The 67,925-nt window shown below is 56.5% G+C and overlaps 3 protein-coding genes and 1 non-coding gene across 10 annotated transcripts; all 4 read right to left on the bottom strand.

Annotated features, from left to right (window-relative positions):
• Nucleotides 1-7,862: 7,862 nt before the first annotated feature.
• Nucleotides 7,863-12,332, bottom strand: JOSD2 (Josephin domain containing 2). 4 transcript variants are annotated; one of them, XM_045531050.1, is made up of 5 exons: nt 12,254-12,332; nt 10,930-11,089; nt 9,195-9,320; nt 8,237-8,431; nt 7,863-8,128 (listed from the first exon to the last, which is right to left on the bottom strand). In XM_045531050.1, exons 2-5 carry the CDS (start codon nt 11,073-11,075, stop codon nt 8,029-8,031), a joined length of 567 nt encoding a protein of 188 aa, XP_045387006.1. In that variant the 5' UTR covers nt 11,076-11,089; nt 12,254-12,332; the 3' UTR covers nt 7,863-8,028. The 4 variants fall into 4 exon arrangements, with proteins under 4 accessions (XP_045387006.1, XP_045387007.1, XP_045387008.1 ...); XM_045531051.1 differs by lacking the exon at nt 12,254-12,332 and adding an exon at nt 11,701-11,913; XM_045531052.1 differs by lacking the exon at nt 12,254-12,332 and adding an exon at nt 11,743-11,913.
• Nucleotides 11,931-14,440, bottom strand: ASPDH (aspartate dehydrogenase domain containing). Of its 3 annotated transcripts, none has more exons than XM_045531046.1 (7): nt 14,293-14,426; nt 13,933-14,077; nt 13,586-13,670; nt 13,334-13,483; nt 13,032-13,252; nt 12,845-12,961; nt 11,931-12,401 (listed from the first exon to the last, which is right to left on the bottom strand). In XM_045531046.1, exons 1-7 carry the CDS (start codon nt 14,345-14,347, stop codon nt 12,188-12,190), a joined length of 987 nt encoding a protein of 328 aa, XP_045387002.1. In that variant the 5' UTR covers nt 14,348-14,426; the 3' UTR covers nt 11,931-12,187. The 3 variants fall into 3 exon arrangements, with proteins under 3 accessions (XP_045387002.1, XP_045387004.1, XP_045387003.1); XM_045531048.1 differs by having other exon boundaries at nt 12,226-12,401; nt 12,807-12,961; nt 14,293-14,440; XM_045531047.1 differs by having other exon boundaries at nt 12,226-12,961.
• A 2,273-nt stretch (nt 14,441-16,713) lies between these two features.
• Nucleotides 16,714-54,369, bottom strand: LRRC4B (leucine rich repeat containing 4B). 2 transcript variants are annotated; one of them, XM_045531044.1, is made up of 3 exons: nt 53,886-54,369; nt 37,401-37,732; nt 16,714-19,208 (listed from the first exon to the last, which is right to left on the bottom strand). In XM_045531044.1, exons 2-3 carry the CDS (start codon nt 37,695-37,697, stop codon nt 17,364-17,366), a joined length of 2,142 nt encoding a protein of 713 aa, XP_045387000.1. In that variant the 5' UTR covers nt 37,698-37,732; nt 53,886-54,369; the 3' UTR covers nt 16,714-17,363. The 2 variants fall into 2 exon arrangements, with proteins under 2 accessions (XP_045387000.1, XP_045386999.1); XM_045531043.1 differs by lacking the exon at nt 53,886-54,369 and adding an exon at nt 39,847-39,960.
• Nucleotides 35,157-35,261, bottom strand: LOC123624917. The gene has a single exon (XR_006730278.1). It is a non-coding gene; the product is annotated as a small nucleolar RNA U13 (small nucleolar RNA).
• Nucleotides 54,370-67,925: the final 13,556 nt, after the last annotated feature.

The following is a 67,925-nucleotide window of genomic DNA, read 5'->3' as shown; positions in this document are numbered from 1 at the left end:
ACAGCGGAGCCCCACGGAGGGGCGTGGGGGAAACAAGTAGCGGTGAGAGGCAGGGACAGGGACGGAGAGACAGAGGGAGGAGCCAATGGCGAGAAGCGCAAAGGCAGAGTTGTGCTCACTGAGCACAACCCGGAGAGGAATTCGGGAGAGGGCGTGAGAGGAACCGGGAAGAGCAAAAATAAGGGGAGAAACTGGAAGTGAAGGAGACGAGAGCAGAGAAGAGCGCTCAGAGGGAGGCGGGGTCGGGGCAGCGGGGCCCAGAGCAAGGCCCCGCCCCCGCTCGCTAGGCCCCGCCCCGCCCACTAGGCCCCGCCCCTCTCCCCGCCCCCTCGCCCCGAACCCCGGCCGAACGCAGGAGCCGGCGCTGGGGAGACCGCCCAGCCACCCGCGGGGTGGAAACGCCCGCGGTCTCACCTCCCGCCGTCTGATCTCCCCGGTGGGCACCTCCTCTGGGGGAGGGGCGCAGACAATAGGAAATGAGGGGCGGGGCGGGGATGAGGGTGCGGGTCCAGCGCCCAGGAAGCGGGAGGGCAGAGGAGGTGTGGCTGGGGTGAGGGTCTGCAGGCCAAAGGAAGAAGAGTCCAGAAAGGCTTAGAGCCAAAGGGCGGGGCAGTCGGGAAAAGGTGGGGTTGGGGTGGAAGAAGGCGAAGAACAGCAAAAACATCCCTTAAGGAAGAGAAATGGGGAGAAGTAGGAGCGCGTGTGTGTGAAATAAAGAGAGAAAAAACTCTGAGGATCAGGGTGAAGCAAAGGAGGTCTCCTGTGTGTGGAGAGAGGGAAGGAGGAGGAGGAAGAAAAAGAGGAAGAAGAAGAGGAGGAAGAGGGAGGAGGAGGAAGAGGAGGGAGGAGGAGGGAGGAAGAAGAGGAGAAAGAAGAAGAGGAGGAGGAAGTAAAAGAGGAAGAGGAGGAAGAAGAGGAGGAGGAGGAAGAGGAAGGAGAGAAAAGGAGGAGGAGAGAGGAGAAAGAGGAAGGAGAGAAGGGAGGAGGAAGAGGAAAGAGAGAAAGGATGAAGAGGAGGAGGAGGAGGGAGGAGGAAAAGGAAAGAGAGAAAGGATCAAGAGGAAGGAGAGGAGGAGGAAGAAGGAGGAGGAAGAGGAAGGAGAGAAGGGAGGAGGAGGAAGAAGGAGGAGGAAGAGGAAGGAGAGAGAGGAGGAGGAGGAGGAGGGAGGAGGAAGAGGAAGGAGAGAGAGGAGGAGGAGGAGGGAGGAGGAAGAGGAAGGAGAGAGAGGAGGAGGAGAGGAGGGAGGAGGAAATGGAGGAGAGACATCACCTGGAGAGGAATGAAAAAGGTGTGATGAGGAAGGTATGAGCAAAGGAAACTAGAATGTAGTGCCAGGGAATTAGTGGGTGGAGGAAAGTTCGGTTGTGTCAAAGAGACTTGGAGGGTGCAGAGACAGAGGCCCAGAGAAGAGAGAGGAGACAGAGTGTGTGTGTGTGTGTGTGTGTGTGAGAGAGAGAGAGAGAGAGAGAGAGAGAGAGAGAGAGAGAGAGAGAGAGAGAGAGGGCACGATCCAGAGACTGAGGAGCAGGGTCAGGAACAGACCCCAGTAGAGGAGAGGGAGGGAGTGTGACAGCCCGAAAGTCCTCTCCTCTTCCCTGCCTGAGCCTCAGTTTCCTCATCTGCCCCCAACAATGTGAGGGGAGTCTGGGGAGCTGCCCTGCCACGCCCACCTCTCGGGGAGGCCTGGGGAGGGGAGGGAGAGGCGGGGGAAGGAGCAGTAGGATCGCCCCCTCCGTGGGCACGTGCTGCCTCTCAGGTTCTGTTCTAGCACTTTCCTTCCTACTTTCCCTCATGACCTCCTCAGTGCCCCCCCAGGAGGGCGTGGCCATCATCATCCACAAGTTTCTCCACTGGAGAAATCACATTGGCTCCGATCTGCCCAGCACCCTGAGGGGAAGCTACCTGCCCCTTCTACAGGTGTGGCCTAGAGGACACCCGAACCCCTTCTGTCTGGAAAGTTTGGTGCTTCCACCGCTGAGAAGGAAGAAAAAGAGGAAGAGAGGGAGTCGGTAGAGTGTAAGGAGCAGGAGGAAAGGAGGGTCTAAAGAGGGCATCAGTGAGTGCCAATTACCTGACACACAGCTGGTGACCAATTGCTGCCCCTTCCCTTTCCTGGGGCAAAGCACAGAGAGCAGGAAGGAAGAGAGGGGGTGGCAGAGACGGAGGGAAAGGGGGGGTGGAGTGTGAGGAGGGAGGCAGTGCATATAAAGAGCCTGGCACACAGTAGGCACTCAATAAATGCCCATTCCCTCAGGAGAGAGAAGACAGGTGAGAAAGGGAGAGAAGAAACCACTACAGAGGAAAAACAGGGGAGGAAAGACACTCTGAGGAGAGGGGGCCATGTGCGGAAATTGTTAGGTATACAGTAGGTGCTTGCTGAGTGTTCTTTCTTTTCCCTAGGAGAAAGGAGAAAGAAGAGGAGGAGGAGGGGGAGGAGGAAACTCCAGCAGAGAGAATAGAAGAGACTGTTGTGTGGGAAGGAGATTATGTGTGTAAAGTGGCTAGCATACAGTAGGTACTTAATAAATGCCCATTCCTCTCTCTGGTAGCCAGCACAGAGAAAGCAGCCAAAAGGAAGAAGGCAAGCAGAGAGGAAGAGAGAAGGGAGGACAGGCATGTGAGGCATGCAGACAGGGTATATGAAAGCAGCAGCACACAGGAGGTGCTCAATACATGCCTGTTTCCTCCCCCAGGAAAGAGCTGGCAGGGCAAAGAGGAGGGGGTGAAGCTGGAGGAGAGAAGGAGCCAGGGAGAAGAGAGGAAACGGGAGCAAGTGTGCGGACGAGGCAGTGGGCACACAGGAGGTATTCAGTAAGTGCACATTGTTTTCCACCGAGTGAGAGAACAAGAGGAAAACAGAGGCACAGACACGAGAGCCAAAGGAAGAGAAGGTGTTGGCTGAGGAGGTCTCCATAGGGCTGGAGGAGCAGAGGGAGGAGGTGACAACCTGAAAGTCTGGCAGAGCAGAGGACGCACAGGGAGGGACAATGCAGGCAAACCGCGGGCACACAGGAGGTGCTCAGCACATGCCTCTGTCCTTCCCCAGAAGAGGACCCAGAGGACAGAGGGAGGGACACCCTGGCAGAGCAAGAGGGGCAGAAAGAAAGAAGCAAGAGGAGATGAGGTGGGATGTTAATTGCCCGGCATACAGTAGATGCTCCATAATTGCTTGTTTTCTTCCCTGAGAAAGAGCAGATGGAACAGAAAGCACAAATCAGGGATGAGGGGACCGAGAGAAGCAAAGCGGGGTGGGTGAGAACTGACGCACAGCAGGTGCTCAATAAATGCCCCTTTCCTTCCCTGGCAGAGAGCAGAAGCAGAGGCCAGCAGCGACCACAGGGCAGTGCAGACTGGAGGCAAGAGGAGAGAAAGGACAGGATCGCTTGGCATACCAGAAGTGCTCAATGTGTTCCTTGCCTTGGAAGAGGGCAGAGAGCCCAGAAAGACAAGGAGAGGGGGGGACAGGGGAGGAATAGGGAGTGAGGAGAAGACAGAAGGTAAGGAAAGTGCCTGGAACACAGTAGGTGCTCAAAATATGTCCGTTCCCTCCTCTAGGAGACAGCAGGTGGTCAGAAAGGAGAGGAAACCAGTAGAGAGGAAAGAAAGGAAATTGTGAGGGGGGAGTGTAGTAAGACAGGAGACAGTGTGTGTAAATTCTCTGGCACACAGCAGGTGCTCAATAGATGCCTATTTCCCTCCCAAGAGAGACTAGGCACATCAGAAAGAGAAAGGAATCAGGGTGGAAGGCACAGAGACAGTGTATGGAAATTGCCTGCCAAACATTAGGTACTTAATAATGCCCATTTCCTCCATGGAGGGAGCCGGAAGCACAGGAAGAACCAGCAGAGGGCACAGAGGAAGGGACAGGCGAAGTGGAAGGGTGTGAACAGAGGTGAAGAGAGACATTTCAGGTGCATACAGCAAGTGCTCCATAAATGCCTTCCCCTGGCAGAGCAGAAAGCAGGTTGGGAACAAGCAGAGACCCGGGAGGGGAGGCCAGAGGAGGGGTAGTCTGGGGTGGGGACTGCGGGGCAGGCCTCCCGGCCCCTCCCCCACGGCCCATCCACTGGCTGCCCCCAGCTGCCCCTGGATGGCGACAAGGGCTCCTTGTCCTGGGCCTGGCACAGCCTGGCCTGGCCCTTGTCCCCTGTGGCGGGTGGGGGTGGGCGGCGCTGCCTGGGCTCTCTGAGTCTCTCACTGTCTGTGTCTCTGTCACCTGCTGTCTCTCCTGTCTCCGTGTTTGTGGCCCCACCTTGTCTCTGTCCCCCTCAGTCTCCCTTTCTTGGGTCCTCTCTCTCTTTCTCTGTCCCTGTCCCTAGTTCTTGCTCCACACCCTTCCCTCTGTCTCTCCAGTCTCTCAGCCTGTCTCTTGCTGAGACTGGGAGGGAGGCCCCCACCCACCCGGGGGGTCCCATGCTTCCCGACCCAGGACGGGACTGGGGGCACCGAGCTGAGAGGCAGAGGAGTGAGGAAGGAAAGAAGGAGGCTCAGAAGGGAGAGGTGAGAACAGAACAGCTTTATTCAGCGCGGCGGGCACAGGCCGGGGAGGGCTTCGTCCCGGACTGGGGAGAGGGGGGAGTCGAGAGACAGAGACCGAGAGGGAGACATGGCAGAGACAGGAAGGAGAAAGCTGGGGAGAGACAGGGGAGGAAGGGACAGAGAGAGTCACAGAGGGACCCAGAAACTGGGAGGCAACTGGAGGAGGAGACAGAGACGCAGAGAGAGAGATGGGCAGAGAGATGACAGAGACAGAGAGACAGGGACAGAGAGAGTCAGGGAGAGACAGAGATGGAAAGAGAGGGAGAGAGTGAGACAGAGAGACAGGAACAGAGATGGGCTGCAGAGGAAAAGGAGAGGAGAGAAAAGAGACACAAAAAAGGGCAGAAACTCAGAAATAGGGAGTTTCCTTCTGGGTCTGTCCTCCCACCCCTGTCCTTTGCCACTCCCTCCCCCACTAGAAGGCGAGAGGGAGAGACAGCACCGGGCAGAGAGACAGAGGGAGGAGGGACAGGGAAGAGACCGAGAGGCTGTGGGGATGTTGAGGAAGGAGCGGCCCCTCTCACCTGGCATCAGCGGCGGCCGACCCCTGGGCCCAACTGCACAATTTAAGGGGTGCCCTGGGGGCGGGACTGTTCCCCTCATTGCCTTATCTGGCCGGACCTGGGCTTTGTGAGCTAAATTGGGCCTCAGCTGTCAGCACTAGAGATGGGGGGGGCGTGCAGGGACAGCTGTCACCCCCCCACCAGCCCAGCACCTGCCATGTGACCGCAGCCCCTCCCCTCCCCTCCTGCAGCCTGGCTGTGCTGGGAGGCCCCTGAGAGTCTGCGTGGGACCCCCAGGAGTCCCGCCAGCTCTGGGACGGGCCTGCCTGGGCACCCTAGGGCAAGGGCAGCCCTCTCAGTCCCAAGGAGCCCCCCTGAGAGGTGGGGGCCGCAGGCAGGGAGAGGGGCACTGAGGGTGCGTGGGGTCTTGCCTACTATAAAGGGCAAACAGTAAGTGCTCAATCGGTGCCCCCCCCTCCCTGTGCTCCTCACTCGGACCTTATTTGGCCACAGCTGAGGACACACCTGGGGAGGCCACAGCCCTGCCTGCCACTCAGGCCAAGAATGGAAACACTCAGGGAGACCCGCCAGGCTGTCTGGGACGATGGGACAGGCGACAGGCACAGGGCGGGAGGTGAGAGTCACAGAGAGATACGGGGGAAGAGACAGAGTTGACGAGAGACGCTTAGAGAGATAAAAGGAGCTGGAGAGTCAGAGGCTTCAAGAGACAGACAGAGACAGCGGGACACAGAGACAGGGAGGCAGAGATAGGGACCCAGCAAGAGACTGTGAGATGGAGATAGGAGACCTGGTGAGGACAGAGGGCGGGACAGACCAGGGAGAGGCCCAGGCGTAGGATGCGGGGCAGGAAGGAGGCGCAGGGGCCTAGGGAGGGCTGGGTGGGGGCCGCCCCGAGAGTCGGGGTGTCGCTCCTGTGCTGTTTGGCTTTTCACTTTACAACCTGCCCTTTGACCTCGGGGAAAACTCGCAAACCAGAACCCGCCACGCCCAAGTCCCTGCATCACCAGGGCTTTTACGAGTGCGTCCTGTCCTGTGGTGGCATCTGCTCCCCGCCCTGCTTTGGGTGCCAGGGTGTCACTCCTGTGGCCCTGGGGCGAACTCTCTGCCGCAGCAGATCCCCGCCCACGGCTGCGTCCCCAAGCCGGGACCTTCCTGCCCCTCCCCGTCCCCGGCCTCCCGTGCCTCTGAGACCCCCACTTCTGCCCCACACCTAACGGGGGTCCCCAGGTTCGGCCAGACCCTGGGCACCCTCTTCTCTTCCTCCCCTCCTCACCCCCAGGACCCATCAGGCTCAGACCGTCCTCCCAACTCTCTTTGTCACTTGCCTCCCTCAGGGGTCTGCCTCAAGTCTCCTCCTCTCCTCTCTGGACTGTCCTCCCAGCCTCCTCTGGTCTCTCCCCCAGTCTGTCCCCACAGCCCCAGAGGGGTCTTTCTGCACCTGAGCTGGCCTGCCCTCGGGAGTCCTGGCTGGGTTGGTTCTGGCCAGGCCCCACCCTTATCTCTCCTCACCTCCGCAAGTAACTACAGAGAATGTTCCAGGTCTCACGCAGAGTGAGCCTTCCGGACAGCTCTCCTCAGCCTTCCACAGCCATTCTTGTCTCTGGGCCATTTTACGTGACCTGCCTGCCTCTGGGTACCTTCACCATCCTCTGGGCCCACAGCGCCTTGGGGGACCCTGGGACTGGGAGTCTTGCCATCCTCTTTTGCCTCCCCCCAGCTTGGGGGCCGGGAGGGTGGGCCGACTGCTCCAGTCCTGGGCATCCCTCAGCACCAGCCAGGCCCAGAGGAGGGACTTGGATGGGGCCAGGGACCAGGGACACAGAGCAGGAGGTCCAAGGGTGAGCCTGGCCTGGGTGAGACTGTGGAGCGAAGACATTTAAAGTCCCCCCTCTACTCACAATCCCCCAGGGCTCTGCCCCAGCCAGAGTCAAAGCCAAGTCCTCACTGTGGCCCGAAAGCCCTGCGCCAGCGGTCCCCGGTGCCCCCTCCCCCCCATACCCTCCCTCCTGCCCTTGCCCACTGCTCACAGGGCCGCAGCCACACCAGCCTCTGGAGCATGCCCGGCGCCACCTGCCTCCTCTGCAGGGCCGTGCCATGCTGCACGCTTCTTCCCCCTGGCCCCCATCACCTTCAGTCTTTGCTCAGAGGACATCTCCTCACGGGGGCCCAGCCCCTGAGTCATTTGCAACAACCCTGTGTTCATCCCCGATGGCTGCTGTAACTTATTACCGCAGACTCCGTCGGTTCAAACCCACATTTATTCTCTAAGTCCATGATGGGCCTCGCGGGCTGCCTCTGCCTTCCAACTTAAGGGCCCTCCTGAGGACACTGGGCCCCTCGGGGGTCCAGGACAGCTGCCTGTCTCAAGGTCAGCTGACTGGCAGCCTCGGTTCAACCTGCAACTTCACTTCCCCTTGGCCAAGTAACGCATCGTATTCACAGGCACCAGGGATCAGGACATGGCCATCTCTGGGGCCACTGTTCTGCCACCCACCAATCAACGGAAAAGAACAGAGTCAAGAAATAAGCCCCTGCCACCTGCTTAGCACTCATCCCGCCAGACACGCCAGGTCATGCCAGTTGGTTTGTCCCGGTCTCTCTCCCGCCGCAGAACATGGGCCTCACGTGGGCAGGGACTTGTGCTGTTTTCTCCTGTGCCCAGAGGAGGAAACTGAGGCCCACAGAGGTGCGTGACTGGCCAGAGGCGGCAGGAGCCGGGATCGGCGCCGGGGCGGGCTGGCTCCCGGGCTCTGAAGCAAAGGGCCCAGCGAGGGCTGGGTCAGTCACGCCAGGCCAGGCCCGAGCAAATCAGATTTATTGAGGCAGCAGCGGCACTGGGGGTGGGGGCGTGGGAGGGGCCGGGCCCCCTCAGGGTCCATGAAGCGCAGTCCCCTTCCTTGCACTCGGAGCCCGACGTGGTCACGCAGGGACCGCACTGGGCAGCGGCGACAGTCAGCCGTGGGGTCAGTCTGTCCGCAGCCAGCAGCCCTTCTCCTCCACCTCCTTGGTCACCACCAGCAGCACCTCACACAGGCCCTGGGCCAGCGCAGCCGCCAGGAAGGCCCTGGGCAGGAGAGACGGGGAGACTGAGGCCCGGCCAGCCTCACCGCTCCCTTCTGGACAGTGGAGCTCCTGCGAGCCTCGGCCCCGGAGCAGCCTCTGCCTGGCTCACCTGACGCCGTCCTCGTCCCCCAGGGCCTCGGGCGCCCGCAGCTTGGAGTCCAGGTTGTAGTAGACGCCGTCTACCTGGCGCAGAGCCACCCAGTGCCGCCGGCGCAGTGGCAGGGACAGCAGCCCCAGCGACACGGGAGAGGGCAGGTTCAGGATCAGCCCCAGCACCTGGGGCAGGGCCAGCTGGGACAGGGGCCTGTGTCGGGGAGGGTAGGGGTGAGCGTTGGGCTGTGGTCAGGGACTGCTCCGCCCGGAGTGTTCCGGAGCACGTGGGGCCCAGGCTGAGCCCGCCCCAGGAAAGTCCTTAGCCAGCCCCCCGACCCCCTGCTTCCCTGTGCTCCGTTCACCCACCTGACCCCATCACCCTTCACCAGCCCCTGCCCAGTGCCTTAATGGCTCTTCACCCAGCCACGGGCCCCCCCATTATCCAGCCAGCCCCCCAACCTCCCTGGACCACCTACAATTCACAGCTCACCACTGACCATCCCTTACACGTCACCCAGCCTCCCACCTCCCTGCCAGCCACCGTCCACTGTTCACCCAAACACCACCCAGCCAGCCGCCTGCCACCGCCACTCCTTCCTCCCCCACTGCCCCATCTGTCCAGCCCTTACCCACTCGCCACCTGTCACAACTTCCCTCTGTCCATCCAGCAGCCCCTGCCTGTTTGCTCTCCCCTGCCCACCAACTGTCCATCTTTGAACTGCTTGACCACCCACCCACTCACACCCCCTCCCCCAATGTGTCCAACTGCCCACTGGCCATCCTCTTGTTCGTCCGGCTACCACCCTTCATCCGTCAGCACGCCCCATCCCACCTGGCCACCTGCTCAGCCCGCCTACTGGCCATCAGAATGCCGGCCTCCACCCACCCATGTAGACCTCCCCCCGCCCCACCCTCCCCATTACCCTGCACCCCCGTGCCCAGCCCAGCATGTGACCGGGCACTCTGGGGCCTACCTCCTCCGGTCCCACCACACGGCGGCCAGGCCCAGTCCCTGCAGGGCGGCCATGATCACATTGACGTCATAGTTGCCGGTGCCCAGGAGGCTGCGATGGGGGTTCAGCCGGGAGTCTGGAGCCAACCTGGTGGGGGGGTGGCCGGAGCCTGAGTTGGGGACGCTTGGAAAAGCCTTGCCCTTCCCACAAAGCAGGCGGTGCCAGGGCCCACCAGTTACCCCAGGCTTTGACTCTTCCTTCTTCAACCCATAACTCATCAGCCCCAAGTCCTGTCGCTCCTGCCCCGACTGGCCCTGTCCCCGAGGCCCTGGCTCAAGCTTTGTCTTCTTGCACCTGGACTCTCCCCATCCTCTGGCTCCAGCCCATCCCCCGACCTGGGCCTGGAGCTGCCCTCTCAACCCCGCCACGGCTCCCCAGTGCCCCTGGACAAAGTCCCTGTCCCTCGGTCTTTCTCGTCATGCCCAATCCCTTCCTCTGTCCTTCAAGACCCACCTCAGATGTAATTTCCCCTGGGAGGAGTCTCCTGAGCTCCAGGCTGGGTCTGGGCCCTCTCTGGCTCCCCCGTGCACTGAGCCACCTCCATTAAGACCAACCTTGTTTTAACACCAGATGCTTCCCCTGTCCCTCCCTGGCACCCCGTCACCCCCAGGACAAGGTCCCATGAGGCCCTGCTGGCCTCAGCTCCTCCCTTTCTGGCCACTTGTCCCCGGCCATGTCCCCTGTGCCTCCAGCCTTTCCTCCAGCCCTTCCCCCAGCCCAGGAGGCCCACCTGTCACCACTTGCCTCTCTGGGCCCTGCCTCCTTTGAGCAACTGTACCTCTGTCCCCACCTGGGCCTTTGGTAGGCAGGGCAGGGGGAGGGAAGAGCGTGTATTATTTTTCTGTGTGTCTGTTTCCTTCACCTCCCCTAGGATAGTGTTCGTGTATGAGTGTCTCTGGGTCTCCAGGACAGCCTTGGCATGAGAGTTGCCAGATCCTTGTTGTGAGTGACAGAGACAAATAAATCCCATAATGATCACTCTGAGGGGCTGGCCTCTGTTTGAGGAGGCGAGGGGGCCCCAGGAGGCTGGGAGCAGGGGGGAGGGAGATAGGGTCATGTCTGGGTGTGGGAAGATCCCTCGCAGGTCACTGACTGGAGGCTGCGGAGGAGGCTAGGTGGGGGGTCCAGTCAGGGGAGGATTGGGCCTGGGCTGGGGCCAGGGCCGTGTGGCCAGAGAAGAGGGAGTGAGGCAGAGAGATTATAAAGAAGAGATGTTTGAAATCTGGAATAGTGGGGAGGCGTATTCCAGGCTGCCAAGAGGAGCACACCATGCCAGACGAGAGAAGAGCCCGTGCAAAGGCCCAGAGGCCTCACAGCAGGGCCCATCCGGGGACTGGAGAGAGGTCTGGTGTGAGCAGAGCAGTGAGAGCTGCAGGGCCATGATATCAGGGGGAGGGGCAGGGGACGGGACAGGGTTGGCTCTCTGGCTCTGTGCAGGACGTTCTGGAGGGAAAACACCAGCAGCTGGAAGGCTGTGACAAGGCCCAGATAAGAGAGGGAGGCCTTGGCTGGGCTGAGGCCCGGGACAGGCAGATGGAGGGGGCAATATCTCAGTCTGAGCCCCAGGGTCCGGCTCAGGGGGGTGAGTAGGCAGAAGAAACCCTAGGCTCTGCCCCTGACTCGCTGTGAGACCCAGGTGGGTTGTTCTGCCTCTCAGAGCCCTGCTGCTCCAGGGGTTAAGGTGGGTGACAGTAACCTCTTGCAGATCTCATCGGCAGCCTCCTGGCTAAAGAGCTGCTGCTGCAGAACGTTGTTGAGGGCGTGGACGGCACACAGTTCCAGGCGTTGCCGTTCGTGGTACACAGAGGGCTGGTTCGGCTGTGCTCCTGGGGCCTGGGACATGCCGTCCTTGGCTCCTGCGGGGGGTTGGGAGGGGGAGAAGGTACTCAGGGGCCCAGGATCTTGAGGCCCAGCCTCCCAGCAGGCCCCTTGGGGCAATGCCATTGAGGTGGGGGCTTAGAGAAGTCTGGGAGGACATTGGGCCTCTGATCCTATTTCCTGTACTGTCTCCTGGCAACAGAGGTACCGTCATTCCCTATTCCTAGGTAAAGCGCTCTCTCTTCTGCTCACCTAGCAACAGAGAACCACCCCCTCCACATCTCTAAGTAAAAGGGTCATGGTCACCTAGAAACAGGAACCCTCCTCCCCTGTCCCTAGGTAACAGGATCCCTCTGTGGCTACTGAGCAACAGAGGACCCCAACCCACTAGGTAACAAAGTCTCTCTTCTGATTTCCTAGCAAAAGGAATCCTCCTCCTCTGTCTCTAGGTAACAGGGTCTCTTTGGTCTCCTAGCAACCGAAGACTCCCCTTCTCCTGCCATTAAACAGCAAGGTTCTCTCCTCTTGTCACCTGGCAACAGGGCCCCCTCCCCAGTCACTAGGCAACAGGATCCCCTCTTCCTATCACCTGGCAACTAGGCCCCCCTCCCCCGACACCAAGTAACAGAGCCCTTTCCCCGACCCGTACCCCAAACACGGCGCTCGCCCTTTGCCAGGCAACGCCCCTCACCCCGCCTGCCTCTCCGCTCCCCCGAGCCAGGGGCTCCCGCATCCCCCTGGGCGGCGGCTCTGGCTCCGAGTGCGGGGCGGGCAGCACCGCGCTGACTGGGCAGGCGGGACGGACTACAGCTCCCGGCGGTCCCGGCGTGCCGGACTACGACTCCCGGAGGCCCCCGCGGGACGCTTGCCCCACAAGGCACAAGCGGGCCTCGTGGCCCGGAAGTCCGCTGCCGCTCACAGAAAACGTAGGACTACAACTTCCGTCGGTCCCCGCTGCAAACCCCGGAAATGCGTCCCAAAGGCCCTCCCCCTCGCGTACTACACGCCCACTGCTACTCAGAGGATTCTGGGAAATGTAGTGGGTAGGCTCTCGCGATAGCTTCCAGACAATTCGCTCTCGTGTGTGCTCGCCCCCTGCGATGGCGTCATGCACTGTGTGCAGACGGGACGTGACGTCACAGGAGGGAAACAAGGGACCAGAGATGCCAGATCATGCAGGGCGAAGAATCTGTGGTCTTTACTGAGACAGGAGGGAGATCCCGGGAAAGTGATGCCAGAGCAGGAGTGGGACGGTGGCGGTGGGAAGGGAAATCAGATGAGGATGTCCTCTCCGGCAGGAGGCTTCTCAGCAGAGATGGATCCCGGGCCTGGAGGGGAGCTGGCAGCAGCCTGCGAGGGAGAGACGGGGAAGGAACGACTGAGACAGAGGGCGAGGGAGAGAGAGTGATGGGAGGAGGAAGGGACAGGTCAAGGTGGGGGTGGAGGAAAACCCAGGGAGAGAGGGACAGAGACCCAGAGAGATAAAGACATAGACCTGGGGGTGGACAGACAGACAAACACACATGCAGAGGTAGAGTCCCAGAGGGAGGGGGGCTTAGAGTCAGAGAGCGGAGACATGGACAGAAATAGAGACATATGCGGTACAAAGATTCGAATTCGTGGAGTAAACAGGTTAAGGAGATTCAAAAATAAATATCAATGAAGACAGAATCAGAACTGCAGAACCAGACAGAGTCCAAGGTCCCAGGGCTGGGGGAGAGGGGCCACTAGCACTGGGGAGGGGCCTGGCCGCACTCAGGAGGCTGCGCCAGAAGGCTGTGACAGTGGCAGACCCCGTGACGGCGCCTGGCTCGGCAGGGTTCTCTCTGTGGGTGTGCACAGCAAAGCTTCGGCCTGTGGGGCCTGGGGGTCCTCTCAGCTCCACATCCACCACGTGCACGTCTGTGAGGCTGAGGCAAGCAGGGGCAATCAGTCTGGTTAGCCTGAACCCAGCCCACCCCCCTGCTCAGCTCTGCTCACCTGAGATCGGCCACAAGCACCCCAATCACGCGGTCGAAGCCTAGGCTGGGGGCAGCCAGGGCAGCGGCTGCCATGGTGTTGGAGTTTCTGGGGGCAAAGGGGCAGAGCCCACGGACAGGGCCTTCATAGAGCACAGTGCGAGGCCCGGTGCTGTGGGTTGCAGCCAGGGGTCCCTCCAGCCGGAAGCCATCGGGATGTGTGGCCATGGTGACACGAAGGCTCTGGAAGCAAGAGCCAGGGTCAGGGGTAACGGGGTCTTTGCAGGATCCCTCCGGTTCCTGGGGAGCCCAGCAGGCCCTCACCTGGAGGCCCCCGGCTGCATCCAACCTGGTGATGTCCTCAGTGCCCCACAGGGCCCCTCGGGCCACAAACACGGCGTGATCCCAGTGGTGCGAGGCCTCCAGGAGCTGCTGCTCTGTGGTCTGGTCAGCTAGGGCTGAGGGGGACCCCACCTGGGGTGGACAGAGGTGGAGAGGGATCACCACTTTAGGGTGAGTGATGGGGTCGTGACAGAAGGGGTAGGGGCCTGCGTTATGGATTGGGGTGGGGCTTACCAGGAGATTGGCATGGTGCAGGATTTGTGCCCCAAATTCGTGGATTATTTTGGGATGGGCCACTTCCACCACAAGATCAGGGTGCCTGGGAGAGGGGAGAGATGGGGGAAGGCCTTGGAGAGGTATTAGCCCTCCCCTCCCCAAGGTTCTCTCAGAGTCTGTGGAGCGCTGTCAGTCTTCACCCTGGCCTGGGAGGGGAAATGAGATGAATGGGCTTCTCCCATTTCACGTTTGTGTGAACTAAGGCCCAGAGAGGGTAAGGGACTTGCCTGAGATCACACAGCAGCTAAGGGAGGCCAGAGCAGGAGCTTCAGGGAGCCCCATTCTCCTATGGCAAGGTCACTGACCTTTCTCCAAGGGCAGCAAGGTTCTGGAGCTGTAGGGAGGGGGGTACGCTCCCTGCCATTCGTCCTGGGTCCCGATTCCAGACAAAAACAAGTTCTAGGCCCAGTTCCGGTCCCTGAGCTAGCAGGTGGGAGACGAGGGACTGTCCTGGGGAGACGGAAAGGAAGGGGCTAGAGACCCAGAGAGAGGGGGACAGAGACCAGGGGTGGGGACGTAGAAAATAGTCCAGTAGGCAGAACCAGAGACACAGCCAGGGGCACAGATAAAGACAGATAAAAGGTGTGTTTGTGGAGGGCAGAGGGGCTCGGGGGGGCTTTAGGACGGGGCCTGGGGAAGGAGGCCCAAGATGGCCAGGGACTCACCAAGGCGGCCGTAGCCTACCACCCCCACCCTCCGTGGGACCCTGTCGAGGGCCATGCCCCTGAGTCTGGTTGGTAGCTGCGGCCCGAGCTCCCTTGGCTGCTCACTGTCCCCTGCACGAGGCCTGGGCAGTCACTGCTCTTTGGACATTTGACCCTTGAGCTCAACCTCCCCCTTCCCCCAGCAGCCCAGAGGTGGGGGGGATGGGTTTGCGGGGATGGAGGCGGGTGAAAATCCTTCTCTGCATTCTCTCCACTTTCGCCAGGGCTGGGGGCAGCAAGCATGGTGATTTGGGGTTCCAGGGACCCTGCACTCACCCCCAACCCCTGCTTTCCCCAGGGCTGTTCCTTCCTCTGCAACACACCCTCCTCCCTTCCTACTGATGTGGAAAATTTCCTCTGCAGTCCCCTGCCCCCCTTTCTGGCCAGCCAGGTTGTCATGGAAACTACATCCTGCTTGGGGTGGGAAGAGGAGATGGTGACAGGGACTCTGGGCTCTGTCCCCTTGCTCCCAGGTCCTCTCTGCCCCCCGTTTTTGTCCTCAGGTGGCCAAGGTCTGAAGGGGGTTTCTGCCTGGTCATGCCCCCTTCTCTCCCAGAAGGCAACAGACAGACGCTTGAATTCAGCTTATCTTAGCTGTGCCCCTGCCTCAGTGGGTCCAATCTCCCCTGGCCCCATAGAGGGGGTCCCCTTCTCACATCCCTCGGCCTTCAACTGGAACCTGCCGCCCTCCGTCTCTGAACCTTCAGTTCACCTTGACTTCCCACCTGTCCTCCCCCTCAGCCATGATGCCACTAGTCCCCCCTGCCCCATGTCGTGTTCTCACTGCCATGTCCTTTCTTCCCTCTCCCTAACTTGCATCAGCCAAAGAGTAGCCTGCAAGGCCTGGGGAGTCCGAGTGCCCCCGGAATGAGTCTCAGCCACTGCGCCTTGCGGGTGCCTGGCATCGGAAATGGCAGAGGCTGCGGCAGTGCCAACTCCCTGCCCCCAGCCACCACCTGGTACCCGCTGCAGTGTTACCATGGCAACCAGGATTGGCACTGGAAGAGACTGGAGAGAAAGAGCATGAAAGGGAGCATGGAGGGGGGGACCCGGCGAGACGGGATGGACCGAGATAGAGGGCCAGACCCCAGACACGTTGGCCAGAGGCCACTGGAGGCTGCCACTGCTGATAAGGGAGGAATTTGCTTCAAGAGCCAGGAGCCGGGTGGGGGGAGATAAGATGCTGACAGGCACAGGGATCCTGTCAGCCACTCATGGGGCAGGGGCGGGGACTTGCTGCCTTCCCCCACCTTTTGACTCTTGTTGTCGACTCCTTTGGGGCTGGAGTGTCCCCAGAGTGCCCAGAGCTGCCCCGGCCCAGACCTCTGTGTCCTCGGGGCTGTCTGCCTGGGCTGCCCCCTCCTCAGTGCAGGAAGGCGCCATAGCCACTCCCTCTGCTTCTGTCACCCTGTGTCCCCAGACTGCACGAGATGGCAGCCCTGGCCCGCGCCAGCCCTCTGGAGGCTGAAACTCAGGCACTTTGACCCCCCCAGAGATATCACACCCTCCAGCCTGCTTGCTGGCTCCTGCCGGCTCCTCCCCAGGCTCTCTCTGTCCCTGTCCTACCGGGCTGCACTGTGGCACCCGACCTTCCAGCCAGGACCCCACCATCCCTCCTGCCGGAGCATTAAACAAGCTGGAAGTGCAGCCCCAGCCCCAGCCCCGCAGGCCCGAGCTGCTGCAGCTCCAGCCTCCTCCTCAGCCCACCCTCATCGGGCCTCCCCGGGGCAGCCTCGAGTGGGTTTGCAGTGGAGACGGACACTCTGGTTTGGGCCCTGTTGTGGGTTGAACTGTGCCACCCAGAAAGAGATTTCTAGAAGTCCTGGCCTCCAGTGCCTCAGAATGGGCATTTGCTGAGGACCAAGTTGAGGTTATCCTGGATGGGGGCGTGCTCCCTGTCCCGCGTGACTAGGGTCCTTGACAGAGGGGAAGCTGGACCCAGGCGGACACACACACAGGGAAGAAGCGTGAAGACGCAGGGCGCGGGTCCTGGGAAGACTAGGGAGAGGCTGCCACAAGCCAGGGCCGTCTGGGGCCACCAGCAGCTGGAAGAGGCAAGGAAGGGCCTCTGTCCAGGTTTCAGAGGGAGCGGGGCCCCGCTGGCACCTCGATCTTGGACTTGGAGCCTCCAGAACTGTCAGACAGGATCCCTGTTGCTCTAAGGCCCCATCTGGCATTGGCTGTGGCCCCGCCCGAGGGAACAAATACAGGGAACTGATGTGGGGTTTGTCCCTGTGCAGACCCCTCTCTGGGGTCTCCGGGGTGAAGGCTGAGGGCCTAGGACCACCCCAGAGGTGCCTCTGTCCCGATGGGGCCTGGGAGGCCTGTTCCCAGCCTCTCCTGCTTCCCACCCACATTCACTTTGTTCTCTCTCCTCCATGCTTTCATGACCAAAAAAAATAATTTTTTTACTTTTTCCGTGTTTTTTTTTAAAGTAATTACAGAGCAGGTAGTCGTTGACGCAAACCTCCCTTCAGTTGTATCAAAAGAGTCTGTGGGGCAGGTGGGGGCGGGCGGTCAGGCTGCCCCCCCAGCGGGGAAGGGCCGGGAGCGCGGGCGACGTGTCTCTTCAGTTTCGGGGGGCTGGAGGAGGGGGAGGGAGGGACAGGCGTCAAACTGCAAAAAATGAACCGTAAAAGGAGGGTGGTCGGGGTGAGGGGAAAGGGTACCCCTCCAAAAAGCTCCTGTCTCCCCTGGAAGGTGGCGGCGGCGGGCGGGACGGTTGGACGGGAGCGCGAGGAGGAAACGTGGAGGGCTCGGGCCACTTCTCCTGAATCCCGGGTCCCCTCCCGTCACCAGGATAGGTGGAAGCGAGGCTAGAACCGTGGAGACTCCACTCCTGGAGCCCCGGCCTGTCCTCGCTGGGGTCTGAGCCCCGGGTGGGGCTGGACGCCGCCTCTCCCCACCTTCCCCGCTTGGTCCCAGGGTGGGCTGGGCTGTGGGGAGGGGTCCCAGTCGGGCGTGCCCGGGTGGGCTCTGGGGTGGCGGCTCTCCAAGCCCCTCGCCAACCCCCCACCCCGCCCCCGCCGGCCTCAGATCTGCGTCTCTTGCACGTTCTCCTTGGAGCCGCTCTTGAAGAGCAGAGGTTCGTGGATGGAGTTGAGGCCGGGCGGGCCCTTGCCCCCGCAGCCCCCGCCGCTGGGGTTGCTGCTGTAGTGCGCCTTGAAGGCGGCTGCCACGTAGTGGTGGTGGTTGAGGTGGTCGCGCTCCAGGGCGGGCAGGGCGAGGTGGCTGTCCCCACCGACGCTGCCCCCACCGGCCACGGCGGCCGCGGCGGCCACAGACACGGCCGAGGCAGCGGGCAGCTCGTCCTCCACGTTGATGATCTCCACGGTGCGCGTGGGCCCGTGGTGCTTGTGGAGCTGGTGCTGCTTGCGCAGCTTGTAGAAGGCCACGAGCATCACGGCGGCCATGAAGGTGATGGCCACGAAGCAGCCGATGATGATCTTGGTGGTCTTCATGACGTCGTCCAGGTCCTTGAGGGCGTTCTCCGTCACGTCCGTGATGGGCACCGTGAACGCCTTCTCCGTGGGCCGCGAGGAGCGTGGGGCAGGCGCCGTGGTGGATGACGAGGCTGGGCCTGCAGCGTCCCCGGGCCGGCCCCCACCCCAGACACCGTCCGTCGTGGGCCCTGGCGGGACCTTCTCCGTCCCCCGAGGCTGCACGGCCTCCTCTCCAGGCTGTGTCTCCAGGGTCTCCACCGTCACCGTGGTGAAGTAGGTGTAGCCACCACTGCCCCCGCCGACACCTCCGCTGCCCCCAGGGCTGCCCCCACCGCCACCAGAGCCCCCAGCCGCCACGGGGTCCACGGCGGAGACGTTGAGCGTGGCTGAGGCGGTGGTGTTGCCAGCCGAGTTCGTCACCATGCACGTGTACTGGCCCGTGTCCTGCACGGTGACGTTGGTGAAGTTGAGCGTGCCATCATGCAGGACAGAGATGCGCACACGGTAGGAACCGTGGGTCATGAGGGTGCCATTGGGCGTCAGCCAGTTGACAGAGGTCATGGAGGTGCCCGTGCGGCACTTGAGCTCGGCAGCCATGCCCTCGGTGACGTTGAGGTCCGTGGGCGGCTCTACAATGACAGGCGCGTAGCAGGTGAAGTGCGACTGGTCCAGTTCACCAATGTAGCGGCCCTTGAGGCCGGCGGGTGCGTGGCAGCGGGCGCAGCACGTCGTGTTGCTGGGCACAGTCTCCTTGAGCCACCAGCTGAGCCAGAGCACGTCGCAGTTGCAGTGCCAGGGGTTATGGTTGAGGTGGACGCGCTCGAGGCGGTGCAGGGGCGTGAAGAGGTCGTGGGGCAGTGACATCAAGTTATTGTGGGACAGATTGAGCTCCTCCAGCGACTTGAGGTCGTCGAAGGCGTTGCGCTCGATGGTGGCCACCTGGGCGTGCATGAGCCACAGCTTGCGCAGGCTGGTGAGGCCCTGGAAGGAGCCCGGGCGGATCAGGTCCAGCCGGTTGCCCGACAGCTCCAGCTCCTCCAGGCGCACCAGGGCTGTCAGGTTGGGGATGTCCTTGAGGTTGCACATGCCCAGGTTGAGGTAGCGCAGGTTGACCAGCCCCTCGAAGGCCGCCTCCGAGATGTATTCCAGCCGCTTGAGCTCACCCAGGTCGAGGCGCCGCAGCGAGGGCACTCGGTTGAAGGCGTAGGAGGGGATGCTCTCGATGGGGTTGTTGCGCAGCCAGAGCTCCCGCAGCTTGGACAGGTACTCGAAGGCCTGCGTGGGCACCGTCGTCAGCCGGTTGTCGAACAGCTCCAGCGTGTTGAGGCTGGGCAGCCCATTGAAGGCGCCCACCTCGATCTTGCGCACCAGGTTCTTGCTCAGCTGCAGGATCTCCAGGTGCCGCAGGTGCTTGAACGTGTCTGTCCGGATCACCTGGGGGCAGGGAGGGGACACGGGGTCAGTGACGCTAACACTGATGACAGAAATCACGAAGGCCGCACGTGCTGTGCCGCACGTGGGGCAACGGATCGCTCTGGCTTTGCTGGTTGGGGCTACGACACAGGGCCACCACTTAGGGAAACAGTTGGGCGGTTTCTGACAAAGTTAGGACCGGAGGTGCCATACGACCCGGCCCTTCCCTTGCGAGTGTTTCCCCGGGAGAAACAAAGGCAGATGTGCATACAGTGGCTTATCCACGGGTGTTCACAGCAGTTTGGGTCATTACAGCCTGAACTGGAATCCACCCAAATGTCCATTACCGGTGAGCAGATGCACACTCTGTGGTGTGTCCCCACCGTGGAACACCGTGACTCGCCTTGGGGAAGGAACAAACACTGCTGCACACAACCCGATGACTCTCTCAGGCATCATGCTGAGCACAAGATGCCGGACACAAGGAGCCCATGCGCCGATTCCATCCACACCACGCCCGAGGTGTTCTGCGTGTGCGGGGCAGACTGGGAAGGGGCATGAGAGAACTTTCTGGGGTGATGGAAATGTTCCCTGCTGGGGTGGTGGTTGCAGCGTGAATGCAACTGTCAAGACCCCCCCCCAAACTCTACACTTAAAATGGCATTTTATTATGGACATATTTCTAAAAATAAAAATAAATTAAAAAGACGAAAAACACTAATACCAGGAGCTAGCATGCATCGAACATTTCTTTGCTGCCAGACACTGTTCTAAACGGTTCATTTAATCCTCCAAACTGCCCTACGAGATTGGTGCTGTTTAAGTGCTTATCAAGACCCACCATTCCAAACTTCAGAAGGCCCTGGAAACCAGGTTTCCCATCTTTGGCACCAAAGCCCATTTGGTGGCCAGACCTGATCAGAACTCACATGCAGCTATTTAAAGCTTGTAGTGATCCCACTCATGTGACTATTCAAACATTTCACTCTCGAAATTCCCACATTTGATAAGGGGTGTAAGACTGCTAGGATGTTGTAAAATACACGCTGTACGGCATTACCTTTTTTTTTTTTTTTCTTTTTCTTTTTCTTTTTTTTTTTGAGACAGAGTCTCACTCTGTTGCCCTGGCTAGAGTGCTGTGGCGTCAGCCTAGCTCACAGCAACCTCAAACTCCTGGGCTCAAGCGATCCTCCTGCCTCAGCCTCCCGAGTAGCTGGGACTACAGGCATGCGCCACCATGCCCGGCTAATTTTTTCTATATATTTTTAGTTGTCCAGATCATTTCTTTCTATGTTTAGTAGAGATGGGGTCTCGCTCTTGCTCAGGCTGGTCTCGAACTCCTGACTTTGAGCGATCCTCCTGCCTTGGCCTCCCAGAGTGCTAGGTTTACAGGAGTGAGCCACCATGACCGGCCCAGTATTACCTTTCTAATATCAGAATGCCAAACACATGTGGCCTCAAAGGTTTCACATGAGGGATTATGAATTAGAAACAGAGAGGTGCGGTGACTTGCCCAAGGTCACACAGAAGGGGAAGGTAGATTTGGGATTGGGTCCAGGCTTTCTGGTTGCAGAGCCCTAGCTCTTGACCTCTCACTTCCTACCTCACAGGGCTGGGCCTGGGGACCACAGGACGGGCAGTGCAGGACGGGGCGCTGGAGGCAGAGTCTCACAGAACCCTCCCAGGCCCAGAGGGTCAGAGCGCAGGTTTGAGGCCGAGTTAATAGCATGTACTGGGGGGAAGGGACAGACGAGGAGAGATGCATTTAGGGGGACGCTATGTCACAACATTAAGGGGCCAGTGGAGAACTCCCAACAGCATCGCATGCCATCGCAACTGCATGAAACTAATAAAAAAACAACAACAACAAAAAAAGCTGAAGAATTAGGTGTCTGCATTTATGTACTGAAAAAAAGACTGGAAGGAAATACTTCAAGCTGTTCTTAGTAGTAAACTCCAGCTGTTGGGGATTATGGGCAATTTTTACTCTTTTGTTATTTTTTTTCTCAATGAACAAAAATTACCTTTATAATAAGCAGGCATAAAAACAAAACAAAAAAAATGAAGAAAAAATATATAGCTGAGAGGCACCCAGGATCAGGAGCAGTAGTAATGTTCTTGGCATAAACACAGTCATAAAATTACAATTCATGCCAGCGCTGTCCAATGGAGACATAACGTGGACCACGTGTGTAATTTGAAATTTCCTAGAAGCCGCATTAAGCAAAACAGGTGAAATCAATTGTAATAATATATTTACTTAACCCAGTATGCCCCAAATCTTATCATTTCAACACGTGATCAAGACAAAAGCTTAAGAGTTAGAGATGTTCCGCTCTTCCTGCCCAGGCTTCCGGATCCCGTGTGCGTTTCCCGCTCAGGGCGCCTCGGATGTCACACAGCATCCGCCCTGTGAGGGAGGACTATTACTGCTCGGTTTTGGAAAGGAGGAAACGGAGGCCCCGGAAGTGGCTCGTTCTGTGGCAGAGCTGGGCGGGGCTGGCCGGAGCCTGCACCCACACGTCGCTGTTCTCATACGACAGTCGTGGAAACTGAGGCCGAGCACGTGGCGGGAAGAGCAGGGCCTTGTTCAAATCCCGCCTACCCCTTTCTGGCTGTAGAGGCTGTCACTTGTGCTCTCTGTAGCTCTGGGCTCACTCCTGCCGTGCAGGGAGGATGATGAAAGCCACGCTGGGCAGTGCCGGAGACGAGAAGAGGTCCCAGTGCCAGTGCTCAGGCAGTGTCCCCTCCTCCCACGTGCTCAGGGGCGGTCATCACATCATTACTGTTATTGTTACTGCTGGCGCTGGGTGACTCGTGCGTGCCCTGACTTTGGGATCAGAGCCCTGAGCCTTCTAACCCAAAGCCGTGGGTACAGCGCCACCTGCAGAGGGCGCAGCTCTGGGGTCAGAGAACCCTCTTACTGCATCCTCAGGGCAGACAGGGCCTCGCCAGGCCCCAGAAAGATCTGCGTGTTACCCACGGATCCCCTGTGCCTCCCCTTCTCACAGCTCCCCCCCCAGTGTCCCCATCATTCCCAGTGCAAGATTCTCCCACTCCACGTTGTGCTGCACACCAAGGCGACAACGACAGTGAGAGCCCGTAAGACAGGGTCCCTGCCCGCGAGCAGGACATGCCAGGCGGCTGAGGTCATGCTCCTTCCTCTCCCACTCATCCTTCCCCTTGTCTCCTGTTCTAGCGGGTCCCTGAGCACGGCACACACTCCCACCTCCGTGCCCGCGCACCTGCTGTTCCTCTGCCGGGAACACCCTTCCTACCTTTTTGTCTGGTTACCTCCCCTCTGCCTTTCAACACCCAGCTCCAGTGTCACCTGCTCTGGGAGATGTCCTGGTCCCTTCTACCCACCCCAGTCTGGTGAGGGGCACCCACTCTGGGCTCCCACAGACCAGAGTCTAGGCCCTTCCAGGGAGGCAAAGGACTGGGTCTCAACCACAGGGCTTCCAAGAACACAGCGGCACACACCTAGGTTTTGGGCTTGTTTGCTGCGTTCTGTAACAGAGTGAATTTGAAAGCAGACCCGCTCAGAATCTCATGTCTTGGGGCCCTTTCTGAGCAGAACTGAGGTTCATTCCCCAAGTAGACACCAGATTTCCTGAGGATACACAGAACAGCTCTGGCAACCTTGCCAAATGGAGGACTCTTGGCAGACTCAGAGTGAAAGGAATAACAAGGAGATACATTAGGGCCCTTAACATTTTGGACTTCTTGGGTGACCGTGAATGGGTTATAGGCGTGAGGGGCGGAATCAGGACAAACAGGGGACATGCAGATGCAGCGTGTGACCATGGCAGGGGAACGCCTCCCCTCCTTCCCATTCCATAAACATTAACTGAAGTCTCCCGGGGGCCAGGCCTGTGCCGGGTACCATGTTAGATGGAATAACAAACAAAACAACTTTTTGTATACCTTCCTTTTCTGCTGACAAAAGTAATACACACTCATTTAGGAAAACAGTATAAGAAAAGAATAAAATCAGCCAAAGTACATCCACCCAGAATTTACTTATGTTGACAATTTGATACACATCCTTCCAATCTTTTTCCTATGCATATGATGCAGGGATATATTTTTGCATCATCTTTTAAATTTTTTACAAAATTTTGATGATACAATATACTTTCCCGGGTCCTGCATTTCCCCTTGATAATATTATTTGGCGAGCATTTTCTCATATGATGAAATATGCTTCAAAAATATGTCAGAATGGCTGTGTGGAATTCTGGCCCCGAACTGGACGTCACGCTGGAACTGACAGAACGATCTTCATTTTCCTTCATATGCTTTGCCTTCGCTAGTTTCTTACAGTGAACTTGGCTAACTTTTAGGACTGAAGCAAACCTCAGCGAACGCTGTTTCACATGGCGCAGGGGGTGATCTGAGTCTGCAGGGAGTGGGTGGGTGATCAGACTGCAGGACGCCCCTGCTGGGGGCCATGCCGAGCAGGCCCCTGGCTGGGGCAGGGAATGGGCAGAGCATGACAGATGCCTTCATCGGCTAGTGGGTCGTGAGGCTTGGGGACGGCTCCGAGCCAGCCTGGGGTCTCTGCATGCTGCTGGTGATGCGACTGTGCCTGTGCCCGAGGCTGGGGGCCGTGGGCACCTCCCGCCCAGGGCAGGAGAGGTGGGGGCTCGAGAAAGCCTCTGGCCCGATTGGGCTCAAGGTCTGAAGCCTCAGTCTCCTCCTTGGAGACAATCTCCGTGGAAGAGCCCAGCCCAGTGCTGCTCGTAGCCTGTCCTCTCGCAGGTCTGTCCCACGGGATGCTAAACATCAACACAAACCTTTCGTGGCAAATGCACTGGAATCTGTGTGCTCCTGCCCGGAGACCCTACTGCACACAGTTCGTAGGGTGGGGACAGTCTAACCCTTTAAAAGTCCACTTTACTCTCTCCCTAGTGACTGGAGCGTTTGGACCAAGAAATTGAGACCAAAGGGATCCCTGATCCAGGTGCCGCCGAGAGCTCCCTGGAACTCACCCTTGTCCTGTCTTGGTCACGCTCAGATGGCCTGGGGGCCTCCTCGGTTCCCAGCAAACACTCTGTGCCCTACCCTGCTGCTCCCTCTTTCTGGGGTCCCTGTTCTCAGTGAGGCCCCTCCAGCCCACCTTCCCCGTCAAAAGTGGGGTCGCAGCCCCGCCCCTGGGTCAGCCAGCAGGGCCCAGGGCTCTGTCCCTTTTACAGCCTCACAGCCAACCCCCCCCCCAATTTCCTCTGTCCCCACAGCCCAGGTCAGGTCTCATCCTCTCTCCCTGGCCCCTGGCCCAGCCCCCTGCCTGGCCTCCAGTCTCTTCCTCCAGTCTCCGGGATTCCTGCTGCACCCACAGCTGACCTTGTCTTTGGATACCTCCATGGCTCTCCAGTGTCCTCGGGAAATTCCGCCTGCCTGGAAGCCCTGCCTGCGTCCCCTCCCTCTCCCTTTCCCTCCCTTCCCCTCTGCATGGCCCCTCTCTTTCAGCCTTCACCCCAGACACAAGTCAGCAAGTGTCAGTCCTTGGTCCATCTCGCCAGGTACTCCACCTTTGCACATGCTGTTCCCTCTGCTTAGGACGCCCTTCCCTTTCATCCGCCTGGAAAGCTCCTGCTCGCCCTCTTGAACCCAGCCCAAAGGACTCTCCCATCCGTTGCTTACGCATTGCATGGGGTAAAGCAGTTCTGAAGGTGCAGATGTGGACAGGGCCACTGTCTGTGAAAGAGCATCGCACGCCAACCTGGCAGGGCTGTCCTGAAGGCTCGAGGGCATGAGTGGGATTCGCTCAGCGTGGGGCTTGGCGCCTGCGCACATGCACTGAGCACCGGGGATGACGCCAGGCTCCGGGCTGGGCGGTCCACATTGGCCACTGCAGCTTTCCCTCCACCAGCCCCGCAAGGCAGGTGCTGTTAGGCTCGCGTTTCAGAGAAGGGAAAGGCTCAGCGAGGCCACAGGACGAGGAAGTGGCAGAGGTAGGGTTTGGACCCGGGCATTGGCACCCTCCACGGCCGCCCTCCTGCCTGCAGCTCCCTGAGCCTTTGCAGCACCCCTGGTCCCCGTCTACTCCCCCAGCCCCCCAGGAGGTGGGCGTCACACCCCATTTCGCAGACAAGGAGACCCAGGCTCAGGGAAGTCAAGTGACTTGGCGGGGCCTGGGAGGTGTGCAGCAGGGCTCCAGCCGGTTTCCAAGTCTCCCTGGTGCCCCTGCGCAGAGGACAACAACGACAGCATGTCCACGGGGCAGAGCCTGAGGCTGCTGGCCCCCCTGGCCCCCCCTGGCCCCCCAGCATGCTGTGCCCCAGTTGCGATGGAGAGCGGGGTGTGAAGGGAGATGAAAGGGAGCTCCCAAAGGCGGCGGGGTCCCCCCGCCAATCACTTTAATAATGCGCTTGAGAGCTGAGCGGGTTGGGGGTGTTGCTGCAAAGGGAAGCCTGGTTTTATTGAAAGATGTGCCCTGGGGTTGCTTTAAATAGTGAGTCTCTTTATTCTGAACAGATTTCCAAGCCATCCTCTCTCCTCTTCTCTGTGGAATGCCCGCAGAGCAGCCCAGTGGGGAAGAGTTGGGGCAGGGTTTGAATCCTGACTTTGCTGCTGACCAGCTGTGTGACCTCGGGCGAGTGTCACAACCTCTCTGAGTCCACTTTCCTCACAGGTTACCATGGGGTGATTGTGAGGGGTGGACAAGACAGCGAGTGATTGGGATGAGATAGGCAATGCTCGGGACATGGCAACAGTACATATTTTTGACTGGTTAACTCAGCGGATAAGGATCATTAACATTGGTCCTGTCCCTGGGCTTCCAGTTTCTCCCCCAGCGTCCTTCCTCTACATTGGCTGCCAGAATGGTCTAAAGTGCAGCTGGGACCTCACCACATCACCCTCCAGAATCTGCCGTGCTGCCCTGTCCTCTAATGCAGTCACAGCAGGGGCGGGCATGGGGTTCCTGCACTTGCCACACTCCGTCCAGCCTCTCTGCCTTTGCACAGCCTCTGCCCTCTTCCTGGAAAATAGTCCTCCTCCTTGTCCTCTGGAAAATTCCAGCTGTCCTCCCCTGGAAAGTCCTCTTTGACCCCTGCTCCCTCACCCATCACACACACATCTGTCTCTGTCTGGGCTATGAGTCTGAGGGAGTAGAGACTGGGTGGGGATGATTTCTGCATTCCCGCATAGCAGACTTTAGCCAAGAGCTGCTAAATAAATGGACTACAGCAGACAGCAGACAAGGCTCTTATTAGAGAACACCCCAGCTGGGTTGGTCAGTGTGTGCCTGCACACCTTTCAGCCTGGGTGACAATGCCAACATGTCAAAATCCTCAGTGACAGAACTTGGGAGCTAAGAAGCACTGGTGTTTTGGTTCCCACCTATTCTGCTTCCTGCTATAAAGTCCACCTGTCTGATATTATCAAAGCTACACCACCTTTCTTGTGGTGTTTGTCATCATTTTTACCTTCATGATTTCTGTCTTCATGTTTTAGGTACGTGTTTTCGATTTTGTTTTCAATTCAGTCTGAAAATCTCTCTTTTAACTGGAAGTTTAGTCCATTTACATTTATTGTAATTACTAATATTTTTAAAATTATTCCTACAGTATTATTTTGTGCTTTTTATTTGTCCTGATTTTTGTAGACTGTTCTTTCCCCTTTCCCATTGTCTTTTGTATTGATTGAATTTCTCTTGATCCCACTTTCCCTCTCTACTGTTTTAGAATTTATATATTTTCTCTTCATTTAGTGATTACCCTTAAAATTGACCATGCATACCTAAAGACCAAAGCCAGTCAATTCCTCTTTTCTCCTTATAAACGACGTAAGACTGATCTCGTCTCTGACTCTACAGCAAAAAGCCATCCTGGGAAGCCTCCCCGTAAGGTAGAAGGGGAACCACGTTTGTTAAGTGCTATTATGTGCTGAATGTTTGAGGTCATGACCTCATTTAATCCTTGTGGAAATCCTGTCGCATGGAGGTTATCAAGCACAGGCCCTGCCTTTCACCCCCATATCTGATGGTTTACAGCTAAGGAAACAGAGGTTCAGAGAGGTGAAGTCACTTGTCCTCAGCCTCCCAGCTCCAACGCTGCAAAACAAGGACTCCAAGTCTGCCTCTCCTGAATCCAAACATGGAGGTCTCCACCATGCCTACCCCCTACACCACCATGCCTACCCCCACAGGCAGCGGGTCGGGCTGCCTGTGGGTTCAGTGTGCTCTGGAGCTGCAGGGCCCATTCATTCATACATCACCATGTACTGATGTGCTCATTTGACAGATATTTTTTGGCAGCTGCTGTGTGTCCAGTGTCATGCTGGACACATGTCTTCCCGGAGCCCAGTCTCAAGTAGAGAAGAGAGACACTGAACGTAATGATCGTGTCAACGGTCATTTAACCAGCAACAGAAACAGGTCACAGGGGCTGCCCTGGCTGCAGGGGGAGGCAGGCCTGGGCCCCCCCGCCTCTGCCCCAGGGCATAGTCTGAAACACCCCAAGCTAGATAATCTCTAAGTCATGGGCTGGGTCCCCCAAGGCCACTGACACAAAGTAGGATGGGCAAGGGGGGGCGGAGACGGTTCTAAATCCCCCGCCCCTCACCCTGGCATATTGGCAGGACCAAGTTGTTGACATTCTGTGATACAGCGGAGAACCAGGCCTGCCCCTGAGAGCCACCGAGCTGCCCACACCTCCAGCTCCCTCAATCCTTCAGCCCCACTTGCCAAGCCCACCTCTGCCTGTGCCAGGCTGTGCCAGGTATCAGGGACACAGACACGAATCAGCCAAGGGAATGTTGCCCCCAGCGACGACCGCTTCCCAGTCCCCAGTGGGGGACTCTTCCCTGTTCTTTTATCCCACAACTTGGCCTATTTAGGGGACTTTCCACTTCAGTGTGGTAAGCAAATATTACTAAAGCTGAAAAAAATCCCACTGTATTCTGTTGTGCTTTTTAGGAAAATACGCTGCCAAGAAATCCTTTATTAAAAATTTAACTGTGGTGGGAAAATGATTAAGTGAACGGTTCATCTTAACACTGTTAAGATAACTTGTTTTTATATGTTTTGAATGTAATGAACTGATAAGAAAAGTTTGGTAAGCTTACTGTTGTTTCTTGTGTTAATTTTTTTTTACATTCAGATTTTAAAAAATGTTATTTTTCGCACCAACTGTTTTCATGATGACTTCTCCTATTTCTTCCTTTTCCCTGAGATAAGGGACTTGTGCCTCTCTCCTCCACAGGGCCTTCCCTGGTGGTCAGGATGTGGCTGGCAGCATGGCAGGGGCCGGTGTGGGCCCCAGATGAGCCGCTGGGCCTAGACTCCCTCCCTCCAGCCTCCCTCCTTCCCTGCGCCCCCCACCTGCACTGCCGACCCCCTCCTGCTCCCCTGCCCAGCGCCTCACTCACCCCAGCGTACAGGGTGCTGTACTTGCTTACCTGCCCTATGGTCTCTCTCTCTGCCCGGCTTCCCCCGGGCAGGGATCGGTGTCTGTCCTATTCACTGGGCCTAGAGTGGTGCCTGGTACACAGTAGGTGCTCAATAAGTGAGTCAGGGTCTGAACTGGATGCCGCAGATGGGGCTGGCGGGGCTGGTCAGGCACAGGAGTAACAGGCAGCGCAGGGCGAGGGTCTCAGCTCCGCTCTCCGGCCCCCCCCCGGGGGTGGTGAGAGACCCGCCTCGTGGTGTCACCGTGACGATTAAACTGTCCGTATCTGTGACCCACAAGGAAGGACACCTGGCACAGGGCAGGCACAGCCAAGACTGTGGCTATTCAAGGGCAAGGGGGTTTCTGGAAGGGCGGGAAGGAAGGGGCTGGGGTGGCATCTGGCACCCAGTAGAGGGCGCCCCTGAGTTTAGTGTAGGGGTGACCCCGGGGCCAGGGTGTGTGGGGTTGGCGGCGGTGGCAGGCAGAGGTGGGGAGGCTAGGAACAAGCTGGGCAAGTGTCCCGGCCAGCCAGGACAAGGCCCGAGCAGGGCTGGGCTGTGGGGTGCAGACAGTCAGGACTGGGTTCCGGGATCGAGTCACCAGGCTCTAGCCTGGGAGCGTCGGGAGTCGTGTTGAAGAAATGAGGTTCTGCAGCAGCCTGCCTGGGGGCAGTCCGAGTTCCCCTCACTAACTCTGCATCGTGTGCAAGAGTCTCGCTCTCTTCTGCCTCAGTTTCCTCCTCTGTAAAATGAGGATAAGAACAGCACCTACTCGAGCGTTGTGGCGAGGTTGAAATTCACTGGCCACGAAAGGGCTCGGAGCAGGGCTGGGGCCCAGCTTGCACCCCCTGCCCACCCTCCCTGGGCTGTAGAAATCGTTGGTTCTGTTTTCCTGCACGGGAAGCAGGCTCAGAGAGGTGACCCGAGGCCTTAACGTCATTCGTGGAGGGGACAGCACGGGTCTGTGCCTCTCGGGGCCTCGGTCTCCTCAAGTGAGAAGTCAGGGTGATTCTCCCGCCCACCCTCTCCTGGGGTTGTCCGAGGCTCAGCGGACGGATGGCTTTGCAAGACGACAAGCAGTTCTATGCATTTGTCAGTTTAAGGGCTGTAATAATATTTTGGGCACCTACAGTTTGTCAGGCTCTGCGCTGTGTGCGGGGTGGGGCCAGGGCTGACACACACAGTGCGACCAGCCAGTCTGGGAGGCCTCGGGGGCCAGCGGGTATGACCAGACTGGGTGCTCTGAGAAGGCACCTCTGAGGCTGAGACGTTTGTCAGAGTCACAAAGGACGATGACAGCAGCCACGTAGCGGTCTCACTACTAGCCCTCGCTAGCGCTCCTCAGCAGCTAATCTCCCCTCCAAGCGACATCGTCTGCTAAGTCCTGTCTCATCTGTAAGTGCCTCGGAGAGTGCCGGGCGCACGTGGCCTCAGTACCTGTTTATTCAAAGAATGAAAGCATCGGATTTCTCAGCAACTCTATGACAGAGGGACTGTTCCTATTCCCATTTCACTGATGACAAAACTGAGGCCCAGACAGGTTCAGTAAGGTGCCCAAAGAGGGAAGAGCACACGCGAAGGTGCTGAGCCGGGGGAGCGGGAGATGCCAGAGGCGCCCGAGGGAGGACTCTGGCTCAGTCATGGTAGCAAGGCCGGGACACCTCGGGATGGCAGCTGAAGGAGGACGAGAGTGTGGGAAAAGCGTGGAGTGTGCTGTGTGTGGTCTTTTCCCTGCTTGAGCCGGTCTGTGACAGTCCCCGAGGAGGAGCCACAGCGGTGCATGGTCAGAGACCGCAGGCAGCGGGCCAGCTGCCCTCTCCCCTGGCCGGGGTTTTCCTCTCCAGGGACCGGCAGGAGCTCAGCTCAAGTCTCCCCAGCGCGAAGAAAAGATTCTAAATCTAAAATCAAGCAGGGCGACAGCCCCAAACTGGAAACAACCCACATGCCCATCAACAGGAAATGGATAAGCCACAGGGCCTTCACTTGACAGAATATTATACAACAGTACAAAAGTAAAGGACAGGAAGGGAGTCTCACGAAACCACGAGGATGAATTCCAGCAACCGTGTAGAGCAAAGGAGCCAGACCTGCGTGGTTACACACCTGCACAATCACACACCTGTGCAGTTACACACCTGCATGGTTACACACCTGTGCAGTTACACATCTGCACAATCACACACCTGTGCAGTTACACACCTGCAAGGTTACACATCTGTGCAGTTACACACCTGCACAATTGCACACCTGTACAGTTACACACCTGCACAGTTACAAACCTGTGCAGTTACACACCTGCACACACACCTGTACAGTTACACACCTGCAAGGTTACACACCTGTGCAGTTACACACCTGCACAATCACACACCTGCATGGTTACACACCTGTGCAGTTACACACCTGCACAATTACACACCTGTACAGTTACACACCTGCACAGTTACAAACCTGTGCAGTTACACACCTGCACACACACCTGTACAGTTACACACCTGCAAGGTTACACACCTGTGCAGTTACACACCTGCACAATCACACACCTGTACAGTCACACACCTGCAAGGTTACACACCTGTGCAGTTACACACCTGCACAATCACACACCTACACAGTTACAAACCTGTGCAGTTACACACCTGCACAATCACACACCTGTGCAGTTACACACCTGCACAATTACACACCTGCATGGTTACAGACCTGTGCAGTTACACACCTGTGCGGCTACACACCTGCATGGTTACAGACCTGTGCAGTTACACACCTGTGCAGCTACACACCTGCATGGTTACAGACCTGCGCCATCCCACCTGCATGCAGCCCAACTGACCTCTGGAGCCAGAAGTCAGGGGAGGCTTGTCTCAGGGGAGAAGAGGGAGGTGATGGCTGGAAGGGCCCGGGGGAGGGTGCGAGGTGGGGGGGGGTGTCGTCTCTATATTCCATTTCTTGACCTGGGTGGCATTTACATGGCTGTGCTCTTTGTGATAATCTTTCGAGCTGGACTTTCATGTCCCGTGTTCTCTTCTGTATGCGTGTTACATGTCATGATGGAAATAAGAAGGAACTGACGAAGTATCAGGAGTCCTATTTGACAAGTGGTGACACTGAGTGTGACAAGGACTAGGCAGGCCCTGTGCCGACACTCCCGAGACAATAAGAGAGAAGGAGCGTCGGAGGGGCCACAGCTAGACGGGAAGTCCTGGCAGCGGAGTGGGCAGCTGCCCCTTCGCACCCAGAAGACCTCCCGGCGGCTCGTCACTGGCCTGCAGGCAGGGGGCTGTCCTAGTTGACCTCAAGAGAGGGTCAACTTCTAGATCTTTCACCATTTTCTTCTTAAACCGCTCTAACTGGGAAAAGTCCGCCCACTTGAAAACTCCCTGTATTTCATGCCGCCAGAGGGGATCGGCCACCTGGAAAATCTCAAGCTGGTTGGAAACGCCATTGCCATTGCCTGGGAAATGCACTACAGGGGGGGTTTCTTTGTAACAGATTGACCCTTTGTAACAGGGGCTGCCCCGCTGTGGCCGTCTGGGCCTGGCCTCTCTGCACTGGCTTTGTGGCGGGGCACCGGGAAAGCCCGTGGGCCCACAGCTCAGCGAGGTGATCTTGGACAAGTCACTCGGAGCCACCTGAGCCTTGGTTTCCACATCTGTAAAACAGGAGAAGTAATCCTGCCCTTACGGGAGCGCCAGGCGGTGCAGGAGGAAGACTCTTGGTTCTCCTGCCCAGGGCAAACCCTCCACACATTTTCACTTCTTTGTCCTTCTCTAGGGAAAGGTGAGCAAATCCCATCATAGATGTTCTTTCTTCGGCGTGTATAACATTTTGTACTTATTAAGTTTAATTTGTCCTAATTACAAAAAATATTAAATGCTCTCACTGAAGAATATTTAGAGAGCAGAAAACATAAAGAAAAAAATTAAATATCCCCCATAACACTAGTGCAAAGAGAAAGGCACTATTACCATGCCCGGGCGTTCCCTGGGCTTTTAAAAAAATATTATTAAGTTTTATTTTATTTTATTTTATTTTTAGAGACAGGGTCTCACTCTGTCACCCAGGCTGGAGTGCAGGGGCCTGATCCTAGCTCACTGTGGCCTCCAACTCCAGGGCTCAAGCGATCCTCCTGCCTCAGCCTCCTGAGTAGCTAGGAATACAGGTGGGTGCCACCATGCCTGGCTTATTTTTAATTTTTTTTGTAGAAATGGGGTCTCACTTTCTTGCCCAGGCTGGTCTTGAACTCCTGGCCTCAAGTGATCCTCCTGTCTTGGTCTCCCAAAGCTGAATTTTTAAAAGAAATTGGACAGGCTACTCACATCTTTTGAAAGCTCAGAATTATGTTTTGAGCATTTCCCTGTGTCATTTGATATTCTTTGAAACTCTTTTTTAAATAGCTGCATAATATTCCACTGTAAGAATGTGCAGTTATGCATTTAATTAATCCCCTAGTTACCAGGAATTGAGGCTGCTTCTAGATGTTGGTTGTGGGGCTGTCCTTAAACATAACTCTTTGAAACCCCTCTGATGATTTCCTTAGGAGGGGCTGGTTTGTTTCTCAGGACAGAACCACACTTCCTTGCCATACGACCTCATGGTGGACCCCAGGGGGACAGAGGGCAGCTGCTAAAAGCCTTGAGCGGATCCAGTGGTATTTTGTTAAATTAAGCACATGCTTATCCTATGACCCGGCAACACCCCCGGGTATATATTCCACAAAAATTATCATGTAGCTCCCAAAGGGGTCCTGAGCGAGGTTTGCGGTGGGGAAGCCAGAAGCCTCTGGACATCCGTCACCAGGCAGGGAGGGGGCGGGCGGGCGCCTGTCAACTCTACAGCAGCGACAGCGGTGGAGTAGACACACACACAGCAATGCGCATCGCTCTCAGACACACAGGCCGAACGAACACAGTGAGACAAAGCGATCTATAATGCAGCTTCATTTACATAAATTAAAAATATATGCACACAAAGCAACAATAAGCATTTTGCAAGAACACACACAAGCAGAAGGATCCACAGTAAACACATGAGGGTGGTTGGCTTTGGGGTGGAGGGGAAGGGGGACAAGGAAGGACATGGGTCAGGGGAGGACCACGTGCCCGGCTGAGGCTGGGGGTGGACCCCTGAGGAGACGGAGGGGCAGAGCTGCCCACGGTCACCGGAGCGGCGCTGGGGCTGCACAGGGGAGGGGGGCAGGCTCTAGGCCTCCGCCTTAGCAGCCGTTTCCCCAGGCTCCGCTCAGGCTTGCTGGCCCCCCCAATCACAAAAGCAATCGGGGGCCTCGTGGAAGATTGTGGATTTTAAAAAAGTCTTTGTCTTACTACAGGGGCCACATGCTGTCCCTGTCATGGTGCAAAAGGACATTTGACCACCCAGCCAAAGGTGGGCGACAACGTCCCAGAGGGAGGCCAGTGCCATCACTCAGTGCGCTGCTGTCCCACTTGTGGTTCTTGCCATGCATACTGCGCCCAGGCCAGGGGCAGGTAAGAACGGGTGACAGAGCCTCGCTGCACCTGCCCGCAGTGCTCACGAGAGGGTGCTGCAGGGACTTGCCTCCAGCTCCTGCTGACAGATGGTTTGGGGCCTCTGCCAAGTACCTGGGCAGGAGCTCTCAAGCCGTCCTTCCATTCACAGGCAAGGATCTCTGAGCACCTACTGCATGCGGCCTCTGGTCTAGGTGCTGGGGACACAGCAGGGAATGGTGTGAAGTCCCTGCCCTCCTGCAGGTGACAGCACAGTCGGGGAGCCAGGCCACAACCAAGCAGCCAGCCCACAGGGGAGGCTCTCCAGTCTCTAGAATTCAGCCTGTGTCTAGCGGTGCCCTGGGGCCGGGCCTTGGTGCACAGGGTGCTTTGGGAGGGGACAGAGGAACAGCCCTTCCCCTTCTAGGAATTTGTCCCAAGGGCAGAATCTAGCCTGTTGGGACGAACGAGCACCAGGATGTTCACTGTGGCCGTGTTTATATCAACTCAAAAACTGGAAGAACGGACCAGTTAAATAACAGGACGCCCATGTACCACAATACTATGCAGACTTTGAAAACAACATCATAGCCGAGTATTTAGTGCCGCAGAGAAAGATTTTCGTGGTTATGCTTCTAGGTGCCAAAAACATGTTTCAAACCAGTATGAAATAGTGTGATTCCATTTTTCTCTTTTTTTTTAAAAAAGGCAAAAATCCATTTATCAATCTGTGCCTACCCACTGTGCCACACGCTGAGGACGTGCGTGGAGGGTGTCCAAAAGGAAAGACACCAAAGCTAAGGAGAGTCACCTGTGGCTGCAGAATTCTGTTTGGCTTTTGTCCCTGTGCTTTTACTTAGGTATATTTGCTAGTTTTTCTCAATTAATTTGTATTCATTCTGCAATAAGTAATTTAAAAGAACAGTACGCAGGCACGGGGAAGCATCAGGAAGGTATTAAAGCAAAATATAAACAGTAGTTATTTATATCCAGGTGGTGGGACTGGGGTGATTTTTTTTTCATTTTTTAATTTGGATAATTAAAACGTCATTATTACTTTTTTCTGTTGGCTCCTTGATCTTGGATTTTTGTGTGTGTGTGTTTGTTTTGCATCAGACGGGTCACACGCGCGCCGTCGTAACGAGGTTTGAGGGAGGCACGTCTCGCACATGCGTGTGAGCACACAGCCATCGTGCTCATGAGCCACAGAAGGATTTATTACTATTACTACTTTCTAAAAAGCTTTTGATGCCCCCGAAGCAGCCCACTCCTCTTGGGGTCTGGCAGGTGTTCACTACGGCAAGACGAGTCTACTGAGCAATCGTCCACACGTGTCCACTCTCGCGGGCCGGACATACCCCTCTACCCCTGGGGACACTGTCTGGGAGAGCCAGTGTCTCCAGAGTGGGTGCAGGAACCCCGGGGACAAAACGAAAGCATTCAGAGCCCCACTCCTGTTTTTGCCATCCTTTAACAATGTCCATTTTGGTGTCTGCGTTATAATGTGCGTGATGCACGGGTGCAGTAGACCTGGGCGTGACCTACAGATAAATTCACGGATGTCCACCAGTGGCTCTCAGCAAATGTTTGCGGGATTGAATTGTTCACCGAGCTCCCCAAAGAGAAAACAGTCCAGATGCCGCTAAAGGGAGGTTGTCAGGGCCTTGGGCTGCTGGTGAGCGGACGCGGCACCTCCTCACCCCAGACACGCTCCCTGGCGCTCTAGCATCTCTCCCCCGCATGTCCCTCGAGCATTTTCCCCGGACACGCCATCCAACCTGTTTGTCATTGCTTCTTCCCCACCAGAATGAATATAAGGTGCTCAGGGCCGGGCTTGGCCTGGCTTGGCCACCACCTAGGACAGGGCTCGGCACACGGCCGGTGCTGTCGGTACCTGTGGAATGTCACATGCCCCAACGCAGGAAGGACGGACTGCAGGGAGCACGGGGCAGGTGTGTGGCGCAGAGCAGGCTGCAGGATGCCAGGCCCGCAAGGCAGACACTGACCAGCTGCGACTGCAGCCAGAGGGATGTGAGGTAGACTCAAAGCGGACCGGTAGAAGTGGCAGCCTGGACAACAGGACAAAACCCTGCAGCAAGACGGTCGGGCGATGTGACCCCTTCTGGAGCCCTTCTCCCTCCGGCTTCCCCAGTCCTTGCCCCACAGCCACCCAGGAAGGGACTGCCCCCGAGAGGTCCCCTCTCCTCCCTCAATCCGGCTCTCAGGACAGTCAGATGGGAGCTGGTGACCCCTCTCACCCCTTCCCAGGGACACCCCTGGGAGAGATGCAGTGGTGAGAGGAAGGTTGGATCCGGGGGTGCTCTGGGACCTTCAGCTTTAGAGGCTGGGGTAGGAGGAGGCCTGAGTGGGGGCCGGGGGGTGACCTTTAAAACAGTGATTCTCAACCCCAGGCGATTTCCCCCCAGGGACAGCTGGCAACGTCTGGCCACAGTGGAACTGGGGGCCGGGGCGCGTAGGCATCTGTGGCCAGGGACGCTGCTAAGCACCCTACGGTGCACAGGACAGAGCTCCCCCCCCCAACAAAGGATGATCTGGCCCCAAATGTCAACAGGGCAGAGGCTGAGAAACCCTGCTTTAAAGTAGCACGGCTCTGCCCCCTGCCCCCGCATCATTTAAGGCCTCTCTTAATCACAATCATAATTAATCAAGTGGCCACTGCTGCATCCTGAGCACCAGCCTGGCGCCAGCACCGCGCGGGCACCAGGCGCTCTCGGCTCTCCAGTCCTCACACCAACTCCGGGACACGGGGCGCGAAGCCCACGCTGCACAGCAAGTGACGACAGACACAACCTGTACCCACTGCCTGCCCGCCAGGGGCCAGAGCCGGTTCCAAACCTTGACAAGCCTGGAGCCCAGCAGCCCTCGCGCCAACCCTCAAGGCGGGGCTCTCATCAGCCCTGTGTTTCAGATGGAGAAACTGAGGCTCAGAGTCATGCTGTCACGTGCCCAAGGCCCCGCAAGGTTGTGGTTGCCCAGTGGCACACGGGTCCCCATGGAAGGGTTGCTGTCAGCACACCTGTGACTCCAGGGCTCAGCCCAGGCCAACCTGCCTGTCCCCTGCTGTGGGGGGTGGGCTGGTGGCCCTGTGCCTGGGGACCCAACACTGGCACAGAGACCGGAGCGCGTTGTGCTGAGAGAAGTCAGGTCGCCTCGGCGCCACCTCGGAAGGCAGGCTCCAGTTAACAGGATGCAAACTGCGTCCCACAGGTGCCCAGGGAAGGGGGAAAGAGCTGGTGTGGGGACGCCCAGAGGTCGGAGAGGAGGGACTGGCCACCACCTGCGCACCTCCCCCAGCGCCACCTGGGCCCCCCTCTGCCCGCCAGCCCGGCTCACCTGGATGCCGTTCTCCTGCAGGTTCAGGTACCGCGTGTTGACCGGGATGCTGGCCGGGACCTCAGCCAGCTCCCTCCGCGTGCAGATCACCCGGCTGGCCTGGTTGCTGCAGGAGCAGGCCGCGGGGCAGGAGGTGGCCGGTGGGGAGCCCCCTCCGGCGGCAGACGTCACTGCCACGCCACCTCCGCCGGCCCCCAGGGGTGGGGAGAAGAGCCAGAGGAAGAGCAGTGCCCCGTGGGGCCAGGACATCCTACCGGGCGGCAGTGGAGGGCACGGGGAGCCACGGGCACACGCCATCCTCAATGCTCATGCTCCACGTGGACGCTGGGGGGCTGTGGCGGGGGAGAGAGAGGAGAGACTGAGTGAGGGACAGGGACCCACGTGGCCCGGGTGCTCGCCATCTCCCCGCCCAATGCTCAGGACCAAAGCGGGTAGGGGGAGAGCCCGCGCTGGGAAGATTTTATGCCCATTCTACAGAGGGCAAAACTGAGGCTGGGGCGAGGGGGTGCTTGCTCAAGCTCACCCAGCCAGTAAGTGGAGAAGTTGGCCAGATTCAAAACTCAGTTCTTTGCATGATTTCAAAAAGGTCGATGACTAGGTAGAGATTGAGTGGGAGACAGTGACAGCCCAGGCAAAGGCTGAAGAGCAAGCAGGTGGCGTGGGCCAGGCCCTCGCTCCCATCCCAGCGCCCACTGGTGCCCGCGTGACCTCTGGGAGGTGGCCCCCGGCTCTCTCCCTGCCCCTCACTACCCGCCCCCACGCAGGAGTGCCAGCGAGGCGGCGCGTCCCCAGACCCTCCACCCGCACACCCCTCCGTCACACTCCGCCTGGTGGGACTCTGCTGCTTGTCACTGCGCATCCCGTCCAGGCCCTGTGGGCCTCACAGCAGCTTCCGGGACTAGAGTCAGACTCAGAGGGGAACTGGAGGGAGAGGCGAGGTGGCAGGCAAGGCCACTGTGGAGGTGACAAAGTGACAATGTGGGCAGGTGAGGGCTGAGGCTGGGAGGCAGTAGCCGAGGAGGGAGGAGGTTGGAGGCCTGGGGTGGCGGCACACACTCAGGCCACCAACAGCCATCCCCCCCCATGTGCCCTGACACTGTAGGTGCCCCAGGCAGAGACAGCCTCTGTGGGAGCCATGCCAGCAGCTGCCGCAGGGCGGGGCTGGGGAGCTGACGGGGAAGGGGTTGGGGGTCCAGGGACCCTGTGCCTGAGTTCTGGGAGGGAAGGAGGCAGTGGGGAGTCGGCACCTCCCCATCCTTCCCCTTCCATTTCCATAGGAACAGAGAGGGGCAGGGGATGGGCTGGTCTTATAACAACGACATCAGTGACAACAATCGTCCCCGATACCGGGTAGGCCTTGCTATGCACCAAACACCATCCATCGGTTGTCTCATTTAAACCTCACAATACCCGCAGGAGGAAGCAACGAGGATGCCCAAGTTACAGGTGAGGACGCCGAGGCACTAGGAGGGAGAAGGGCACAGATCTGGCCAGTTGAGTGCACACGGGGACTTTGGCCCTGGTCCTGCCCTCAGCCCTCCCTTCCACGCAGCAGCTCTGAGTACACAAATACACCCACACCGGCAGCTCTGCCCCGCACAGGCCGCCCTGAAGAGTCCCCGGGAGAGGGGGAGCCGTCCATGCAAACATGCACACCGGCCCACTCACACACACGGCAGTGACGGGGGCACGCCCTCGCGCGGTGGACGCTCAGACCCAGGGACACGGGCTCACCCCATGCACACGCGCGTGTGCGCACACACAACACGCACACACACTCACGCACACATTCACCCCCTCCTGCAGTTTCCAAGATCATTTTAACCCAGATAAAAATGCAAGTGCATATGTCTGTGTGTCTGAGTGCATGTGTGAGAGCAAGAGCTAGACAGAGACGCGGAGACAGGCAGAGACAGAGACAGAGACAGAGACACAGAGAGAGAAGGGGGCCGAGAGGCTGATTCTGTGTCTGCACCCAGGCTCATTTTGCTGCCTGGAGGGCTGGGAGCCTGTGTCCGTATCTGTCTATGTGGGTGCACTGTGGGGGGTCTTTGCTTCCCTGCATGTGACCAGGGAGGTCGACGGTCAGTCCTTGTCCTGAGTCCACTGTTCCCACCTGGTAGGACTCTGGCGACGACCCAGCCCACACCCTCTAAGCCAAGGCGCCAGCACAATCCCCCAGTGCCAGGATTTGAGGCTGGGGGCCCCCCGCAGGGCCTGTGGGAGCCCGCAGCCCCCACCCCAGTCCTCCAGGCCTGCCGCTGCTGCCTCTACCTCCGCATCTGTCCCCATCTCTCCTGCTGCCAGCCCGCATGCCCCCACCCCCCACCACGGCAGCTTCTGCAGCGGCTCTGGCTTCTGCAGCGGCTCGGCCTCCCTCCCCTTTCCTCTTTCGCCCTCCACCATCTCCCGTCCTTGTCTCCCCCCAACAGCGAGGGACACTCACCCTGGTGGCTTGGCTTCCGCTGGGCCTCTCCCTGCGCCCAGGCCCCCCCCTCCACATGCCTGCAGCCAGCAGGGTCTCGGCCTCCCCAGTTCTCCAGGGCTTCCCGTCGAGATGGTGCTGGGGGGGCGCAGGGGCTTCTTGGGTCTCCCTGCGCCCCCCCTCCTGGCCTGTCGCCCTCCCCACCCCCCCGGAGGCCGTCCTTCGGCCACTGCAGCAGTCCTCTCCTCCTCCCCTCCCTGATCGCCTCCTCCTGCCTCCTGCCACCCCCACTCCCACCTCTACCTCGGCGCTCCCCCCACCGCCAGCCTCCTCTCTCCACCCACCGACCCCGGCCCCCTTCTCCTCTCTCCCGGCCCCTCTTGCTCCTCTGCCTCTGGTCCCCGTCCACCTCCTCTGGCCCCAACCCCCTCCTCCGGCTCCCCCTTCACAATCTTGCCTCCCTTGGGACCACCAGGCCCCCTCTCTCCTTCTCCTCCATCTGTCCCTCCCTCTCGCTCTGTCCCTGTCACCCTCTCATCCTGGGAGCCCGGCTCAGTCAGGTTCTCTGTCTGTCTGTCCGTCTGTCTTGGTCTCTGTCGCGGGGCTCTGTCTGTCTCTCTTTCTCGGCGATTACAATTTCTAGTCACACGGCAGTGCAGAGCCAAGCTGTGCCTCGGCTCCCTCCCTCCCCGCCCCCCTCCTTCCTTCTCTCCTTCTGCGCGGGGAGGGCGCCTCTGCTCTCCTCCCTCCTCTCCTCCCTCCTCCTCCTCCTCCTCCTCGCCTCCCCTCCCTGCACCGCCGGGGGGAGGCCTCCCCCTCCCCCGCTAATCAAAGGCTCCGTTATCTAATTAACCCATTGGTTCTGGGCAGCCGGGGAAGGTCGGGGAGAAGCGGGGGAGGAAGGTTGACGGCTGGGCTGCCCGGGAAGGGGGGTGGTTGGGCTGTGCCAAGCCGGAGCCTCTTGGCACACAGACAGCCTCATGGGCTGCACAGCCAGGCCGCCGCTGCCGCTGCCAACACCCACCGCTGGCCCAGACCCTCCCTGCCGCACGGCCCCACCCGCAGCTCGGGCAGACACCTTGCGCAGGCTCAGCCGCAGGTGCTGCTGTACCCAGGACCCCCCAAGCCCACCACACCACACAGCACTTACTCCGACCCCCACCCGGATAGAGCAGCGCTGGAACCTGGGCCCACGCCACCGTCACCCCTGCCCTGCAGCTGACGGCCAGCCCCTACTCATGCCACCGAGGAACCCACCCGCAGGTGTGCCTCTCTCCCCTGCACTCGGCCATACCCCAACGCCCACCTTCGGACACACCGCTGAGAAACTGCAGGGCAGCCGCGTGCATTCATTCCACCCATCCGTCCATCCACCCAATATTTACCGAGTCCCTACTGTGTGCCAGACACTGGTACAGACGCTACCTACCCGCCCTACGCCCAGGGCACCTACAGGCCACCAAAGGCCAATAGCAATCGGAGAGCACATTGGTCAGGGGCCGGGGGCCTGGTCCGGATCCTGACTCTGCTGCTACGTGCTGTGTGGCCCCGGGCCACTGATGCGTGTTTCTGAGCTGCGGTTTCCTCCGCTGTGCACCGGGGTCACTGGGGAGACTCAATAGCTAAATGCTCAATAAACGGCTCTGTCTTCACAGTATATGCAGAACCAGACCCCCGGCGGCCAGCCCAGGCCCTCGCCCTCGCCGGGCCACCATCTCCCGCCTGGATACGGTTACAGTGGCCTCCTCACTGGTCTCCCCACTTCTACCCTCGCCCCACTCCTGTGTGCTCCTCACAGGCACCAGAGGGATCCTGTACATACCCAAGTCAGATCCTGCCCCTCCTCTGCTCAACAGCCTCCCTGGCTCCCGTGTCTTCCCCACCTCCCAGCCCTGGCTGGTGCTTCTCTCACCTCAGCCCCTACCTCCCCTGTCACTCACCCACTCAGGGCACACTGGCCTCTGCACCGTTTCCAGAACACTCTGGCCCCAGGGCCTTTGCACTTGCCTTTCCTCTGCCTGAACGCTCCTCCCCCGCTGTTCACAGGGCGCTCTCCCTGTTCTACCAGGTCTGTGTCCCAGTGTCACCTTCTCAGTGAGACAATCTCCACTATCCCACATCCAGTAGCACCCCCATCCCTCTCCAGAACCTTCTCTGTTTCATTTCTCTACATAACGTTTATCACCATCTGACCTTTCAAATGCCCATACATTTGAATGTAAGCTTCCCCAAGGGCAGGGACGATGTTTGTTTTGTGACTATCTGGTGATGGTGCCTGGCATACAGCAGGTGGTCAACAAACATGGGGTGAGGGAACAGATGAATTTGTTCCCACTGCTGTTTGTCTCTGTTCCTCCTGGTGACACTATATTCCCTCTCACACTCACACACAGACACACCTGCCTGGCCACAGCCGGCTCTGCATGCCCACCCCAGGCTGCACCCGACAGCTGCACATCTCAGGCCCCCAGCCCCGGACATCCCCGGGCCTGAACTCTCCTTCCATCCCGGGAGGCCTGCCTGGCAGAGGCAGCACATTTATAGGCCACAGTGCAACTGTCTTCAGCCGGACACCCACGTCCCAGGTCTCCCTCCATGCCACTGCACACCAGCTATTTAAGTCTCAGACACCACACCCTGGGTCCCAAGCAGCAGGTCCCCAGTGCGGGTCTGTGACTCCACTCAACATCCATGCCCTGAGGAAAATGACAACTGTGTCCCTAACCTCAGATACCTCCTGATGCAGCTGCACTGTTCCAACAAATTCTGATTGAACTGAGTGGGCACCTGTCCCCAGCTGTCCCCAGCTATACCGCTCCAACACAGATAACAGGAATGCTGCACAACCCCACTGCTTCTGGGCATGTCCACAAAGCCAGGCATGGTATGCACATGTGACATGTACGAACTCATTGAATAACACCACCACCAACAGTGGTAATGTCCAACACATACCTGGCACTGCCCGGGCACCGTGCCGGGAGTTTTGCTTGCATTAACTACTGTAGTTCACCCATCACCCTCTGAGAGGGGACTGCTCTTACCCACATTTCTTTTTTTTGATAGAGACAAGGTCTTGCTCTGTGGCCCAGGCTGGAGTGCAGCAATTCGATCACAGCTCACAGCAGCCTCCAACTCCTGGGCTCAAGTGATCCTCCTGCCTCAGCCTCCCAAAGTGCTGGGATTACAGGCGTGTGCCACCATGCTGGGCCCTGTTATCCCTATTTTTCAGATAGAGAAGCTGAGACTCAGAAAGGCCAAGTCATTTGCTCAAGGCTAAACATAGCTAGGAAGTGGCCCCTCCCAGGTCAGCCTCCCCAGAGTCGAGGGACCCCAGAGACCCCCAAGATGTTGGCTGCGGGGGGTGGGGTAATAGTGCAGGCAAAGCCATGGGCATGTTGAACAACAGCTCTCCTCACTCAGGCCCCTGCCCTCATCCCCACTGCACAGGGGACACCTGCTGATGCCCCCCCAGCTCCACGCCTGGCCCCTGCCCCTAACAGCGACAGGAAGGATTCGCCATGTGTGGGCGCAGGGCTGGGCACTGCCTACTGTTCGGCCACTGGCTGATCCCCGTGGCCCTGGGAGGAAGGGACTGTTCTCGTGCCCACTTTACAGGTGGAAAAGCAGATACCCAGGCTGGCAGCCCTTGCTGAGGGCTCCACAGGCCTCGAGCGGCACAGCCGGGATTGGAACCCGAGGCCGGGAACCTGGCCAAATAGCCACGCTGCCTCTCTCACCCCAGCTGCCCCGGGAGAGGCCCCAACACCCGCACACCTGTTCTCCACCCTCACCTGGGGCAAGGGATGAGGCAGAGAGGCAGAGAGGGAGGCCCCAGAGACGTATGAAAGGCAGAAACGGGCAGAGTCACTGGGAGACGAACAGAGAGACGGAGGCTGGAGGCAGACAGGAGACAGGAGAGGGAGAACAAGGGACCCCAAGAAGGAGCAGAGACCCAGGGAAGGCAGAGGTGGGGGTGGGGGGGTGGCCTGGGTGCCCGAGGCCCCACCAGCTTCACCATCCTCCCCAGCCCGAGCTCCGAGAGCTCCCGGGCACTGCGCCGGAGAGGATTCAGGCAGATGGCAGATCGGAAACTCGGGGACCCAGGGGAGGCGGGGTGAGGAGAAAAAAGAGGCAGGGAACATTCCTGTCAGTCACTCATTTTCCTGGGTAAGTTCAAAAGGTGAGGGAAAAGATAGGAAACTGACTGCCAGCGCAGCAAGAGGGATGGAGGTTAGAGCTAAAGAAGAACTTCCCGACTGTGAGGGACTAGGCCGGAAGTGGGGCCCGGAGCCAGGAGGGTGGAGAGGCTTCAAAGCCAGGGAGAGATGAACAGCTTCTCTCTCTGGAAGCCGTCATAGGGGAGGCCGGGCTGTCAGCGCGGGCTTCAGGGATGGATGAAACAACCGTTCCTCTGAGCCTGTCCTGAAGGCTTTCAAAATAAAAGCAGCCACACAGCTCCAAGAATTGACAGTCCCTAAGTTCTGAGGTAGAAGAACCTTGGGAAAGGGCAGTCCAGGCCCCGCCAGCTGGCGCCCAGGCCACCACCACGGGACAGCAGAACCACCAGGCTTCCCCTGCAGGGGTGGAGGGTGCGGGCGGTGTGCCGCGGAGGTGACAGCCTGGGCAAGGGTCGTCCCTTCCTATCAGCCACACGCCAGGCGGCTCCCAGGGGTCTCTGCCAGGAGTGCGCTTCCTGGGGGCTACTAGCGGCTGTCCCCCCTCCACTCCCATCTGTGTTCCAAGGACACCCCGGGAGGGTTTCTTCAAACCCAGTCCCCATCCCTATCCCTTGCACTTCCTTTCCTTCACAGCTCCTGTCACCCGAGGCTCAGTACCTCCCACTGGAAGGGGAGATCGGGCCTGGCCCTGCAGGGCCCCGCCAGCTCGGCCGAGCGAGCGAGCCAGCGCCCCCTGCCGCCAGGTCCTCTGCTGGCACCAGGTACACCCACGTCTCGGGGAGTTGAGGTCCAGAAGGGGAGAAGCACGAGGGCTAAGTGAGAAGGTGGGCACAGGGCGGGGACGGGGACCCTGCATGCCTAGCGGGTGAGGCCAGAGGAGGCCACGTCCCAGCTGAGACCCGAAGAACAGGTGGGAGGTGCGCAGGTGGGGAAGGGCAGGGCGGGCGGGGGGGACATGCGTGGGCAGAGGCAGGGGGCTGGGGAGGCAGGTCGGCGCCCCGGGGGCTGTGGAGTCCAGCTCAGCTACAGAGACGGCTGCGTGGGCCTCCTTCCCCCACCCCTGGCTGGGCACTGGCTGGGGTGACAGGGGGGGACAGGTCAGCCCTGGTGTGAAGGACCCTCTGGGTAGACTGCAGCAGGGAGGCCGGAGGCCCGGGAGGAGCTGGGCCAAGGGTTCGGGGAAGAGGATGAGGCCCAGGCTGGGGCCGTGGGGAAGGAGAGGAGGAAATAATGAAAAGATAAAGCAAATTTGTAAAAGTGGCAGAACTGGAGGCGGTGTAGGAGGTGAGGGAGAGGGAGGAGCCAGGCTCTTCTTATAGATCTGGGGTCAAATTCCCAAAGGCAGGACGGGATTGCGGGCAGGGAGGATGGCAGGAGGGGATGGGAAGGCCCTGGCAACCGGCCTCCCTGGCCCCAGCTGCCCTCGTGGGTGGCGAGCCCCCTTCTCGTCACACCCACGGTACAGCAGTGGAGCAGGGGACAGGTGGCCTGCCTGGGTCCCATCCAGTCCCGCGGCCTCTCTGGCTCCCGCTGCCTTCTCTGCCAAACAAGGACGCTGGGAACAGTCCGCACTGCACAGGGCGGTGGCAGGGGGGCCCTGACAGGATCTGGCGCACAGCAAGTGCCCGGCAAGTGTGACATAGGACGAGGAGCCTGGCTGGCAGGTGGGAAGAGGAGACCACCCAGGCTCTATTCCCACGGTGCTGCCGATTCCTGTTGAGAACAGCACCTTGCTGTCACCCCACTTCCTCATTTGAGGAACGGAATTAACAGCAGATCCTGCGTGACAGGGGGCTGGGGGTTCACGTGAGGGCTGAGGGACGGCAGCGGCTGCCCACCGGCCACTATGGACCTACAGCTGACCCTTGAGCAGCACGAGTCTGGACTGCGCTGTCTTCTTACACACAGGTTTTCTTCCGACTCTGCCTCCCCTAGACAGCAAGACCAACCCCGTCTCTCCCTCCTCCTCCTCAGCCCACTCAACATGAGGACGAGGATGAAGGCCTTCACCACGATCCTCTTCCACTTAATAAATAGTAAACCTATTTTCTCTTCCTTATGATTTTCTTTTTTCTTTTCTTTTCTTTTTTCCTTTTTTTTTTCTTTTTTTTTGGAGACAGGGTCTTGCTCTGTTGCCCAGGCTGTAGTGCAGTGGCACAATCATAGCTCATTGCAGCCTTGAACTCTGGGCTCAAGCGATCCTCCTGCCTCAGTGTCCCAAAGCTTTGGGATTACCAGCATGAGCCACTGGAGCCAGCCTGATTTTCTTAATAACATTTTCTTTTCTCTAGCTTACTTTATTGTAAGAATACAGTATATAATACATGTAACATACAAAATATGTGTTAATTGATTATGTTATCGGTAAGGTTTCCGGTCAACAGTGGGCCTTAGTAGTTAAGTTTTGGGGGAGTCAAAAGTTAAACATAGAATTTTGACTGGACAGGGGGTGGGTGCCCCAACCCCCAAGTTGTTTAAGGCTCAACTGAATTTCAGTATTTTAATGCGCCACTGTCCAGAACTCTCTGCAACAGTGGAAATGTCCTATCCGTGCTGTCCAATATCACAGCCACCAGCCACATGTGGCCAGTGTGACTGAGGGGCTTGATTTTTAATTCAATTTAAGCTGATGTAATTGTCGATGGCCACAGGCAGCTGTGGCTATAGTGGCTACTGTATCGGACGGTGGGTCTAACCGCTGGCAACCGCTTGCAGTCTGCCTGAGTCCCCAGAGCTCTGCTCTTCTGCCCCTTCGCCCGGCCTGGCTGTCTCACAGGGCTCTTGTGGGACTCATGGGGAAGCCACAGAGGTCACAGCCAGAGAAAGGGACTGTTGCTGAGAGTGCGACGCCCAAGAGCCTGGCTGGCTCAGCCTCTGCCCTACGAGGGCTGCTCCGTGCCAGGCCTGTGCCGAGGGAGCTTTGTGCATGAGCTCATCTACTCCTCCCGGAGGCCCGGGGCGAAGAGCTATGGCAGCCCACTTTACAGAAGCGCGCACTGAGGTGTGGTGAGGTCACTGCTGTGCCCGTGGATACCCAGACCTAGGCAGGCTCCTCCAGGCCACTAGATTCTTGTCTTTTGAGATAGGGTCTCACTTTGTCGTCCAGGCTGGAGTGCAGTGGTGCAATCACAGCTCACTGCAGCCTCGAACTCCTAGGCTCAAGTGATCCTCCTGCCTCAGCCTCCTGAGGAGCTGGGACTACAGGTGTGCACCACTGTACCCAGCTAATTTTTAAAATTTTTTTTTGTAGAGATGAGGCTCTCGCTATGTTGCCCAGGCTGGTCTCCAAATCCTGGCCTCAAACGATCCTCCGACCTTGGCCTCCCAAAGTGCGGGGATTACAGGTGTGAGCCACTGTGCTTAGCTAAGATCCCTAGACTCTTTGTGATTGGGTAGGGGGACAGGATAGGGTGGCCTAACACCCCTGAATTGAACCTCCCCGGCAGAGAACTGGGACCTGGCCCGGTATTAGTGGTCTTTAAAATAGTGCCCATTGCCAAGTCTGCGGGCAGGGAGGCGAGTGGTCCCAGCCAGCATAACTCTGGCCTCCCCCACAGGAAGGGAACTGCTTCGATCAGTTTTCTATCTCAGGGTTGCGCATACCTATTTCGTGTTAAAAAAGGGGTGCTACTACAAGTAATAAAAAGTCGGATATTTGAACGGAAGCAATGTTTCTCAGACATTAATTTGTGTCCAGATCACCTGGGAATCTTGTTAAAAACAGATTCGGAGTCGGTGTACCTAGGGTGAGGCTAGCCTCACTTTCCAGGGCATGCTGGCCTCAGGGTACACTCTGAAGAGCAAGGAGCTAAGTGCCCATCTCACCCCTGCGTTCCATTGCAGGATGGAGAACAAACTACCCCAGTTCTGTGCACGGGTGCGGCTCAAGGGTGGGCCTTGGAATCCTCCGGACCTGGGTATGAGGCTCAGCTACCACAGTTCCTAGCCATGTCACCTTGCAGAGGGGACTTCACCCCTGAGAGCCTCAGTTTGCTCATCTGTAGATGGGGAAGGTCCGGCATCTGTGATGGGCTTAGCGCAGTGCCCGGCATGTGGAAGGCATAAAATCATTCTCTAACTCCTCAATATCGTCAGACCGTCCTTCCAAGAGGGAGGATGGAGAGGTGGAAAGAGTATTGGTGTCAGGAAAAACTGGGTTTAACTGCGACTCTGCCCCTCCAGGCTCCGTCCTGTCTTGCAGTCTTCGAAGACAATGAACTCTGGCTTGTTGGGGATTCATGGCGCCACGTACAGTGGTGGACGCTTACATGACAGCTACGTTAAAAGTTAGCATTTCTTCTCACTCGGTCGGAAGAACAAATCTCTTCCCCATCCGGTGACCCAGGACACCACCCCGTGTGTAAATCCAGCGTTTCTGGCTGGACCCAAACCACCCATTCGCCACGGAGTAGGGGACACAGGATGGCGTTTGGGGTCTTTGTCCTTCCTGCAAAAAGACTCTACACCCCACGCTGGTGAGGGCTGATCCTCTGCTGTGAGAGTCGGTGTGGCTAAGTCCTTTCCCCTCTGGGGTTTTAAGGGCATAAACAAGACCCACAGCCCAAGAGAGCCTTCTTGGAACTCGTTGACTTCTAGGAACTCCGATGTCTTTCTAAAAATTTAAGCTTCTACGATCTATTGTTATTAACCACCTAATTATTGTTATTGACAATTCCAATTTCCACTTGGAGGCCGGGTGGACCAGCACGTTCTCCACTCCTGGCCTCAATGTCCCCCACTGTAAAGCAGGGGTCTCAGCTGGGGGAGACAACCTGCAGGGGGTTCGAAGTCCCAACCCTGTCACTTCTAGCCATGTAATCTTGGGCAGAGGACCTCGCCTCTGTGAGCCTCAGCTTCCCCACCTGTCAAACTAGGGACGATGATCCTGCCTGCCTTGCAGGGTGACCACAAACGGAACAAATCCACATAAAATGCTTAGCGCGGAGCCTGGCTCATGGTAAGCTCTCAATAAATGTTAAGTATTATCATTATTATCTCTGGCTCTGTATTGGAGGGTTCTAGGCAAGTCTCTTCTGCGTCTTCTACCTGGGGCTGCCCCTCCGGTGCAGCTGTGGCTGGCACTGCTTTCTGACCTTTGTCACAGCGTCTGAACATGAGCTCTGGGGCCTGAGCTCAACTCCCTGGGCAGGTGCAGGTTCTGGGGGACAGAGCTGAGACCAGAAGTGGCTGGGGTTGCAGACCCCAGCCCTGTCTCACTCTCTTCCTCCTCCTTGCCCCCATCCTCACTCTCAGCAGCGCTCTTGGGGAACCAGTGGACCCCTGTGATGGGCTTCTGCCTGCCCCCCGACTGCAGGGCCCCCACCAGCCCATCTCGCAGCCCTCTGATGCAGCCCCCCCACCTCCGCCTGCCATGACAACAGTTGCGCAAGGGTTTCCAGGCAACAGGGGGCATCCTGCCACTCTTCTTACTCTCCTGCCACCCCCTGTCTGGCAGAGCCACCCCAGCCTCAGGGACTGGGAAGAGAAGGGGAGGGAGGGTCCCTAAACTCAGAAATGAGGCCTCCTGTGCCCTGCCAGAGAGGAAACAGAGATGTGCTCCCTACACCCCAGGAGGGTGGGCCTGAGCACTGCCATGGCACGAGGGGAGCCCTGTCATCTGCACCCTGGTCTGGAGGTGAGACCACGTGAGGACCCCCTCCTCCTGGGACAGAGCCCCATGCTTGCCCATAAGGACCACGTCCCATGTCCTCTAAGACAGCCCCAGCTCTCCACCTGTGCTGGGGCCACATGTGCTGCCCAGCCCCCGCTGCATGGGGAAAGCCACCCCCTGCCTATGGGCTGTGATCTGCCCACATGCTGAGGACAAGAGTGTGGGGTCTGCGGCTGGTCCCAGCCACCCGCCAGCTGAGAAGGACAGGCTGCAACATGGTGGCCTCATGCAATGATGACTCTGGAACGCTGCGAGGGGCTGACAGTGTCAAAACAGACCCTCGCCCTGGGGGACTTGTGTGTGCTCTGTGCCCTGGGGTCTTAAGAACCACTTCTCCCGGATGAGGGACTCTTCCTGCTCCTGGCAAGGGAGGGCACCGTTTAGATGGAAGTGGGGGGCAGCCCAGTGGGGCTCAGAGTCAGGGTGAACTGAAGGGGAGAGTGGTGGCGGTCAGGGAGGGAGGGAGAGCCCCCAGCAAAGGAGACCCGGGGGAGGAGAGTGGAGACGGTGGCAGGGCACGGAGAGCTGGCGAAGAGGAGAGACTGAACAGGCTGGAGCAGAGAGCGGGCACCTGAGCACGGCCCGTTGCTACTAAGGGGGAAGAATGTTTCAAAAGAAGCCAGTGATCTGGATTTCTATGTAAAATCGCTAATTAAAAAAAATGTTGGCAAGAAATTAAACATGCTGGAAACACCGTGGAAAGTAACACTGGTGCTCCACAAGGCCGCGGCCCGGGCGCGGGGATGCGGGCAGGAGGCAGCGGAGTGGAGGGAGAGTGACACAGAGGAAGGGGGAAGAGAGGCACAGACAGTGGCGTGGGGCAGAGACGGAAAGAGAGGCGGGTTTCATAGCAGATGGGGCGGGAGGGAGAAAGGCCGATGAATGAGTCCACAGGTCCACAGGACGGGACGCGGGGGCTGGGGAGGGCGAAGGGTCAGTCCCAGGGATGAGGAGGAGAGAGATGGAGCGATGAGATGGCTTGACAGAGACAGGAGGTTCGGGGGACACCTAACCACAGCCAGGGAGAGCGGGATGGAGAATGATGGGACACAGGGAGAGAAGCTGGAGACAGCAATGCCGTCGCAGCAGGGGACACAAGTGACCTATAGGGGTGGGGAGGAGAGGAGACCGGGAGGTGGGGACCCTGGCAGGAAAGCAGAGTGAGGGTGCAGGAAGAGGCTGAGGATTCTGGCTTCCCCTCCCCTCCCCTCTGCCCGAAGACCTGCCCCTCCATGGGGGGCCTTGATTGTGCTTAAGCTTAGCTGAGGCTCTGCTTGCAAGGGACATGTCAATGGCCCTCTGCCACCTGATGTCTTCATCCTGCTGTCCTCGGATGGTGGGGAGATCCCTGAGGAGCCCTCTGAGGCAGGAAGCATTATCCCAACTGTCTCTGAGTGGGATTAAGGGCGACTACTGGGGGCTAGACCTCCCTCCAGTGCACACGTGTGTCCCTTGCACTGGGCACAGGGTCTGACTGTGTGTGTTTCTATACGAGCAGCACATAGGGCTGCAACTCCATAGCTGTGGGGCCACCTCTGTGCCTCTTGCTTTGTGTTTCTCTGTGAGTGTGAGGCCATGCGGCCACGAGGCAATGGACTGTGGGCGAGGACCTCTCTGGCTTTGTCTCTCCCTCCAGGTCTCCGTGGAGGAGGGACTGTGTGTCTCTGTGTGTGCCCATGACTGCGGGGCTGGGGACTGCTCCCTTTCTCCTGGCCTCTGGCTGACTCTGAGTGTGGGAGCCACTGGGAGCCACGTCTGTAACTCAGCCTCTCTGATTCCACATCTGGGCCTCCGGCTGCCAGTGAATGACCGTGTGTGTGCGTGTGCATGTGTGTGTGTGTGTACGTGTATATGTGCAAGGGCATCGCTGCCTACACATGCCTCTGTGTCTTTCTCGCACGCTCCCACTCTCCGTCTGTGACCGATCCAGGGTCCCTCTGACAAGTTAGAAACTGCTTCCAATCCCCTCTGCACCGCGGGTGGCTGAGTGCCCTCTGGCTCCCACAAGCCCCCCAGCAGCCCCGCGCACCCCACTCTCCCTGAGTCTGTGGCTCCCTGTGTCTCTGCCTCCAGCAACCGGCTTGCTCTCTCCCGAGCGCCCCTGTGCGGGAATGCTGTGTGTTCCCATCTCCCGACTCTCCGGTCCACTTGGAAATTAAGTGAGTAACTCCGTGTGTGTCTGTTGGGGAGGCCGGGCCCCTCTCTCATTCTGGCAGTACCTCCCACCCTTCCCTTCCTTGTCTCCCGCCTTCCGCTGCTCTACTCTGTCCCTCCTTCCCGCGTGTGCATTGGGACAATCAGGTGGCCAGGATGAGAGGAGACCCAGGGAAGAGGAGGAGGAAGGTGGGACCGGGAAGAGGAGCTGTGAAACGCGGTTAGGAGCGAGGCGACAGAAGATGCTACGCAAGGGAGGTGCTGCCCCTGGCCGTGGTCCTGGACTGGGGGCGGGGTGGGGATTTTTTAGCAGGGAGAGGATGCTGCCGGCTGCCCGGACCAGGAGGGAAACCGACTCCAGCGACTCCCAGCTGCCGCTGGAACCCGAGTTCCTGTCTGGCGGCTGCGCGGCCAGGACTTGGGATGTGAGGCGCATAGCAATGGGGCGCTGCGGAGGCTCGACTGCAGCTCCCAGCTGGAAAGGGGGGCAGGGAGGGGGCTGAGGGGCAGCCCTGAGCTCCCTCCCTCCTCCCCCTTCCCAGCTGGGCTGTCCCCAGGGGAATTCCCCACCCCGGAGAGAAAGTCGCCTGGGGCTGTGGGGAGCAGGGCAGGGAGGAGAAGAGGTGCTTGGGGGAGAGCAGAGGTGAGGGTGCCTGGGAAGGAGACGGAGGTGGAGAGAGAAGGGGAAGGGGGAGGGCCAGAGGCCATTGTGGGCACTGGGGACTCAGAGCCCTGGAGGGAGACCGACTGGGCCCCTGGCCAGAGAGGAGGAAGAACCTGGGGAAGCAGGGGGGCAGGACAACGTGGGAGGAACCCTGAGAGCCTGGGCCTGGGGTCCCTGGGATTGATAGGGAGTTGGCGCGAGAGGTGCCCCGGAAGGACGGTCCTAGGACTGGAGGGATCTGAGACTGGGGGATCCTATGGGGTGAGGAGACAGGGTTGGAGGGGTCTCTGTGTGAAGAAAGGTCATAGAAGAGGGCCCCAGAAGAGCCGGTGTGAGGAGAATGAGGCTGGGGTGCCAGGCAGAAAGGGGAAAGGCTGGGTCCTGAGCAGGGAGAGGTGGCACCTAGGGAGGAGGGGCTCGAGGAGAGGAAAATTTGGGGTCTCCTGGAGAGAGGGTCAACGGAGGGGAGGTCTTGCGGAGAGAGGGTCAGAGATGGGGGGTGAGAGGATCCTGAGGGGAAGGGGAAGTGCCTTAGAAGGTCCTAGAAGAGCAGGTGTGTGTGTGTGGGGGAAGAAGACAGCAAATGGGGTAGGGAGCCCCCAAGAGGGGAGGTCCCCAAGAGGGGAGGGCCGAGGAAGGTGGGAGAGAGGCAGTGGTCCTAGAGACACGTGCCCAGCGATAGAGGCCCTGAAGCAGAAAGGGGTCAAGGGAGGGGGTCTTGCGAAGAGGGAGGGGCAGGGTCCCGGCTGCCCAGCAGGAGGGCTTGGGGGACCCCAGAGGGAGAAAGCCTGAAGACTGGGGAGGGGGTTGTCTCACTCCCCAGTCACCCCCTCCATCTTTCCCATTTTCACTTCCCAAACTCCCCGGTTCTCCCCGGTTGCCACGGCAACCGCTCCTGCCAGGCGCGGTCACCAAGGAAACCCCGTGCCCGCCTCTCCCCCCTCCCCTTCGCTGGCATGCCCCCCCACCCCAAGCAGCAGCGGTGTGGAGGGTGGGAGGGGCAACGGGGGGGAAGAACCCGGACTCCCGCCCGAGAAAGGGGGGCCCAGACCTGCGCCTGGCGAGACCCCCCCACCCTAAACCTACGTCCTCAAGCCCACAGTTGGATACGCAGCGACCGCCGGACGTACACCCCCCCTACACACCCGTCTTCGGGCAGAGGCGACCCCCCCAACACACAGCTCACCCGGCCTGAGAACCCCCACCCGACCGCCTCCCCCACCGGCTTCGGCTCCCCACCAGGCCCCGCCCACTGTCCTCTGCCGTCCCCCCACCATCCCAGAGGAGGCCCGAGACCACTGTCCCCCAATTAGAGAATGCCCCCCCACACCCCCCGCGGTTCCGCCTCCGGCCCCCAGCCCCCGACCAGTGCCCCTCAGAGGCTACTCACAGCGAGGAAAGGGGCTCCTTCCGGGGGGCAGCATGCCCGGCCCGCGGGGGGAGGACCCCCCCAATGAGGCACGGGAATTTGGGGTGCGAGGCCCGCTGCGGGGAGGCGCGGGGGGCGGGGCTGCGGCCGGGCCCGAGTCTCTCGTGTCCTCCCCCCTCCCCGGCACCGGGATGGGGAGGGGGCTTCCGCAGCGGCGGCGGCGGGGTTGGGGGGGGGCCCCCGCTCTGCCTCCTCGCCCGCTCGCCCGCCTGCCGCCCGGCCCGGCGCCCGCCTTCCTTCTCGCCTTCCTTTCTTTCCTTCTTTCTTTCCTAGCTTCCTTCCTTCCAGCCTTCCTTCCTTCCTTCCTCCCTCCTCGGGCCCGCCGGCGCCGCTCTCCCCCCACCCCACCCCCCCCCAGGCCCCGGCCCCGGCCCCGGCCCCCGCCTCGGACGGTGCGGCAGCGACCGCGAGCAGCCGAGAGCGGCGGAGACGGGAGCGGAATACTGATGACGGCGGGGCGCGCGGGAGGGAGGGCGCGGGGGGAGGGCGCGAGGGGGAGAGACGCCCGGGAAGGAGGGGGAGGGGGAGGGGGAGGGGGGGGAGGAGGGAGGGCAGAGAGGAGGGAGGCAGGGAGGGAAGAGGGGAAGGAAGGGCGAGGATGGGTGAGGAGGGAAAGGGAGGAGGGAGGAGAAAGGGAGGAAGGAAGAGGGAGATGGAGAGGAAGGGTGCAGGGGGTGGAGAGACGAGGAGGAGGGAGGAAAGGGAAAGGGAGAAAAGAAGAGGGCAGGAGAAGAAAGGAAGGAAGGAAGGAAGGGAGAAGAGGGTGGAGGAAGAGGAGGAGGGAGAAGGGGAGGAAGGAGGAGGAAGGAAAGAAAGGAGGGAGAAGGGGAGAGAGGAGGGAAGCGATAGCAAGAAGGAAGAGATGGGGGAAAGAGGGGCGTGTGCAGGGGGAGGAGGAGCTCCTAGTGCACCTCCAGGAGCCCGGGCGGAATGAACGGGGCAGTGGGGAGAGGGAAGGGGTGGGGAGGGAGGAGGGAAAGAGGTGCTGGAGCCCGGGAGAGTGGGCAGAGGAGAGGACAAGCGGGAGGAGTGGAGGGAAATGGCTCTAGGGCAGTGGGCAGGGACAGGCCCAGGGGCAGGGAAGTGAGGGAGAGAGGAGGGAGGAGAGGAGGGAGAGGCTTGGAAGGGATGGGAGGGAGGGAAGCGGGCAGAGGGTGGTGGGTGCTGTCAGGGGGAGCAGGAGCTGGCTGGACAAAGAAGAGGGCAGGTAGGAAGAAGCTGGACAGAGGTGAGAGGAGGGAGCGGGAGGGAAGGACCAGAGGGGGTGGAGGGGGGGAGGAGACATCTCCAGAAGGGGTGAGAAGAGGGGTGGCAAGAGCCGAGCAAGTGGGCAGGGCTTGTGGAGGGACAGATGGCCTTTCTCGGACCCCCTCCCCCCATGCAGGCCCACTTCACCAACCAGTACCCCTGATGGGAAGAAGGGTGGTCTCTAGGCCCATTTTCTAGACCAGGACGCTGAGGCTCTCAGAGGAGCAAGGGTGGGATGCAGATGCTCGGGCCTGGGCACTGGGCGCCCCTGAGGGAGCTGGAGAAGAGGTGGGGTCCCGGCCTGCAGCCTCAGGCCCAGACCCGTGGGGAGGCGCCTGTGACGGACAGAGGGCCCCACACCCTCCCCTCCCCACGTTCTCTCACTTCCCCAGGTGCTGGCAGGGGTGTTGGGGACACATTTAGAGCTGTGAAGCTGGAGCTGCACCTTGTGGGGTACAGGGAGGGGGAAGGAGGATGTAGAGGCTTCAGAGAGGTCACTGTGACCCCCCTGCTTACCCCTCCACTCCCCCTCTCTGCCACCTCCAAAGCTCAGGCACCAAGGAAGGGGGACATGTGGAAATAGGAGCAGCCCAGAAGGGGGCTGCGAGGAGGCGCCCCTGTCCAGGGCACTGAATGTCCTTCCAGATGTTACAATTAGAGCAGAAATTTCGCACCTTCCTGGTCCCCACCAAAAGTCTGACTGCTAAGTTAGGACATGGAGGACAGAGAAGATAAAAAGAAAGACAGGGTTTCCTTCTCTCAGTGCCAGGGTCCCAGAGAGCTTGACTGTGCCTCTTCACTCTTCTCCTTGCGTGAGTTCCAGGGAGGGGAAGTGTGGCCCTGCCACCCGTATGGGCAGAAATGGAGCCAAGTGGAAGCCCGTCTGGGGAAAGTTGGGTTGGGAGGCTGGAAGGAAACTGGGCCAGACAGACGTCTGTAATGAACCAGCGCAGGAGCCCGACCAGAGTTCACAAGGGAAGCGAGGTCGCAGATGGGCGCGTGAGTGGCAGCTGTGGGTGGGTGCTGGCTGGCGGGGCCAGAGAGCTGCTCAGAGGGCAACTGAGAAATGGAGGGAAGGCGAGGCTGGAGGATGACAGGTGGTACTGGGGAGCTTTGGGCTGCAGGAACCTAGTCTACGAGGCTGGGCTGGTGAAGGCGTGTGTGCACCCTGGGGCCCAGGATCAATGCAGACACAAGCAAAATAGCAATGACATGGCAGCCAGTGGCTCCTCCTGCCTGCTGCGGACCAGGTGCTGTGCTGAACACCTTGAGAGCATCAGTCCATTCCTTGCAACCACTCCCTGCAGCCTCCTAGGGATGTGGGTGCCAGTGGAGGCCCCTGCTGTGCCCAGCGTTAACCCTTTTGCTACAAGAAGGTCTCAGGTGAGAGACCCAGCAGGCTCAATGTGGCCTCGGAGAGAAGGAGGGAAGTATTCCACTATTTAAACAACCAATGAGCCCGCCTGGTCCACCTGGTCTAAATCTCAGCCCTGCCTGCAAAGTATGACTGTTGCTGTTTTGCTGAAGGTTGATTTGCCATCAACCCCCAGTGTTCACTGAGGGCTGTTCAGAGCCCTGAGAGGCAGCTGGAGGGCAGGACTGAGCGAGTCCCTGACCCCGTGTGGCTCACCCTCCAGGGGCGAGGGTAACTCGAGGACCTGTTTCGAGAGCAGTACAAGCTATGAAGAAAATAAGAGGGCAATTAGGAAGGAGAGAGGCTGCTGGGAGGCAGGAGGGCTGACTTCCAGTGATCAGGGGAGGCCTCCTGGAGGTGGTGGCTTTTATACTTAAACAATGAGAAGGAGGCAGCCTCCTGGAGCACTCAGGGGGGAGCACCCAGGCAGAGGCCCTGAGATGGCTGCAAGCTGGGCCTGTTTGAGAGCTGGAAATAAGATAGATGTGGTGGAAATATAGCGAGAGACGCAGACAGGAAAAAGATGAGGACAGAGCCCCAGGTCTAGTTCAAACACAAAACCAAACCTCGGTGCCATCCTCTGTCCCCTAATCTCCACCCTAACGCTTAACTCAAATCTCCAACTCAAGTGACAGTCCTGAGCAGCTGCACCCTGATCCCCATTTTGCCCTCACGTTTTCTGCTCTGATTGGGGTCTGTGATGCGCCAGAGACTGTATTAGGAAGAGATGGTGGCACTGACCCGCCACAGTCATGGCTTGGAGGAATTACCACTATTTCAAAAAACCAAATGGAAATTGTACATTTCCTTTCGGATGAAGTTTCAGAGGTTAACTTGAAAATCAAATTTCTCTGCATCAGGCTGTTAAAAAAAAAAAATCTTATCCACTCAGTGTGTTCACTGCTTACCTCGCCCTGATCAGAATTTCTGATTGGCAGTTAGGTGTATCTTTGATAAATAAAATATGGGAAAATGAATGAACTTGATGTAGTTGAGTTTGCTCAGAAAAATCTCTCAAAGTGGGACTGCCGGGGGACAATGGCTAAAGGGACCCCCACCCACCCAGTGTGTGTAGTTTGTTGCTGGGCCCTAGACCTCACCTGTGATACTGACCTTCACCTTGTGCTATGGTCTGACTGTGTCCCCCAAATTCATATGTTGGAACTTCACCCCCAGTGTAATAGTATTAAGAGGTGGGCCCTTTATAAAGTGACTAAGTCATGAGGGCTGCTGCCCTCTTGAATGGGACTAATGACTTTATAAAAGAGGGTGTTTGCTCCTTCCACCATGTGAGACCAATTTGCTGGTACCTTGAGCTTGGACTTCCAAGCCTTTAGAACTGTGAGAAATAAATCTCTATTGTTTACAAGTTACCCAGTCTAATAAGGTATTTTGTTATAGCAGCCCGAATGGCCCACGACACTATGCTTCTAATCCAAACCCTGCCTACCTGTTAGGAGAGATGGACGACCACTAGAAAAGGAACACAGCGTTGGATGCTCAATTTTCTCAGCGGGGTAACTTCCCTGTTGCCTGCCTGTCAGGTTTCCAGAACATTTGTATTTGTCCTGAGTCAGTGTGACAGACTGTATTTCCTGAAAATGGCTGCAATAATATCCATCATCCTATACACTCTTTTTTTTTTTTTTTTTTTTGAGACAGGGTCTCCCTCTGTTGCCTGGGGTAGAGTGCAGTGGCATCATCACGGCTCACTGCAATGTCAAATGCCTGGGTTCAAGCGATCCTCCCACCTCAGCCTCCCAAAGTGCTGGGATGACAGGCGTGAGCCACCACATCCGGCCCCACACACTCTTCTTACAATACACTCCTCCATGTGCACTTCCCTTGAAACTGGGCCGGCCTTTGTCACTTTTTCAACCAATGGCTTATGGTTTCCAAGGCTTCAGGTCATAAAAGAGATGCAGCTTCTGTTTTATTTGCTGGAATATTTGCTCTGAGCCTCTGGCAGACTGCCCTGAGGCTGCCAAGCTGGGAGGAAGCTCAGACTACCCCGTGTGCAGAGACCACACACAGAGAGAACAGAGACTCCCTGGGGAGAGAAGGCCTGGCCAGCGCATAGCTCTCTCCTCCGCTGCAATCCTAGCCACTGTCTCAGTGCATCCTCTTTAGAGACCCAGAGCCAGAACCGCCCCGCTGAGCCCTTCCCAAGTTCTTGACTCACAGAAACCTTAGGAGATAATAAAATGATTTTGGTGTTTGAAGCCACTAAGTGTGGGGGGTGATTTGTCACACAGCCATAGATAACTGCAATAGTCAGAACTCTAGCACTCAAGTTCTTTGCCAGATAAGACCCTCTCCGACCATCAGCTTCCATCAGTGGTTGCAAGTTTAGCTAAACATGTGTCCCCACCCTGGTCTTTGTTTCTAGATGTTCTTGCCCATGAAAAGGAACTGGACTCCTTGGAAAAATGGCTGTTTTCAGGTTTGCAGAAGGACAAATATAAAGTCAGCCAAAAAGGCAAGGAAGTGTTCAAAATGAATGAGGTCACGTCAGAAGAACACAGGAGCCAGCCTGAAGGGCTCTTGCTGGCCAAAGTTGGGACAATTTGAGCATCCAAAGGAATGACTGTAATGAATGGTAACATGTTTTGTCTGTGTGTGTGACACATGCGTGTATGCATGTATGTGTGTGTATATACATCATTAATGGACATGGTAGACATAATGATATATACATATGATAGAAAGATAATCAGCATTTGTAACCCCGAAATTCATTCCTGCAGTGATCACTGGGTTAGCCACATGTTGCTAAAGTCTTACCCCATAGATTACTCACTAATTATAAGGGGAAAAATATACCTTTATATTGAGTGAGAGAGAGGTCACCGTCTTAACAAAGTGATGAAACTTAACTTCAGGAATCATGGGACAGCCTGACATTGTATGCTTCCTGATGGGATGCCGTGTAAAGAACACAGCATCTCTTGTGACGTTTTCTCACCAATAATGTTTAAATTGAGCTAATGAAGGCTCAAGACCCCCGATTCCCAAACTCCATGCTGAGACACCCTGGGGGAACCACTGGAAATTTACAGCGGGTCACAACAGTGCTGTGCTGGTGACTGTTTAACAACCAGTTCTCTGGAGAAAGCTGTCTCTGAATGCTACGACATCCACACTCAGTAGAGAAGAGAGGCACTGTTCTTCCTTCTTGGAAAACCAGTACACAGCACACAACTGGGTGCAGGATATTTAAATTTTTCAAGTGAAACACAGTGATACTTTATAGATATCAGATACCACGTAACCTACTAGCTCAGAATAGTTCATAATTTCAACACTAGATCGTGCTACCTTTGGGGGATGATATTACCTTTGTGAAGCTGGGTTTTTGGCAGTTCTGTGATTAAAAGCAAGCCCTGCCCATTTATGGAACAGGATATGAGGGTGGTGGTGTCCAATCTGATTTTGAAGTTTCAGAGGTTATACAGTGCCCAGCCGGTGCACATACCCCATTAGTGAGTAATCAGTGTCATTTAAGAATGAAATAAAATATTTTTTCTTTCCACTTAAGTGCCTTGCTTTTTCAGTTGGTGCTACATTGTTAGGATGGAATACTTCTTAAGTTGCATGGACCTGACTACTTAATAACCGGAGCCGTTGAGTATTTCTTTTTGGCCTAGGGACACCATAAAAGAATTACTGAGACACTGAAGCCACTGTGAACTGCAGAGCTGGGGAACCTCTGCGCTAGACCCAACTTCCATCTACAGGAACTAGGATACAGAAACAAGTTAAAAGACACCATGAAGAAGCAACCAGACCAATCTAGAGTGTGGGCCATTCTAGGGGACAAGAAGCCAGGGCTCTTCAAAAGCCAAGGTGATGAGGGAGGAAAAGAAAAGGTCGGATAAGAGCTCTACAAGAAGTGCATAAAAAAGGAAAAGCAAAGTTGGAGTGATTGCTCTAGATTAAAAGCAATTAAAGAGATATAACAACCACACGCAATGCATAAGCCTTGCTTGGGTGCTGATTTGGAACATTTTTTTAAAAAGTCCTAAAGACAATCTCTGGAGAATTGGGATAATGGGAATTTGGACTTGATCTGAGAAGCATTAGGGAATGAATGTTAATTTTCTTAGGTGTGATATGATACCATGTTGTGGTTATGCAGGAGAATGTTCTTATTCCTAGGAGAGTCACGCTGAAGCGCTCATGCCTGCAACTTTCTTTCAAATCATTTGGCATTTGAAGTATTAATGATAATTGAATCTAAATGGGGGATATATGGATGCTCATTAATTTTTTTTTCAATTTTATGTATATTTAACAGTTTTTCATAAAAAATATGGGGGGGATCAGCTGAGAGAAGTGACATTTAGGGCAGGTTGTTGCTTGCAAGAGCCCCTCCCCCTCCTGCACAAAACTTTCTCCCTCTCCACATCGGCATTTAAGACTGTCCTAGTATCTTCCCTCTTAAAAAATAACCGCCCCCAGCGTGCCCTCCTGTGACACATCTCCCTGCAGCTACCACCCATTCTCCTGCTCTTCTCAGCAACACTCTGCAAAGCCTCACTGTTTTCTTCTTCGTGTCCTGTTCTCTCTTCAAACACCAGCTGGGCTTCAGTCTCCTCCGGCTCCTCTAAGCTGTGCTTGTCAAGGCCACTGGTGACCTCCGTGCTGCAAATTCAGTAGCCACTTCTCCGTCCTCATCCCACTCTTCACTTAGCAGCACTTGGCATGCCGCCTCCTCGAACCATTTCTCATCTCGGCCTCAGTGACTCTGAACCCTCCTCGATGGTCGCCAATGGTGGAGTGACCTTGACGCCCCCTGGCTGGGTCTTCTCAGGCTCCTTTGTAGGTCTCTCCTCCTTCTCTTGGCCCCAGAGTGTGCGAGGAGAGCCACAGGGCCCAAGCCCTCCCTGTGCTCTGCCCTCTGTCCCCAGGTGATCTCACCCGGTCCTGTGGTTTCCCACCCAGGCAGCTGGCGACTCCCCAGCATGGCTCTCCAGTCCCGACCTCTGCACTGAGCTCTACCTACAGATGTGCAGGTGGCTGCTCGACATCTCCCTTCTGCAGTGGAACACGGCCCAGAGAGGGCTCCAGCTCCCACCTGTGGCCCACACGCACCTGTGTCACTTCCAGTCCTCCTGATCACAATAAACGGTCCTACTGTCCACTCAGTCATTGAGGAAAGGATGTGGAAATTGTTCTGGATAGCACTCTTTTCCTCGCCCTCCATAGCCAGTCATCATCCAGTCCTGCGGCTCTACGTCTAAAATACATTTCAAACAGTCCCTTCTCTCCATCCCTTCTGCCACCATGGTAGCAAACGCCACCATCCTGTCTCCCATGGCTGACCAAAGGCTTCTCCTTGGCCTTACTGCTTTCACTCCTACCTCCCTGCAATCCATTCCCCACACAGCAGCCAGAGTGAGCTTGTTGAAAAGTAGATCAGATCACATTAGCCCCCAACTTAAAACACTCCAAGGACTTTCCACTGTACTTGGAGTTGAAGGAACACTCCTCACTGTGGCCTGGTCCCTGATAATGCACCACCCCCATCTCCTGCCTCTCTCCCTTCCACTCACTGCACTCCAGCTTCTTCCACTGCAGTGAGCTCATTCCTGCCCCAGGGCCTTTGCACTAGCTACTCCCTGCCTGGAATGCAGATCCTCACTGCTGCCTTCTTATTTTCAGGCTTCAGTTCAAATATCACCTCCTCAAGGAGGTCTTCCGTGTCCAGCTTATTTAAACACACCCTCCTTGCTACTCCCGGTCATTCTCTATAACACTGCACTGTTCTATTTTATTCATTGATAACTGAAATTTTCCTATTTGTTTGTTTTCCTACTACTCACTGACAGTCTTCACTGGCTAGAAGGCAGACACCACGGGAACAAAGATCTGGTCTATTCTCAGTGATTACTACACTCCCAGTGTCCAGAAAATGCCAGGCAAATCCCGTATTTTCATTAAATTTGTTGAATATAATACATGATCCATCCAGTCTTCTATGCATTTTAAATATACTTCTTGAGACAGAATCATCCCTGAACATAGCAAAACAGTAGTCGTTTTTGTTGATCTACTGTGCATTAGATAAACACTTGAATTATCTATAACTCTCCCAACAAGTCTGTGAGGAAGGTGCTATTATCCCCATTTGACAGAGAAGACTCAAGTTCAAAGAGGTGAACTAGGCCAGGCACTGGTGGCTCACGCCTGTAATCCGAGCACTCTGGAAAGAGGAGGTGGGAGGATCATTTGAGCTCAGGAGTTCGAGACCAGCCTGAGCAAGAGTGGACCCATCTCTACTAAAAATAGAAAAATTAGCTGGGCATGGTGGTGCGCACCTGTAGTCCCAGCTTCTTGGGAGGCTGAGGCAGGAGGATCGCTCGAGCCCAGGAGTTTGAGGTTGCCGTGAGCTAGGCTGACGCCACGGCACTCTAGCCAGGGCAACAGAGCAAGACACGCGACCAAACAGTAAGGAAGTGTTAGAATTTGGATTCCAAACCTGCTCTGTCTGACTCCAAAGCGCATGCTCTTTCTACTCTGCCATACTGTTTGGGACAAAATTGAATCACAAAGTTTTTTCATTACAAACGTAGCACATTGGGAATTCCTGCTTGTGGCCCTGATAGAGTAACTGGCACCAGATGTGCCCTCCTGGGACAAACTATAAAAGTGGACAAAATACAGGAGGCCGCCGTTTTCAGGCATTGAACCACAGCGAGAGGACTGTGACCCTTGAGAGACTGGCAAATGCCAAAGGGGAGCCCGGCCCGTATTGCCCAGGCTCCTGCCCGGGGGCGGCCACTGTCCCCGCCACAGCCGAGGAGGCAGAGGGGGGCTCTGGAGGCTGGGATCAGCAGGACGGGATAGAGGAGAAGGGGGAACCTCAGGAGGTAGGCACCCCGTAGTCTGAGTAGGGGTTCACCACGGGTCCTTGTCGGATTGTGTCTGCAGAGGGCAAGACTCCACGCTATAGGCAGTGGTCCCCAAATTTTGGCACCAGGGACAGTTTCACGGAAGACAATTTTTCCACGGACTGGGGGTTGGGGGTGAGGTGTCATTCGGGTGGGGGCAGTCGTGTGGAGCTCAGGCGGTGATGCACGGTGCATCTCCTAACAGGCCATAGACTGCTACCAGTCCTCCACTAGGGGTTTGGGGACCGCAGGCTGTAGGGTGAGAGCTTAAGAGAATTAAAAAAAAAAAAAAAAAAAGAAGTCAGAAGTCCCAGGAGATGAAGTTGAGGTCCCAGCCCAGCAAGGGCATCATTAAGCTCCTGGGCATCCACAGAAAACCCAGAAAGGCCATGCTTCCGGTGTAAGACACATACCCTGCAGGACTACTTCTTAGGACTAAGAACAGAACTGAAATAGGCCTATCCTGACAGTGAGTAAAAACCAGGTCTTAGAGGATCCACAATATCTCCCAGTGACTGTCTTTGAGAACAAACTCAACACTTTTTCAAGGAAGACAGCGTGATCCGGGTCCCCTACTACACACCATCCACAATGTTCTGCATACCCTCAAAAAACACTAAACCCACAAGAAACAGAGAAATGTGTCCCAAAACAAAAACAAAAAAATGCAGTCAACAGAAACAGACCTCAAATTAACCCAGATGTTGGATTTGGGAGACATGAACTTTAAATAGCCATTACACATATGTTTAAGGACTTAAAGGAAAACATGGCACCGTGAGTGAAAGATGAAAATTCTCAGCAGAGATATAGAAACTATAAAAAGAATCAAAGGGAAATTGTAGACCTTACGCAAACTCAGAAAATAGAGGAGGAAGAAACATTTCCAAAATCGTTTTACAAGGCAGCATAATCCTGACACCAAACCTGACATTACAAGAAAAGAAAATTATAGACCAATATCCCTCATGATCACAGATGGAAAAGTCTTTACTAAAATATTAGAAAATCAAAATAGTAATATGTGAAAAGGTTAGTACATCATAAGCAAGTGGGATTTAGACCAGGAAAGCAAGATTTGTTTAACATTCAAAAAGCAGTGAATGTGGCGGGGTGTGGTGTCTCACGCCTGTAATCCCTGCACTTTGGGAGTCTGAGGCAGGAGGATCGCTTGAGCCCAGGAGTTTGAGGTTGCAGTGAGCTATGATGACGCCATGGCACTCTAACCCGTGCAACAGAGCGAGACTCTGTCTCCAAAACAACAACAATGAAAACAAAAACAGTGAATGTGATTCAGCAAATAACACGATAAACAATAAAGGAAAAAAGTTATACCATTATCTCAATAGACAACTGAAAAAAACTAAAACTGTCTTTATTCACAGACAACATCATGTATGCAGAAAACCCTAAGGAATTTACAAAACAACTTCTGGAACAGATATGTGAATTTAGCAATGTTGCTAGCTAAGAGGTCAATATGAAAAATTTTACATCATATTTTTATACCATAGAGCAAAATGAAATTTTAAAATTCCACTTAAAATAGCATCAAACATATAAAATGCATAGAAGTAACTTCAACAAAAGATGTGCAAGACTCCTTTACTGAATATTATACAACATTGCTGAAAGAATAAATGGGAAGAAATATGTTCATGAATTGGAAGACTCAATATTGTTAAGATGTCATTTCTCTCCAAATGGATCTATACATTCAATGCAATGCCAATCAGAATCCCAACAGGCTTTTTGTGAAGTTGACAAGTTCAACCTAAAATTTATGTGGAAATGTAAATGATCTTGAACAGCCAAAAGAATCTTGAAAATGCAAAACAGAGTTGGAGGACTCCAACTATCTGATTTCAAACTTCCCAGAAAGCTGCAGTAATCAAGACAGTGTGGTTTTGGCAACAGAATAGGTAACTGAGAACAGAATAGAGAGTCCTTATACAGACCCATATCTATAACCAAATGATTTTTAGCAAAGGAGTCAAAGCAATTTATTGGAGGGAAAGGAAAGCCTAGAACAAGTAGATAAATGTATGGAAAATAATTAACTTCAACCCCTACCTCATACCATACACAAGAATTAATGAACAATGGATCGTGGACCTAAATAGAAAAGCTAAAACTATAAAGCATCAGGAAGAAAATATGGGAAAATATTTTTGCAATCTTGAGAGAGACAAAGATTTATCCAACAGGACATAGAAAGTAATAACCATAAAAATTAGACTTAATCAAATTTAAAACTTTAGCTTATCACAAAACACCACTAAGTAAATGAAAAGGCAAGCTACAGATCTGGAGATAATATTTACAATACATATATCTGATAAAGGAATGAATCCAGAGTATATAAAGAACTTCAATAATAAAAGATGAACAAACCAATCAAAATAAGGGCAAAATACTAGAACAGACATTTAATGAAAGAAAAATGAAAACACATATACACAAAACATTAGTGTGAGAATGTTCATAGCATTCTTTTTTTTTTTTTTTTTTTTTTTTGAGGCAGAGTGTCGCTTTGTTGCCTTGGCTAGAGTGAGTGCCGTGGCGCCAGCCTAGCTCACAGCAACCTCACACTCCTGGGCTTAAGCAATCCTACTGCCTCAGCCTCCCGAGTAGCTGGGACTACAGGCATGCGCCACCATGCCCGGCTAATTTATATATGTATATTTTAGTTGGCCAGATAATTTCTTTCTATTTTTTTTAGTAGAGACGGGGGTCTTGCTCTTGCTCAGGCTGGTCTCGAACTCCTGACCTCGAGCAATCCACCCACCTCGGCCTCCCAGAGTGCTAGGATTACAGGCGTGAGCCACCGCGCCCGGCCAACTTCATAGCATTCTTATTCGTGATAGCTAAAACTTGGAGACAACCCAAACGTCCATGAATGAAATGGACAAACTATTAATAATCATAGCATATTGTTATAATGCAAGAGAATGCAATAAAAGCAATGAAAGGAATGAACTACTGACACATGCAACAACCTGTATGAATATAACAGACATTATTAAGAAAAGAAAAAGACAACAGATTGTGAAAAACATACACATCAGGCTGGGTGTGGTGGTTCACGCCTGTAATCCTAGCACTCTGGGAGGCCGAGGTGGGTGGATTGTTTGAGCTCAGGAATTCGAGACCAGACTGAGCAAGAGTGAGACCACCTCTCTACTAAAAATAGAAAGAAATTATATGGAGAGCTAAAAATATATACAGAAAAAATTAGCCAGGCATGGTGGGGCATGCCTGTAGTCCCATCTACTTGGGAGGCTGAGGCAGGAGGATCGCTTGAGTCCAGGAGTTTGAGGTTGCTGTGAGCTAGGCTGACTCCACGGCACTCTAGCCTGGGCAACAGAATGAGACTCTGTCTCAAAAAAAAAAAAAAAAAGAAAAGAAAAGAAACAAAACATATACATCACATATACAGTCATATCTCAATATCCCTGGGGGATTGGTTCCAGCACCCCACAGCCACCAAACTCCATGGATGCTCAAGTCCCTTTATTAAAAATGGCACAGTATTTGTATGTAAACTACACACATTCTCTTGTATACTTTAAATCATTTCTAGATTACTTATAATACCTAATACAATGTAAATGCTATGTAAATAGTCATTACACTGTATTTTTTAAAAAATTTATATTATTTTATTGTTGTATTGTTACTTTTTATTGTTTCTTTTTCCTCCAATATTTTCAATCCATTGTTGGTTGAGCCCAGAGATGCAGAACCTGCAGCTATGGAGGGTTGACTGTATCTGACAAAAGAATTGAATGCAAAAGATATAAAGAATGTCTACAGATCTGCAATAGAGAAGAAAAACAACCTATTAAAAAATGGGCAAAAGATGTGAACAGACACTTCACAAAAAAGGTATATGAACAGTTGATAAGCACGTGGAACAACACTCACCATCATTAATCATCAGGAAAATGCAAACTAAAACCACAATAAGTTAGCAAATCATACCAACTAGAATGGCTGAAATTAAGAAGATAACACCAAATGTTGATGAGGATGTGGAGAAACTAAAAGTTTCATACATCGCTGATGGGAATGTAAAACTGTATGACCGCTTTGGAAAAGGGCTGGCAGTTTCTGGTAAAGTTAAATGTAATCTACTCTATGACCCAGTAATTTTACTCTTAGATATTTACCCAAGAGAAATGAAACCGTGTGTCCACATAGTCTATGCAAAGGCTTAAGTAAGAATGTTTGGAGCATCGTTAATATTAAATAATAGCACAAAACTGGAAACAACCCCAATGTTCATCAACAAGGGAATAGATAAACCAATTGTACTATATTCAGATGATGGAATATTATTTAGCAACAAAAAGAATAAGCTATCAATACATTCAACATGGATGAATTTCATAGACATTATGTTGAGCAAGAAAATGTATGGCTCTATATAAAGTTCAAGAAAAG

This window comes from Lemur catta, chromosome 19 (genome assembly GCF_020740605.2).
Source record: "Lemur catta isolate mLemCat1 chromosome 19, mLemCat1.pri, whole genome shotgun sequence".
Lineage (NCBI taxonomy): Eukaryota > Metazoa > Chordata > Mammalia > Primates > Lemuridae > Lemur > Lemur catta.
The sequence above is the reverse complement of the archived record's forward strand: the minus strand, read 5'-3'. Positions and strand labels throughout refer to the sequence as shown.

Excerpts from the sequence above, each read along its gene's own strand:
- JOSD2 (XM_045531049.1), bottom strand. The coding sequence starts at position 11,177 with ATGGCATTGCCCCAAGGGGCCTGCTGGGAGGCTGGGCCTCAAGATCCT. Across the intron at positions 8,432-9,194 it reads GTGTGGTGGGACCGGAGGAG|GCCCCTGTCCCAGCTGGCCC; the intron begins GTAGGCCCCAGA and ends TCCCCGACACAG. Across the intron at positions 8,129-8,236 it reads GGGGACGAGGACGGCGTCAG|GGCCTTCCTGGCGGCTGCGC; the intron begins GTGAGCCAGGCA and ends TCTCCTGCCCAG.
- ASPDH (XM_045531046.1), bottom strand. The coding sequence starts at position 14,347 with ATGGCCCTCGACAGGGTCCCACGGAGGGTGGGGGTGGTAGGCTACGGC. Across the intron at positions 13,671-13,932 it reads CTTGCTGCCCTTGGAGAAAG|GCACCCTGATCTTGTGGTGG; the intron begins GTCAGTGACCTT and ends CCCCTCTCCCAG. Across the intron at positions 12,962-13,031 it reads GTGCTTGTGGCCGATCTCAG|CCTCACAGACGTGCACGTGG; the intron begins GTGAGCAGAGCT and ends TGCTTGCCTCAG.
- LRRC4B (XM_045531044.1), bottom strand. The coding sequence starts at position 37,697 with ATGGCGTGTGCCCGTGGCTCCCCGTGCCCTCCACTGCCGCCCGGTAGG. Across the intron at positions 19,209-37,400 it reads TGCAGGAGAACGGCATCCAG|GTGATCCGGACAGACACGTT; the intron begins GTGAGCCGGGCT and ends CCCTGCCCCCAG.